Raw genomic sequence first — 72,089 nt, 5'->3', positions numbered from 1 at the left:
GAAATCAGTAAATTCGTAGTTTTTTAAGTTTTTCGTCAATATTTCTAAAACTATGCGGTGTAGCATGAACAACTTTCTAAACAAAAATGTTGTACATTAAATTTGGAACAAAAAAGGCCCTATGCATAGTTCTTCTAAAATAAACGGTTCCAAAGTTACGGAGGTAGTATTGGTCCAAAAAAAAAGCCTAACCCAGACGTCCAAAGTAAAAGTTTTCCTCCAACACCAAATTGTTCTATATGGTCCACATATTGTTCAGTAAAAATTTACACCATTTTGAGCTTCAGGTTTGCGGGGAGAAGGGTGAGAATTCGTTAAATTAGTAGTTTTTTTACGTTTTTGTCAATATTTATTAAACTGTGCTATACCTTAAACAATGTTCTATACAAAAATGTTCAAAATACAATTCAAAAAAAAAAAGTTAATATACATAACTGTTATAAAATCAACGGTTCCAGAGTTACGGAGGGTGAAAAATGGAGGTTATCGATACATTTTATATTTTTTGGGCAATTTATATTGAAAATTTAATGTTATTACGATTTAATATTATTATTACTGATGAAATTTATAAAATTTCGAGTATTTTAAATTATTTTGTTGGAAATTACTGTTGAGAAAATATTCATGCCACATTGTTCATATAAAGTTCAGACTGGGTTTCTCCTTACCACAGGTTTATAAGGCCTAGGCCTGTGGATGCCTCTTTTCTCTTAAAAAGTAGCACCCCTTGAGAAGATGGTGAGATTGACGTTTCTTCAAGGGCGTATAACTAACATACCATCGGCTACTGGAATAGCAAATTTTATTTACAAAACACAATTGTGTTAAAGGAAATTTCTTTCATCAGCAATAATAATTATAAGTTGCCCAAAAAAAAAAGTTTTAAAAATCTCCACTTTTCTCCCTCCGTAACTCTGGAACCGTTAATTTTGTAACCATTATTTATAAGACCTTTCTTGTTTTAAATTTTATGTAGAACATTTTGTAGAGAACATTGTTCACGCTAAAGCATAATTTTAGAAATATTAACGAAAAACGTAAAAAACTACTAATTTACCGATTTCTCCCCCATCTCCCCCCAAACTGGACATTCAAAATGGTGCAACTTTTTACTGAACAATATGTGGACTATATATAGACCAGGGCGCATCTGTAAAAATATAAGTACATTTGGACGTTGAGAGGTGACTCAAATTTTTTTGCAGAAATTGCTTGAAAATAAATCTAATAATAATATTTGAGTTATCCTCCCTCTCAAAAAGGTCCGGAACATTGTTTAAATAATCAAAATGTCAAAAAATTAAGGAAAAATTCGATTTTTTTCTTGGTTTTTTGATTAAAACTTTAAAAGTATTTATTTTCGAGAAAAGTTGTATAGACATAAAAGTTGCGTAATTAAATTTACTATAATATAGAATTGGTTAAAAATTTAAAAAATAGTCACCCTTGTTGCAAAATAGCAATGATTGCGAAAAAACCATACAAAAAGAAGTATTTGCATTTTACGTTTTTCAACCATTTATGCTACACTTAGAACCTTCATATTTTGAAAAATCAAACTAATTTTATTATTGTTTGTGAAATATTGTTTAAACAATTGCTTATGTTTAAAAATAATAAACTTTTATTCTCTAAGTTAAAATATATGAACAAAGAAAGTTTTCGCTAATAAAAGTGTTATATCAAAGGGTAGAATGTGTTTTTATTTTGCAATAAGCAAATTTATTTATTTATATCGAAATGTAATAAAAATTAAAATGTATCGATCATTATTAAAGGTCATTGGAATGCCCAATCAGAGCAAACTATCCGCTGTCCTGCGCGTAGCACCAATAATTAATGTTTATTTAAAAACATTCCTGACGCCGTGGTGTTAATCGATTTTAATTTTGCAAAATTGCAAATGAAAGGTACAGTACACTTCTATGGGCAAAAAAATGTCAACTTGCAATCTGCTTTATTTTCAGTCCTGTAACATTTTGAAAAAATGAATTTTTTTTTGCGAAAGCTGGATTTCAAAATTTATTTTGCAAAATCTATGGAATCGATCTTAATGAAATTATCAGTTTTGTTTTACTGTATTATAAGGTTTTTCTGGGTAAAATATGAAGATCCTAAGTGTAGCATAAATGGTTGAAAAACGTAAAATGCAAATACTTGTTTTTGTATGGCTTTTTCGCAATTATTGCTATTTTGCAACAAGGGTGACTATTTTTTAAATTTTTAACCAATTCTATATTATAGCAAACTTAATTACGCAACTTTTATGTCTTTACAACTTTTCTCGAAAATAAATACTTTTAAAGTTATAATCAGAAAACCAAGAAAAAAATCGAATTTTTCCTTAATTTTTTGACATTTTGATTATTTAAACAATGTTCCGGACATTTTTGAGAGGGAGGATAACTCAAATATTATTATTTGATTTATTTTCAAGAAATTTCTGAAAAAAAATTTGAGTCACCTCTCAACGGCCATCTCAAAACAGGTGCGCCCTGGACTAATAGAACAATTTGGTGTTGGACGAAAACTTTTACTTTGGATGTCTGGATTAGGCCATTTATTTTAGAAGGATTATTCATAGGACGTTTTTTATTTCAAATTTAGTTTAGAACATTTTTGTATAGAAAGTTGTTCATGCCAAACCGCATGGTTTTAGAAATATTAACGAAAACCCTAAAAAGCTACGGATCTACCGACTTCTCCCCCCTCTAGCCCCCAAACCCGACGCCAAAAATGGTGTGACTTTTTTCTGAACATTATGGGGACCATATTATAGTACAATTTGGTGTTGGAGGATAACTTTCACTTTGGATGTCTGGGTTTGCGTCTAGTTATACCATACTATTATCTGTGTTCTCTGAGAAACTCTGAGAAAAATTACTTAGCAAAACTACATTCACCGGCATACAGTTCCGCCACTAAAATTTTTGAAGTTATACTTCTTTACGGGCGTAATGACGGTGAAATTTTATATGGTAAAACCTAGCGACCGGGCGCATGCGCATTATAACTTTGTTCTGATTGGATGTTCAAATGACATGACAAAAATTATCCAATATGGCAGCTGTGGGACTGTGGTTTGGTTATAATGTATGCTTGTTGCGTTTTAAAATTTGTAGGAAGAAAAACAACAAACAAAATGTTAGTTAATGGTTATACTGCCTTTTTAAATAGTTTTCATATTATATTTTTGGACTTATTTACATAGAAGAGATGATTGTTGCATGCCAATGTGAAAGCGCATCAAACTGTGACTAGTATGCCTGCCGCAGATCTCGCTTATTCAAAGCTAAAGAATATTTCACTGGTAAGTGTTTTATAAATAGTTGATCAAATTTTGTTATGATATTTGAACATAGCCACTTTGCACGACGCAAGTGATTGCGAAATTTATTAGTCGTTATACGGGCACGGGCTCCGATACCTACCTTGAACCTACCAAAATACATAAGTAGTATGTAATACTTTTATTTACATAATTTGATTACCATCAAAATGTCTATCAATATTCACCTAATATATTGTTTTCTTACTCTATGTTTTGTTGTATTTTTTCAATTCTAAATCATTTCAATTCAAAATCAAAATAATTTAATTTACATAAGTTAAAAATGTCAAAAGGTTAATCTGTTTAGTTAGACGATCTTCGCACATAATGACAAGCTGTCTCTGTGGCGAAGTTTTAATGCGAGTGAATCCCAATACAACGCAAATACCAGCCGCGTGGTAAGTTGGTTCGAATCCCAATAGAAACATTTATTTTTTTATTTTTTTTATACATTTTATGATTGTAAGTATATTTATTATATAATTTTATTTTCAGAAAATACGTATTTAGTTAAAAATTTTTCCGACAATTAATGTTCAGAAATCATTTGTGGCATTTTTAATGTGTTTGTGTGTGTTTTATTTTTTTATTATTTTAATTTTTGGCACTGTTTTAATAAAAATGTTTGAGAAGTAGTAAGTATAAATTAATTTAATATTTAAATAAAATATAAATAAAAAGTATATTAATTTCGTTTATAATCATATAATTATATAATAGAAGTATAACTTCTTACGTGCGTACAAAGTACACACACATTCTTTTTTTTATTAAGTTTGACAATTTATAACTTTATTACTTGTAATACGATTCTCAAGATTCTTACATCAGTTTGTAGGTACGTGTTTTCATGTCGTTTTTTATTATTCCGGTAACAAAATTTTTTGACTTAGACTACGGGGGTCAATGTAAGCGTCGTATTTTCTCCTAACCTTAAAAAATTTTGTGGGAAAATTGGAGGGATGATTTTGTTACATACTCCTTTTGTATTTTCCTGGAGGTATCCCAAAGATTTTGGTTTTGAAGTTATACTTCTTTACGATCGAGGGTGAGATTTTATACTTACCTGGTGCATGCGCAGACAGACAGTGTGTATTTCGTTGCTAATCTTTCAAATTATGTATGTATCAGCGTAAATAAGTCATTAAAGAATATATTATATTAGTGTTTTTAGTAAATGTATTATTTGTTATAATTTTTGTGTCTTTGTATTTATCTTCCTCGGGAATAAAATATTTTATAATAATAGTAAGTACATTTACTTTAAATTTTAAAGTATTTTTATACCTAATTTGTCTATTGAATTTGTCAGTATGTATGAGAAATCTTGTAAGCTGTCAAAGCAAAGGAAGTTTGCCAGGGACAAAAGGTCGTTTTTGTTGCGACCTGATTTAGTGTCTTAAAGATTCTTTTGCTATTTAAATCCCACTTTTTTAACTTACCTTCTTTCCATATCAATTTTGTTAAATAATCAATCAATTTCAATATAAAAATTTTATTTCACATATTTTTCTCATGGTGTCACTGCCAAGTAACATGTTCAAAGACACTCATGGTCTTTTTTGTACAATATTACATTTTTTCACCTAATTATTGTAGTCCGTCACTTATGCATCTTCTTGTGATAGAACTGTTTTAACACCCATACTCTTACCAAATAACCTTATACATTTAATCTATGTACTCTTTTAGTTTAACACTTTTGAGTGTACAGGGTGTTATTTCGGTTTTTTAAACCATTTTACCTAAACAGATATTGTAATATATATTATTTATTTATTTTTCTTCCTGACTGTGATACCTAATTCGGAGTATTATCTTATTGTAATTTATTTGGTGCTACCGTAATATGTTTTTTTGTCCTGATTGAATCTTTTTAATGACTGGCCTACTCCTATCCAACCTTACTTGGTCTCGTCCGCCTCAGTAGTTACTTACATAAAAGTTATTGCTATTCAACATTATTACAGACATTCTCTGGTCGTTTCCATCTTTGTCACACTTTAATACAGTCTCAGTTTCCTTTCCACTCGGCTCAATCCACTTAAATTAATTCTGACGTTTATCTTCTTCTTTTTCTTTCCTTAGTTCGAACAGTCTCCTAGTTACAAAGTTTACCACCATTAATGACACTTCATTGTTGAGTACTCTATGTCATCATTGACAGCAATTTGACTTTTCACCGGAAGGTCTTTACACCTGACCGGCTCACATGATGGTTCCTCTACATGCGGAAGTTCTTGAGGATTTTACAATACAATAATAACAAAATGCTATTAATAGCTAATTATTAATGAAGAAATGTGTACATCTCTATAATATTATATAATGTAAACTAGCTGATTCTTCCTCCTTCCTGTTTTTCTGGTAAGTTCCTTAACTGAGGTGGGCGTTGTCACCATTTACTTTATTCTCATGTGTAACGTTGGATATTTTTACATTGTAGGTCAGTCCGTTGTTTTCTGTCCTGTATTTAAGCTGATGATGGTTTGTGTAAAGCCGAAACGCGTCCTTTTATATGTTTTTTAACAATAATAAATAACCTTGTGGTACATCTTCGAGTTTTTTTAGTTGGTTTACCTCGAGACCACATTTGAGTAAGTATGGATACTTCTCTTCATGTTTTATATTTATTTCGTTGAAATCATATAACAGACGTATAACTTTTTACGTGCGTACAGACTACACCCACACATTCTTTTTTTGAAATAGCCGAATATCTCTTTTCTTGTTAAAGCAGTGAATAAAAGGACTGCTTTGAAGGTTTCTTTAATTAAAAATATCAAACGCACTAAAATTAACAACACAAAAGAAAATTAACAACAAAACAAAACAATTCAATAGCGGGTATGTCCACCTCTCGCAGCAACGACTGCTCGCAATTTGTTTGGCATCGAATAAATAAGATGTGTTATCTTTGCCTGGGGAATAGCCCAATATACCTCTACCAGGGCCATAAATGTTGTAAATTTTCTGGAGGCCTAGAATGGCGAAGCTCTAGATATTTTCAATTCATCCCATAAAATGCTTAATAGGATTGAGATCTGGGCTGCATGCGGACCATTCTACTTTTATCAATCCAATCTCTGAAGATATTTATGTTTATGAGTCAGTGTTTTTTTTTTACTAGAAATAACCCGCATCAACCATAAAAGGTTATTAGCGGTGGTACAATTACGATACATATTAAATTGATATAAACTATGAACTATAGAGTTTTTACAAAGTTGGTTTTAAATTGTTCATAACGTAGCACTCATAGTTTTTTATTAACCTTCCGATGACCAACCTTTTTTTGTTACAAGGATGACCAAGGGAGGGAAAAAATGACCCCAGGTCAAAAGTGTCAAAAGTTTTTTTTTTAATTTTTAATTTTTTTTTTGGCATGGACTTTATGTCATTCAGCCAGTCACAACATGAGTATTAGTGTCATGTGTAGTGTGTATGTTGAGTAAGTGTCTTGTTACTTTGCAAAGTCGACGTTATTAGCGTAAAACTACTTGTAATTACACATAATAGACGCTATTTTACTAAACATCAACTTCAGAATATATTTTATATTCGTAAAATATAGGGAATTTTTTTTATTTCAAAATATGAGGATATCTAGAATGATATTAAAGTCAAATAAAAAAATAATGAGTTAAAAATTAACAATACTTTTGAATTTATTAAAGAAAATCATACGCTGGGGTCACAATTTCCCCCGCTTGGTCATCCGAAGGTTAAGTAAACCGCGTCAACCATGAAAGGTTATTGGTGGGGAAGAGTTGTACATATTATCAGATGTTTGCTTATAACAACTAATTACAATTGAGAACTTAAGCTTATTTTTATATTAGATTGTACAATTTAGTTAGTTTTAGAAACTTAGTCACTTTATCACATTTACTATAGTTCAGAGCTTTTTCAGATCACTTGGTAAATCATTTTGAAATTGTTCCAGGTGATAGAGTGGCAACTAACAATAATGTGTTCGATTGTCAGAGGAATATCACAAATATAGCACAGTTTTTGTTGTTCTTTCTTCATTAGGTACTGGTGGGTTAACCTGGTATGTCCTATTCTCAAGCGGTGTTGTATGACTTGATCTCGTCGTTTTTGTGGCATTATCCCTTTTGGTGACAAATTTGGGTTGATGCGTTGTAGTTTGTTGCCTTCAAGTTTTTCCATCTTTTTTTTTTATTTATCGTTGGAAGGAGTATTTTCCTGTGATTCGTCAGTATCTTCAGAGGTGTCATCCTGAATACTAAAATCTTGGTTTATTTTACTAAGTAGTTTTTTCTTGATTCTTGTAATTCTAGATTTACTTGCTCTTTCGTTCAACAGGGGATATATTTCAGTTAGCATATGTCCCAACCCGTGTATATTTTGTGTGTATTCTAGGGCCAGTTCTACTGGGGTGGAAGAACCGTGAACGTCTTCTAAGAATGCTAGTAATTGGGTGTAATTTAGTACATATGGTGGTGATGCATCCTGGATAAATTGTTTGACTGGTTTTAATATTTACTCAATATTAGTAGTTTCTGAAGCGGATTTGTCTAATTTGATAATTTTTATTTCTTTTTAATTTGCACTGGTTTTGGTTTTGTGAATTCTGTTGGTATAGTTTCTGTAGGAGTGGAGCAAGTAGGGGATGAAACTTCCGAGTGAGATCGTTTATTTTTATTATCGGTATCAGTGCTGACTTGAGCATCCATTTCTTCTCGAGATTCGTCATTTACATGTGTAATTTGATTTTGTTCGGGGCTAGTAGATGGTATTTGTGGAAGAAAATTTTCCTCCGTTTGGGGCTTTTGAGTATTTTGTGGATAAGAGGGATTTGAGGTACAGTACGAGGAAAGTGACCAGTTTGGTGGCATTTGTAACAAATTAGTTTATCGGAAAGAAAAATTCGGAACGAAATATTTTCAAAATCAATTAGGACGGAGTCGCGTACAGTAAAATTGCCTGTAGGTGCAAAGTAAACTTGTCTTCGAAAACTAAGTACATGGCTGTAATGCGGGTCTTGTATTCCAGCTCTAAGAAACGAAATCGGAGACATTAATTTAAAACCAAGTTTGATTAAAGACTGTTCGATTATTTTATGGGGTATAGATGGACATACTTGGGATAGAACTAATCTATTAGCGGGTGTAATTAGTTTACGTGCTTTGATTATATGTTCTCTAATTTTAATTTCACCATGTTGACTTAGAAAATCATCTACAACTTGTATGCTTGAAAGGTAGATGCATATTCTTCCGTTTGACATTTTGGATGAGAACAGTACATTTTTTGGATGGACTATAGTTCTTACTGCAGTGGTGTACCCTTCTGTTCTTATTCCGTCTACTGCCGGTAAAATTACGGCCTGGTTTTTTGTTGGGAATTTTGTTAATGGTTGTTGCTTAGTGATGGTAGAATAAGTAATGTTTTGCTGATCGGGATTAATTGATGAACCCCTGTAGTCAGAAGTACCACCTGCCATTTTATCAAATTTAGTCTTCTATCTTTTTAAATTTAAATTGAACTGTCATTTCAATAATTTTAATTTGGGTAGGTCCGACTCTGTTTATTTAAAAGTAAATAGTCGATCTAGCCATTAGCAAGATAATGACAATAGTTGAAACTAGTTTTTAAATAATTAATAAATACGAAATATAAATAATGTTCTTCGTATGTATATAAAAACAATGCTTCTATTCAAACTACTGCAAATTTGGAAACTGTATTTACAGCTAATAACAGATCACTGTACACTGCTTCTACATATTTCGGTTTATTATTTAAATTTACAATGTTTCTTCTGAAAACTATAAAAGTTGTGGAGCTAAAAGTATTTCGACTTTTCTACCTGAAATTTCAGGACCGGTTTTCCAGTCAGTGTTTTTATTTACAAAATGTTGTGCATCTCTTATAAGAAAAGAGATTAGGATAGTTCTAAAAACACAATCTTAGTGATGCCTCTGAGATAATACAAAAAGACTATGAAACAAAATAAGCTCTTCAATTTTTGCACAGAATTTTTTAATTTTTATTTCAATTGTTCTAATTGTTTAAAAAGTAGTATACTTTGTATCTAGGGCTTTTCGTTGTTTTCCTCGTTTTGCGAGAGATGTCGCTAGATTGCCTCTCAAAAGGTGGAATCATTGTATCGCGATGGTTTCCCTTAAATAGGCAGGGTTGTTAATATTCGCTTCAGAGTTGTGAGTGCATAGCTTCACTGAAGATGCATGGGATGCTGAAATAGCTATATGGAGATGGTGGTCCAACTCTGAATCGAATAAAAACAAAAACTGCCTTCAGTATTTAGAATTTTTTAAAGTTATGAGGAAATACAACGCTTCTTTTCAGCCCGTATAATGCCTTCTAAGCAATTTTTTGTTACCGGAATAATAACAAACGATATCAATACATGTACCTACAAACTGATGCATAAATCTTGAAAATTGGAGTACAAATAATAAAGTTATAAATTATTGTCAAACTTAATCAAAAATGTTTGGGGGCGGAATTTTGTGCTGGTCATTGTATGTTTTTTCAAACATATAAATAGTATCAAAAGCACTGCGAAATCAAAAACGCCTTTAGCATAAACAAAGGAGAACGGAAAAATATGCGGGAGTGAGTAAAACAGTTGTGCACACTCTTGCATTTATATATCGTATATATGCATATTTTGAAGACAGGCACTTAGTGCCTGTAGCAACTGTATTGTAAATTTTTGATATTTTATTTAAATTTTACGTCCACAAAGCGAAAGGTAGGAGAAAGCGTTCACAAATGGGAAAAAATAATAGATCATGTTATAATAATCCAGTAATTATAACACATATCCAATGTAATTCGTAACAGGTTGCAATAATTAGACCATGAAAACAGAAATTTCTTAAGACAGTCGCTGTTAGTACTTTTTTAACAGTAGTTTTAGGTTCTGTATTTTATATGTTCCTGTCACTTTTTCACAGGACTATAAGCCGCTCATTAATATGAGCTCATCTGATCTGTTTTTCGCGGGGATCAGTCCGTTTTTTCCTTGTTTTGTTGTTAACCCTCGTAAGGCGGTGCTTAGATTCTTACGTAAACAACGGTACGGTGTGCATTTGCACCTCATCCGTATATCCATTTTTTTTATACGTGAACGTTGGGGAAATTGATTTGAAAGATAGTTAGGACTTGTTTTTTACATTATGAAACATAATTTTACAAACAAAGTACTCATTTCTTCTTAAAAACAATATTATCGCTGCAAGACAAACACATGAAATTTTTCACAGTGTGAGCAACACAGAGTTTTTACACACAATACAGTTATTCCGGGACTTTCGGTCTATTTTCTCTGACGTAACTAACAGCGACATTGTCCCATAGCTCTGTTAGTTCCAGCTGGAACAGCAGAAACGTCTAATTCAGGATGAAATTTTCATCATTTGCGCCTTACACTCATTTTTCCAAAAAAAAACACGAAAACACGAATTTAATGCGAATAAAAACATGGACAAAACTCAAAAAATTTATTAAAAAAGATTATTTTATGTGGAATAAGCCGCAGTTTGAGTTTGAATCAAGTTTGTTTCAAATAAACAGTAAAAGTATCTTTAATAAAATATTTCAAACGTTTCTTGTTGATTTTGAGAGTAAACTAAATGTAAGACAAATGTTTACCTTGTCGGGATCAAATCATGAGGTTTTTTCTTCGTTATTAACTATGGGATCACTAACAGAAGATTTCACTGTAATCATTTATGATTTTTCTGATATTCTCTGATTTTCTTTCTTCTAATCTAAGTTGAATTCATGTAATCGAATGAACTTATCATCTTCCAATGAAGTTAACCCTTTCGCGTTTCTGATCTCCTGATATAAAATCATAAAGATTCTCGAATTTTAAGCGAAAGGCCATATGGGCGATAATTTACGGCGCTGTAAGAGCAGTAAACCTGACGAGGCATTGGTTGACTAACTATTTCATCTACAATTATTGGTTTGTCAACCAATGCCTCGTCAGGTTTACTGCTCATATGGCGCCGTACATTATCGCCCGTATGGCCTTTCGCTAAGCGATTGTTTCAGTCCTGAAATTTTAATATATCTGCTTGTCCCTACAACCAAAAAACTACTAGAAACAAAATTAGAGAACTATAGGTTGTGCGTTACCTTTTTCGCTTTCCGGTGACACAATTATAATGTATCAGCTTGTTTCAACTGCGTAGCCTAACCAGAAACGAAGTTAGAAAACTATAGGTTCTTCCAAGCCATGTGTTAACTTTTTCGTTTTCCGGTGACAAAATTCTAATATATCTGCTTGTTTCAACTGCGTTGCTTCTCCAGAAACGAAGTTAGAAAACTATAGGTTCTTCCAAGTTGTGCGTTACCTTCTTCACTTTCCGGTGACCCGATTATAATATATCTGCATGTTACAACCCCGTTGCTTCACCAGAAGCGAAGTTAGAAAACTATAGGCTCTACTAAGTTGTGCGTTACCTTTTTCGCTTTTCGTTGACTCAACTTTAATATATCTGCTTGTTCCAACTCCGTTGCTTCACCAGAAACGAAGTTAGAAACCTATAGGTTCTTCCAAGTTGTGCGTTACCTTCTTCGCTTTCCGGTGACCCAATTATAATATATCTGCTTGTTTCAACTCCGTTGCTTCACCAGAAGCGAAGTTAGAAAACTATAGGCTCTTTCAAGTTGTGCGTTACCTTTTTCGCTTTCCGATGATCCAATTATAATATATCTGCTTGTTTCAACTCCGTTGCTTCACCAGAACCAAAGTTAGAAAACTATAGGCTCTTCCAAGTTGTGCGTTACCTTTTTCGCTTTCCGGTAACACAGTTATAATATATTTGCTTGTTCCCACCCCGTTGCTTCACCAGAAGCGAAGTTAGAAAACTATAGGCTCTTCCAAGTTTTGCGTCACCTTTTTCGCTTTCCGGTGACACAATTATAATATATCTGCTTGTTCCAACTCCATTGCTTCACCAGAAATGAACTTAGAAAACTATAGGTTCTTCCAAGTTGTGCGTCACCTTTTTCACTTTCCGGTGACACAATTATAATAATTGCCGGTTTGACAATTATAATATATCTGGTTGTTCCAACTGCGTTGCTTCACCAGAAACAAAATTAAATTTTTAGTTTATGAATGTTTTTTTGATACTGATAACTATTTCCGAAGTGAAAGTCGAAATGTCAAGTAAACTTGATTTCAAACTCGAATTGTGGCGTATGCTCAAATAAAATAGTAAATCTTATTTTGTATTTCTCACGCCGTAAGAAGACAACAATGAAATGACCTTTTTTACATTGGTCCGCATGTACATTTTTTATTTCAGCTTCTATTTCCCTTCAGATATCGGCTTTAAGTTGTTTCTTTAAATGGTTCTTTGTTGAGGATCCCACAACAATGATTTTATACGGTAAACATCAATAAGTTTGATATTTCCTTCCGACAGTTCCGACCACTCCATTACTAACAAATATTTAACTCAGGGACGCCAAAATCAACAAAACACTCGCAAACCCGTCCAAATACGTATTGCGAACCATCAAAGCGTTTGTTGAAAAACCGACAGAAGTTAGATCGTGGTGCGCCGTGTGCGTGCCGTATGCGCGCCACTTGAAAACACGTACTAATCTGACGAACGTGCTGCGCGCGAGCGGTTCGCACACCGAGCAGAGCGCATATGTATACCCGCCTTAACACGCGACTGTTCACGTAAGAGAAGTGAGCGCGCCTACTTCCGGGTTAATACATCTTTTCAAACCTTACATTAGTAATATTGGCAATATTTAAGATCTTATTCTGTTTCTTCTTCTTCTTCTTCTTCTTCGTCTCCCTCTTATTCTTCTTCTTCTTCTTCTTCTTCTTCTTCTTCTTCTTCTTCTCCTTCTTCTTCTTCTTTATGGCATGATCGATCATGCTAGTAGGCTACTGCCTGTTCATTGGCATTAAGTCTTCTCCGGATGATGAGGTCCAGCATTCTCGCCATCGTTTTGGTGGTCTACCCTGTGGTCTTTTAACTACCGAGTTATTCGTTTTTGCACTTTTAACGAATCTGCTGTCCTCCATTTTCTTTATATGTTTGTTCCAATATCTTCGTCTCTGTCTGACCCACCTTCCTATGTCCTGTATTCCACAGTTTTGTCTGATGTCTTCACTTTATATTCTGTCACGTAGAGTTTCACCTTGTATACTTCTTAGTGTTGTCATTTCAAATGTTCTCATCATTTGTAAGGTACTATTTGTGTTTGGTACTGTTTCTGCCGCATATGCTTTAATAGGCCTTATTAATGTTTTTTTTTTATATTTTTTTCACATTGCTTTCAGTATTTAGACATTTGTTCTTCCATACGATTTCTTTCAGTCATCGCGAGATTCTAGCTGCTTTCATTGATCGTTTTCTGACCACTTTTGAGAGATTTTCATAGCTTGTTATTTCATTATTTAAGATAATAATATACTCAATTTAGGATCTTTTAGAAGTAATTAAATTACAGATTGTTATCTTTTAGCATTGTGTGTGGATATTTACCGATTACCTGAAAATGGATATTAAATTTTAGTGTCCGAAACCGGTCTCGTGGTACTTTTAATTCGATAAAATAGATTGTGGGTTAGTCTGAATTTTATTTCTTCAGCACTAGTATGGTATAGTTAGACCCAAACCCAGACATCCAAAGTGAAAGTTATCCTCCAACACCAAATTGTTCTATATGGTCCACATAATGTTCAGAAAAAAGTCACACCATTTTGAGCGTCGGGTTTGGTGGGGAGAGGGGGAGAGGGGGAAAGGGGGGGGGAGAAATCTGCAAATTCGTAGTTTCTTAAGTTATTCGTCAATATTTCTAAAACTAAGCGGTTTAGCATGAACAACCTTCTACACAAAATTGTTCTACATTAAATTTGAAATAAAAAAGGCCCTATGCATAACCCTTCTAAAATGAACGGTTCCAAAGTTACGGAGGTAGTATAGTATAATTGGTCCAAAAAAGGCCTAACCCAAACATCCAAAGTAAAAGTTTTCCTTCAACACCAAATTGTTCTATATGGTCCACATATTGTTCAGTAAAAAGTTACACCATTTTGAGCGTCCGGTTTGGGGGGGAGATGGGGGAGAATTCAGTAAATTAGTAATTTTTTTAAGTTTTTCGTCAATATTTCTAAAACTATGCTTTAGCGTAAGGAATGTTCTATAGAAAAATGTTCTACATAAAATTTAAAACAAAAAAGGTTCTATACATAATTGTTATAAAATCAACGGCTCCAGAGTTACGGAGGGTGAAAAGTGGAGGTTTTCGATACTTTTTATATTTACCGATTTCTCCCCGCTCCCCCCCCCCCCCCAAAACCCGACGCTCAAAATGGTGTGACTTTTTTTTTAACATTATGTGGACCATATAGAACAATTTGGTGTTGGAGGATATCTTTCACTTTCGATGTCTGGGTTTTTGGTATAGTTATATCATAAATATTGCCCAAAAAATATAAAAAGTATCGAAAACCTCGCTTTTCACCCTCCCTAACTCTGGAACCGTTGATTTTATAACAATTATGTATAGAACATTTTTTGTTTTAAATTTCATGTAGAACATTTCTGTATATAACATTGTTTACGCAAAAGCATAGTCTTATAAATATTTACGAAAAACTTAAAAAAACTACTAATTTACCGGCTTCTCTCCCATCTCCCTCCCAAACCGGACGCTCAAAATGGTGTAACTTTTTACTGAACAATATGTGCACCATATAGAACATTTTGGTGTTGGAGGAAAACTTTTACTTTGGATGTTTGGGTTAGGCCTTTTTTTGGACCAGTTATTTATTTTTTTTTTTTTATTTTATTTAAAACTTACAAACACCACCTAGGTAGTAATTACATGTAAGAGTGCTCATTACTTGGTATAACAATATACACACAAAAAGTACAAAAAAATACAATATACACACAAGTACAAAATAAAAGTACAGAAAGTAAACACATTAAAAAAAAAGACACAAGTTAATAGAATTTTAAAATTGAGCCCATTACTTATCTATTGATGATAACATTTTTTAATATCCCTTACACTGCAGTCAAAGAGGTCTATACCACAGATCTTTATTAATGCATTACACTGATATTGCATATAGTTTATTATTGCACAAGGATTATATGGACTACAAGAAAATAGGTCATTACTGTTTACACTTAGGTTGACCTTTGGCACATGAAACCTAATAAAATTGATCAAACCACATGTCTTATATTTAACATTGTTAATAATATTATGTATAAACACAACACAATGCATATTTCTTCTTTGCTCTAATGACTGCAAGCCAAATATTTGAAGCAACTCTTTTGATGGCGTAAGGTGACTATACACATTGTATTTCTTAAGGTATAAATACCTTAGAAATCTTTTTTGTACCTTTTCTATATGATTAATATGAAATTTGGCTTCAGAAGCCCATACCACTGATGCATATTCCAAGTTTGGTCTGACTAAAGCGTTATATAGTCTAATGGTTGTGTTTATACTAAAGTGTTTGGAATTTCTTATTACAAATCCCAATATTTTGTAGGCCTTATTAACAATATGTATATAGTGTTCATTAAATTTCATGTTAGCCTGTAGGTATATTCCCAAATCTTTACATTTGGTTTTCCTAGATACTACACAGTTTTCAATTCTATAATTATTTTGAATGTAGTCGATTTTGCGAGTAAAAGATATGACTCCACATTTCTTAATATTCAAGATCATATTGTTGTCCCTAAACCATTCTATAACTGAGGTCAGGTCCTCCTGTAGTAACTGACAATCATTTGGATTATGTATAGTCTTAAAAAGCTTAAAATCGTCAGCATAGATCAAACTAGAAGAAAATTTAAGAGATTGTGGTAGTGAGTTGACAAAAATTAAGAAAAACAAAGGCCCTAAGTTGCTCCCTTGGGGGACACCAGATGTAGCCTATAATTTATCTGAAAAACACCTACCAATTTTGACTTGTTGAAACCTTGATTCCACACACGATTTTATAAATGTACAAGCATCAGGCGAAAAACCAAACTCATTCAATCTCGATAAAAGAATGCCATGGTCAACCATATCAAATGCCTTTGAGCAGTCAGTCATTATTAAATCTAATTGGAGTTTATTATTTATTGCCTCACTAGCAAAATTAGACAGAATGCACAGATTACTAGTTGTGGATAACCCAGGCAAGAAACCATGTTGTTCTGGAGCAAATTCATTTTCAAAATTTTTCAGTATATTCATATAGAGAATAGATTCAAATATTTTAGCCAGGGAATTAAGGATACTTATTGGACGATAGTCTTCTATATTGTTTCTATTACCTGATTTAAAAACTGGAGTAATGGTAGCCTCTTTGAGTTTGTCTGGAAAGGTGTTAGTTTTAAGAGATAGATTAAATAGATGTGATAATGGTTTTTGAAATATATCAGAACATCCTTTAAAGATATAGGCAGGGATATTATCACTACCGGTGGCCTTTTTTGGCTTTAATTTTTTTATACTAACCTTCACATCTTCTTCACTAATAACTGAAAAGTTAAAAGATCCCTGTGAACTACCCTGATGTGTGGATGATACCTGATAAATTGAGCTAAAATGATGAGAGAAAGCCATGGCAATTTCCTGAGGGCCTGTATATGTATTATCATTTAAAGACATCTCGTGAGGAAAACCGCTGGTTTATCTCCTATTTCTTATGAATGTCCAAAAACTATTTGGGTCATGCAAAATGTTATCTTCAATGCTATTTTGATGCTGCATAAATTCATTTTTGATTTGCTTTTTAATAGTATTTCTAAGACTCTTGAATTTATTATTATCGACAGCACTAGCTTTACCTATTTTTATATGTTTGCTTAATTTGTTTTTTTGTCTGATTTTTCTAATAAGGTCTATACTAAAATAAGCTGGATATTTCTGTTTTTGTCTATTTTTAATAATTTTTTTGGGATGGCTTGATCAATGCAGTCATACAATTTATCATAATATTGATTAATACAATCTGTAGCAGTTATGCAATTATACATATCTGACCAGTCAGTGTCTCTTATTAATCGATACAAAAGATTAAAGTCCCCCCTGGCATAATCATACTTATAAGACTGTTGTATATTACTCTCAGTGTATGAATTATCTTTAAATTCTAGTAACATTTCTAGTGCCGGGTGATAATAATCTTCAGAAACCAAAGGAGACCCAGACCTAGTTAGATTAGTTATGGATATGTTTGACAGTATAAGATCAAGCAGTTTATTTTTACAATTTGAAATTGTATTATATTGATTTAAATTATTTAGATTTTGAAATTCTTTAAGCAAGCTGCTCTTTTCAGAACTTAAGTTAATATATCCAGGAATATTAAAATCTCCAAATATAATAATATTAACATTTTCTGACTTGGTTATTCATTTATATGGTTATCATTTTCTATAATACTTAGTTATAAAGTTCTAAAAGTTCTTCATAGGTATCTAACCTTACACCAGGAGGTATATATACACAGGAGACATAAAATGAATATGTTTTAAACCTTACCTTAAGTAACAAGCACTCAACAATTATATTACAATTAACTTTAATACTTTCTACAATATATTTCTTTTTCAATGCTACCATAACTCCACCACCCATTGTCTTGCCACTGGCCTTATCTTTGCGGAAGACTATGTAGCGATTATCAAAAAGTTCATCATTGGAGATTCCATCTATAAGCCATGTTTCAGTTAATAGGATTATATCAAAATCTTCACTAAGAACATTGGTATATAGTGCACTTGTTTTAGTGCGTAGGCCTCGTACATTTTGATAGTAAATGTTTAAATTTTGGGTCTGCAGTGTTTGTATCATTAATTCTGATTCTGAGGATCCATCTGCCTCGTTGGCATCCTCGTTTTTACTAAAAAATGAGACACGAGGGTACCAGATGGCCATACTTCCCTCTTCCAAGCTTTTTTTAGTTCATCTCTTCTGATGGTAACTTTCATTGACGTATAAAGTTCAGGGTGTTTAGATGGATGAGACTCACACCGTACATCTTTAAAATTGGGGTCTAAAAGCCGCTTCAAGTCTGCTGTGGTCGTATTTGGTGCAAGCCTAGTTACATGAAGGGATACACACTTAGGTACTGACTGCACATCCATGGTTTCTTCGTTATTCCCAACCATAAACTTGCGGTATCTCCTTCTATGCTGCTGCTGCCATTCTCCTTCATGATTTTCTGTGTGGCCTAAATTTATTATTTCTTGCATTTTATTAGCTGTATGAGCATGCAGAATACCAGCGTTTAAGTTCTGTCTATTAACGTCTGTATTTTGTTGATGCGTTTGGTTAATATTTTCATTTTGTTTTGGTTTTGATTTTAATTCGTCAGCTGATATCTGCCTGACAGCAGTGACAGCAACGTTCTGTGTCTGTGGTTTTGGTGTAGCAACCGCAGAACTGTAACTTTTATTTGCAACGTTGCCAGTGTTCATGTTAAATAAAGATTTATTTTCTGTTAATAGTCGAATATTTTCTAATAGAACATCCTCTTTAGCTTTTAATTCGGAAATAAGATCGTCCTTACTTTTAAGTAATTCTTCTTTTGCAGCTAGCAGCATTCTGATGTTTTCGTTAAAGTTTTGTTCTGGTATAATCTCACTTTCTATAGCACAGCATTTCACCAAGTTATTTTTGCCAACAACTACTAATCCAGCTACCCTTAAAGCACAAGAAGCACAACATTTCTTTCGCAACCTTTGCAAGTTTTAATTACATCGCAATTCGCGGTATTATCTTCTCCGGCCATGTTGCCGGCCATAATATTGCCGGTTATACAATACTACCTCCGTAACTTTGGAACCATTCATTTTAGAAAGATTATGCATAGGGCCTTTTTTATTTAAATTTAATGTAGAACAATTTTGTATAGAAGGTGGTTCATGCTAAACCGCATAGTTTTAGAAATATTGGCGAAAAACTTAAAAAACTACGAATTTACCGATTTCTCCCCCTCTCCCCCCAAACCCGATGCTCAAAATGGTGTGACTTTTTTCTGGACATTGTGTGGGACGTATAGAACAATTTGGTGTTGAAGGATAGCTTTCACTTTGGATGTCTGGGTTATGCCATCTTTTGGATCAACTATAACTATACTATACTACTCTATAATATTTATTTATTTTATTCATTAATTTAATTTTTTTTTCTTTCCTCATAACTATATTTCTCTTTTCTTATAACTTTTTCTTGTGAATACTCCAAAAATGTATTAAGTGTGTAATAGAAACCAACTGCCGTTTATAAGAGGTTTTTAGAGACTTTTTTCACCTTTTTGTTTACTGGACAATAATTCAGGCAGCCTCCTACTTTGGCAAATAAATCAGCTTTAATATTCCCTAATAAATGATTATTTTTACCTCTAATATAAGTCTTTTTGTCATTCCTGAACAACCACTTACTACCTTTAAAGTTTTATTATTAATTTTTTGAGGAACACTTTATATTGCTTTTTATTGCGATTATTTCGGCATTGCAAATTTGAGTTAGACTGAATAACTTGACAGAAAAATTTTATTCTAAAGAAGGTATATGTACACCCACACCTGAAGTATTTAATATGGGGGTCCATTGATACACTGTAGGTATATGATGTATATTTTTCACAAAATTCATTATTCAACTTTTGTTGACTATACAAGTCTGTTTTGATAACGTATGATGATATAATATTAATTGGTTCCCATGTCTAATCTTCGGGGGCTCAGTGGAGGCTGCTCTTCAGTTGATTGAAACACCAATAGCACTTAGATAATTTATTTATAAAGACCGACAATAGGGAAGTTACCCCGGAAGAACGATGAGTACTGACTATGGCTTATACGCGAGTTAGTTGAAGACTTTATTTGAAGTTACATCTTAACTGCTTGAGCTTATTCTAAAGAATGATTGTAAAATGTATATTCTCTTGTTGGCAACATGAATTGGGTCACAGCTCACATGACAAGAGAACAAAGGTTTATACTTAGTCATCTAATTTAATGTCCATTACCAAAATATTGTTTATAAATTGCAACAATTAAACAAATGAAATATCCTGCACATGTTTAAATATGATAACAAATTGGTTTATGTTATGTACGGGGTGATAAAAATATACTGTTAAATATCGGACATGAATAACGAATGTTTGGTATTTAACATACTGCCCGACGAAATAAGTAATAACGATCGCCTCAGTACTCAAAGTTTACAATGATAATGATAAAGTATTTGTAACATAATAGGTTGTGTGTGTGTGTGAGAAAAAAATGGCTTGGATGCGGGTCCGTTAGCCACAGATTTATATTTTATTTTTACCTCAATTTATTAGTTTTTTTATATTTATACCTATTTCACTTAAATGACTATTTGTTTCTTTCAAGTAGTTTATGAGTAATTTAAATATTTCCATTTTATGACAACTTATTTAGATGATAGTGATATTTAGATAAATGTCCGATTTGGGGTTAAAAATGGCCGATTTAGCAATTTTCAAAATTTTTAATCGCTTAATATAACAAAAACTATTAACCTAAGAGAAAAATCACCAAAGAACTTTTCTGTTTGGAATGATTCAAAAAACTTAAAAAACTGAATTCGATGCAAAAAAAATCATTTTTGGAAAAAACCCCAATCTTTCTTCTCGCCTGGCACGGTCTTGTGCTGTTCAGAATCGCCTGTCACTGTACACTTTTCTTCTAAATAACTTACTCAAACACATACTTTTTAAACTTTACAGGAGAAAGTTTATTTTTCCCCTAAACTATGCACTTTTCGATTCACCTGGTAGATACAGGTGCAGGGCTGATGCCTGCCAGGTGATGGTTTTTAGCCTTGGTGTGCTATGAATTATCACTATACAAATTTCTAGCCTTACGGGAAGACCGTTAGTCGGAGGGTTCACTAGCTCTTAGACTATAATATCACTTTATTTTTAAGAAATATAACTTAATTCTACATATACAATTATATCTGCGAAATATATTTCTTAACATTAAATACAATAATTAATAATGGTAAGATAACAATATTCCTTACTAAGAAATATTATTGCTCAGAAAGAAGAGTTTTGTAATGCCAAGAAAATATATTCTTATGACAAATATAATTTATTTCTGACAAATGGGTTTGCAGTTTGCAAGCAAGTGATAGTTCAATCATGTTTAAGATATATTTCTTTGGGTATATTAAAATTTATTTGAAATATTTTAGAAAATTATATCTTACATACAAAGATATATTTCTTAGGCAATATGCCAAGTCGACCTTTCTTAAATATTAATAAAGTTTCTTTCTGTCAAGCATTTTTTTCTCTCGGTGTACCATATCCTCGATTCGTTTTAATTCAAAATAGTCTTCTTGCAAAGCCTCTTTGAAAAAGGGTAGACCCCGAAATACGGTGTCAGAGAATGGCAAGAGACTAGAATTGAATCAAAACAAAGCCGATTATTTTCAATTACTATTGTTCTGCAATTTTTTTTCTGATGATGCCAAATTTTCCATATCTCTGAAATGTTTCTCAAATAATCGAGAATCCCAGTACATAATTCGTTTTGAATAGCTTCTTTACTTCAAAAATTCGACGATATTTTTAATACGTTGAATTCAATCTCATAAAGATAATCACAACATGGGCTAACTGCTTCAGATACGAGCGGAATATTGTCGCTTATGGCCGCCGTTTAAGTGTGGAAAGTTGAAATCGTCAAATGTCTATTTTCTCTAAATATTACTAACAGAAACTTTGTTAGAGGCAATAACAGTTTAGTGTTCGCTCAGATGTGCCCTTTAACTGTTATTACTCGGACCAGCTTGAATAAGGTCCTAAAAATACTACTTATCTAATCTTATGGCGAGTTTTGTCTAGGAAATAGAGCAGGAATTAAAATGTATGTATGCACTAATTTAACACACATATGTTTGACTATTTTCAAGTAAAATTCTAAACTTTTGAGGATAATGTAAAAAAAAACAAAAAACAATAAAATCCTATATATTTAAAATCCGTAAAAAGGGCTACATCACAGAACTAGTTTTCGATTGGTTTAGCAATCATCATCAGTGCTTACGTGAAATTTACATGCTAACCACCAAGACATAGTATTACAAAAAAATGTACGTTTACAAGTAATCCGTCAAGGAAACATCGGTTAAAAATGCGAACTTTAGCATGGATGTTTAAAATATTCCATTAATACGCCCCAGGTAACATCTGAGCTATGGTTTGATTTGTTCACAAGTCAAACAAGTGAACAAGTCAAACCATAGCTCAGATGTTAGCTGGGGCGTATTAATGGAATATTTTAAACATCCTCGCTTAAGTTCGCATTTTTAACCGATGTTTCCTTGACGGACTACGTGTAAAGGGTTTTTACCCACATATTTTTGTAAAATATATCTTGGTGGTTAGCATGTAAATTTCACGTAAGCACTGATGATGATTGGTAAACCAATCGAAAACTAGTTCTGTGATGTAGCCCTTTTTAGGGGTTTTAAATATATACCTTTTATAAAGGATTTTATTGTATTTTGTATTACATGGTATACAATCAACTACTTTTTCCTTGTGGATTTTTGATAATGTAAAACATCTGGATTATTTTTCACATGCAGTGTGTTACAAAATGTGCAGTATGTCCCTACTAAACCCCCATTCACACCGACTTATCAACTATCTTAATAGATCTGATTCCGATGTAGTTGAAAGTGGTTTCAGTTAAATTGTCTAATACCTTTTGAATTTTGTCCAGGATCATGATGGTCAAAGCTCTCAGAGTTCTAACGCTCCAGAAAATATTTTTTTTAGTTACAGAGCCTCAAAATGTTATGGTCCATTTTAATTATATTTCTATAAAATGTAGTGTGTTAGTAGATAAGTGCATCAAACGTCAGGAATAATTTTACAGGGAAAAATGCTTCGCAAAAATGTCCGCAAATGCTTCGTTTTTTCGAGAGACCGATGTTGAAATTTTTCTTATAACTTGACTATTTATTCATTGCTCTAAAACTAGTTGAGATCTGCATATTAAAGTTGGTGGGTGTTAAGAGGTATAGTTCAGGAGGTAGCGTCTTCGACCGGAGCATTTTAGCATTGCTTTTTTTTATTAAAATTAGGTGTTCTAAAGCTTATTACCAAATGATATGTCAGCTGGCCCAAAACCGGGCTTTCCATCTTTTAGATAGATAGACCCTACAACTTATATGTCAAACATTTATATCCGTGTCTTACGTCCATAATAGCCTAGTGGTTGGGATAACTAGCTCCTGGTTTTCACCCAGCAGTGGCGGCTCGTGACCTCAGTATGCGGGTAGGCTACACATATACTTCGGGTAGGCGACAAAAAATATCCTACAATTTGTAATACATTTTGAGCCGTCTTGCAATACTAAATGTAATCTATAAGCGCAGCAATGTGTAGAAATTGCTTTTGGAGCATCTACTTTAATTTTTGATTGTAATCCGTTTAAAGAGCCAGCCATTACACTTGCACCATCGTAAAATTGAGCAATTAATTTATTTTTGTAATCATATGGCTCAAACACGTTTGCAATTAAACTATATAGAGCGTCGGCAGATCTATTCTCGCTAACATCAAAAAACCCTAAAAATCTTTCCGTTACCTGACCAACTTTCTTAACAAAACGGATTGTTAAAGTACACTGCGATTTTTCGGTGATATCAGTAGTATCGTCCCCTAGTATAGAAAAAAACTGACTTTCATTAATTTCTGTTGAAATTTCATTTTTTACGTAATCGGAAAGGCAATCTATTAAATCATTTTGTATTGTTTTTGACAAACCCGTGAACACCCATTCTATTTTTTAACATGATCCTGGATTTCCTGATCGCGTTTAACTACTAAATTAAAAATTTCTTTTAAATTACCCATGTTTGAAGAATTATGGCTCCCATCACGAACGCGAAATGCAAGTTCTTGTTTTACTAACAGAATTGTAACATCAATTTCTTCAACATCTTCAATCTTTTTCAATTTCTTCATTACATATTTTATTAGATAGAGAAATTTGTCCAGCTAAAGTACTGTCAATAGTTTGTTTATTTTTTTCTAACCGTTTTAAACCTAAGCAATTGTTTAAATGTTCTTTCGAAGATTCATGTTTTTTTACACTAGCTGATAAATTTTTCAAATCTGAATATCCCTGACTCACCCAAACATTTTGCTTCAAATTTGAGAGCAACAGACAAGGCCAACAGAAAAGTGAATTTTTAAAATAACTTCCGCTTAGCCATTTATGATTTTCATACCGTATTGTTTTAAACGATCTCGAAAATGGTCGATTGTCTTTTGTCTTATCTGTGGATAAAATTGTTAAATTTGGTAAAGGCCGGCCCATTGAAATAATTTCTGATCTTTCTTGATTTTGGCGCCTTGAAAAAGGCGTCTCGATCAAACTGCATATTACATCGTTTAAAATATTCATATTCGATGACTAAAGTTTTTCCACCAATAAAACTAACACACCTACGTTTCAACAACTTCAAATATTACTTATTTTATTTATGTATCAAATAATAATTTACTCTTGGAATAAATTGATAAGTTAACAATTAACCTCGCTTTAAATTTTTATTTATCTATATAATCTAATAACACAATTCGTCAGTTTAACTTTAAATTATCCAAATTGTATTGAAACACAATAAAAATATAATGGACGACTGACAAATAACTATTCACATATTTATTTGTCGTTAGTGAATTATTACTAAATTAATATAAAATTAAAATGCCCTTCAATAGACCGATCTCAAATTTACCTGTTTATTATTCAGTTTTCATAAACAAATTTAAATTATCCTACCTAGTTTTATTCAATACTTAACCTACTAATAACAGCCAAAATCAAAAAACAATTATTTAAACAGTTTCACAAGACACAAGAGAAGCAACTGATAAAATTTTGTAGGTCCGGCTACAAGACTCTGTGCCTATCCACCCTTTCAAAATCGTAGAATACGGTCGCTACCAGCAGACCTGCAGTAGGCCTGCTCACGTAAACAGAGAGAGATCGCACGTCAATTCGGTGTTGGCGTCGTTCTATTTCAGGCTACGTTTTCAAGTGCCTGACCAAGGAAGAATATAGAATCTTATACAGTACTACTGATACTACAAGGAGCGTACAATATTTATAACTACGGAGAAAATTTTTTGGATATTTTTAAAAATATTTGGATAATTTTTGCTATTTTATTGTAGGTATTGTATCAAAACTTATAAATTACAATTTTGAAATAAGTAATTTATATTAATAATTTATATTATTGTACTACATTTGAAGAGGGTAGGCGGCGCCTACCTTGCCTACCACGACGGGCCGCCCCTGTCACCCAGGCGAGTCGGTTTCTATTCCCGACGTTGAAAATCTTTTTTTTTTTTTAAATTGACATTTTAATTTGGAGACTAATTTCTTTTATAAGACCACGTTCTGATTATTTATAAGACGCAATATAAAAAAGTACTATAAAAACAATTATTTATCAAATTAAAATGTCAATTTTAAAAACAAAAAATTTTCAACGCCGGGAATCTAATCTGACTCGCCTGGGTGAAAGCCCATGGATAAGTCCCGGAGATAAATATTTGGCATATGTTTGGTAGTGTCTTTAAATCTACTTTCATATTTTATCTTTTCTTACCTAAAAGCTCCGATTTTGGGCCAGCTGGCATATCATTTGTTAATAAGCTTTGGAACACCTAACCAAATAAAAAAAAAACAGCTATGCTAAAATGCTCCGGTCAAATTTGACACTACCTAATAGCTAGTAGTCATTGCAAAGTCTCTGATATACAATTAAAAATTTTATATTCATCATTGGTGCGAATAAGGGTAAAGGTCTCAGTTAAAAAAATGGTAAGCCACTGAAACATTTCAAATTATAAATCAATTTTCCACGTGCACTCTGCGACAAGACTAAGAGCCGGTATAGATGAAATTTGCTAATCATTTCAGGCACGATAAGAGTCTATAACTTAAATAGTAGAACTAAAAAAAAACGTGTGTACACTGTGCCGTCACTTTTTAGTGCCACATATGGACGGGATAAATAAATTAGAAGGTACCCTCGCTCACTACCAATTTTTTTTATTTTTTTTAGTTATGTGTAATCAAAAAAATAAGACAGCGTAATTTTTACCCACCACCCCTTGTCCCTTCCCCCGCCATCAAGAACTTCATTATTGGTTTTTATTTTTTTAGGTGGGATGTAATCAATTTTAAAATTCTAAAAAATTCACACGCATAGTCGAGGCTTCTACAAAACATGTCTATTTTTATAGACCCGTAGATTGAGTGTACATAACCTCAAAAATTTTTTTTTAACTTTTTTTTGGAATAAACATATAACTTTTTTTGGAAATGGCTGCAGGCCTATTTTTTTTCATCTTGTGTATTATATTTTATATTATATTATATTTAAACACTATATTTTCAACCTTTTCCAGAATTTTCTGTAAGGTTCGCCAGCTTCAAGAATTATTAAAACTATTTTTAGGGGCTTTTTATAGACTTCAACATAGATCAAATTATTTTTTTTTTAATAGGTTATATTAAAATTGATGTAACTGTATCTCTTAGAACAGTTAAAATGGGAGAAATATGCTCAAAACCCCAAAAAGCCCCTAAAAACAGGTTTTTGAATTTTTTAAGATGGCGAACCTTACGAAGAAATTTAAAAAAATAGAAATACAGCCTTTGATCAAAAACTCAGGCTTTAAAACCGGACCTGCTGCCATTACAAAAAAAAAGTTATACTGTTTTTCAAAAATAAAAAATAAAAAAAAATAATTTTTTTGAGGTTTTGTACACTCAACTTACGGGTCTATAAAAATAGATATGTTTTATAAAAGTCTCAACTATGCGTGTGAATTTCTTGAAATTTTAAAATGAATTGCATCCAACCTAAAAAAAATAAAAATCAAAAATTAAAGTTTTTGATGGTGGAGAAGGGCTTGGTGAGATAAAGTTACGCTGAGTTGTATTGTTTACTCACAAATAACTTAAATACATGAGAACAGTTAAATGCTGGAGTGTGGAAGGGTTCCTTTTAATTCAGTTATCAGGTCCATAAGTGAAAAGTTTGATGCGCCACTGTCGACGCATTTGCCACTAAAAAGTGACGGCACAGTGTTCATACGTTTTCTTTCAGGTTCTACTATTTATGTTATAGACTCTTATCGTGCCTAAAATGATTAGCAAATTTCATCTACACCGGCTTTTAGTGTACAAAATAGTGCATTTTTCTCGTCATGGTAGTAAACTTTTCATGTTTCCGTACGATATTCCCGAATTACCCGTTCTTCTTTTTCTTGATATACCTATCCGTGACGACTATAGGGCTTTTCACCGATTGTCATTTGTTTCGAGCTTCTGTCATGTGTCGTCTAATCTTAATATATTTACGTCATACGTTATTGGAATGTACCAATGATACAAACCAAAGACGTATGACGTAGATATATTACTTTCAAAAATTCAACCATCTTTCAATTTTAATAGTGGGATTACTTATTCTTACTTAGATTCACTGATGATGGACCGATAGGTCCGAAAACGTTATGAATTGGACACATTTTTTCAATCCATTGGGATTTTTAAAATTTTTAATAAATATAAAAATTACATATAATTGGTTTTTATTTCATGTTACATTTTTTTATATTATTATTAGACGACACATGACAGAAGCTCGAAACAAATGACTGTGAATGAAAAGCCCTATTGGCGATCATTATTGCAATCCTGATTTTGTCTCCAGTAACGCGGAAAAGCTGCACATATATTGTGTTATTAACTATTCTAATTGGGAAATAAACCAAAATTTAACTAAAAAAATTATTTTATTGACGTTTCGATTTTAACCTCGGAGGTCGTTATGAAAATACAAAATATTAATAAATTAAACAAAAATTTTGTTGCTTAGTAAAAAAATTATTTTAACAATTTAATCTAATCTGACTGATTTGCCAATATTTATAAATTGCGTTCCTGGGACGACTTTATTGAAAGATAGTTGAGTCGATTACAGGAAATCAACTTGTCAAGAATATCCGTCACAAAAAAATCATAGCATGTGAGCTGTATTTAAAAAGACAACCACATGCAATAGTGACAGTAACATTCTCGTGCTAGTGATTCGATAGTAAATCACGAGGAAAAACCAGGAAAAAACCTCATGATACTCTCATCAGATTTTTAAAGACAGATCACATGCTATAATTTTTTTGGACGGATTAGTAATTAGTAATTAATTTTACTAATTAAAAAAAATATCATATAATTTTTTTGGTTGAGTGGTTTGGATCACTCATGAACTTCTGGCCAGGTCTTTTTTTATCTAGTAAAAGACGTTTTAGTCATTATTGCTTATACTTACGAAAAAAATAGTAGCAACAATAAAAGACAAAAAAGATGTCATCAAAAAATTGCAAGGAATAGGGATTTATGTAATATGGAACGTAATTTTTTTTTATTTAAATTTATGTGTCACGGCTGCAATGGCCATTGACACAAACAATATTAGTTATACAATAATTAATTACAATGAGGACTTAAAACTAATTATTATAAATAACAGTTAATTTCTAACTCTTAAAATAACATTAGGTAAAAATTATGACAAAAGTATTGGATATACCAGGGCTTCCCAAACTGTGCGTCGCGACGCCCTGGGGCGTCGCAGGGCGTCGCGGCTTTGTTCCAGGGGCGTCGCGTGTCAGCGCGGACTTTTATTCCATATTTTAAACTGATATAGTGATATTATATGACTGAAAATAATATTAACTGGGATTACTGTGTAGGCGTGTGTACGGTGGTGCCCGAGCGATGCCTGGACAGTATGGAGGACTACAAGCTCTCATCAAAACCAAGGCTCCAAGCGTAAAATGGACACATTTGTCATACATAGAGAGGCCTTAGCAGCAAAGAAATTACACCTGAATTAAGTGTTGTGATGGATAACATTATTAAAGTGGTGAACTACACACGACCCGTGAAATCAAGATTTTCAAGAGCTTTGTGCAGAAATGCCTTTAATTTATTAATACAACTCTCGTTGGCTGTCCAAAGACAACATACTCGGACATGTATACGAATTAAGAAATTAATTTTACACGTATCTACATTCAGAATCGCATAATATTGCGCAAAACTTTATTAATTCAGAGTTTATAATAAAGTTAGCATACCTCTTGGACATGTTTAAGAAATTAAATGATCCTAATAAGTCTTTGTAGGGAAACAATACTCATATCCTGCCATTGGCAGATAAAATTACTTGGTTTCAGAAGAAGTTGTTCTTATGGAAGAGAAAATTAGAATATCAAGAAATTGACTGTTTCCCTGCTTTACAAGGAATTCTACAAGAAAAATCGATAGAAATCATCGACCCCTCTTTAAAAAATATGTTTACGCAACAAATGTCATCATTGAGCGAACATTTTGAGAAATATTTTCCCGAAGATCTGGAGCAATATGACTGGGTCAGAAACCCTTTCCAGTTATCCACACAATCGACACTTTCAACAGAAGAAGAAGAACAACTGACAGAATTGTCCTATGATTCTAATCTAAAGCTTTTGGAGCTCAGTTTCTCATGAATATCATGCCATCAGTATTTCTACATTAAAGGTATTTTCTTGCAGTTGCAGTAGTAATTAAAAACAAGTACAGGTCAAACATAAACGTAGAAAAAGAAATGAGAGTGGCAATTTCCAAACTGAAGCCCCGGTTTCATAAGCTGTGCTCAAAAAAGCAAACACATCCCTCACATTAACCAGCCAGTTACATAAATAAATACCTATAATATCCCTTTTTATTTTTGTGCCTATGTTTTGGTTTCGTTCTTAATTTCTAATAAAAATTATAAATGTTCAAATAGTGTTTTTGTTATAATATAACTATAACCTGTTACTAGGTTAGTACTAAAATTTGTAAGTATTATTGGGGGTTGGGTTGGGGGGCGTCGCAAAAAAAATAGCAAAGTCCCAAGGGCGTCACAGTACGAATAAGTTTGGGAAGCCCTGGGATATACAATCATTAGATAAGATAAAAACTAACAACTAATTATTACAATAATTATTAATTATTAATTATAATGATAAATTATTAATCACTGAATTTTGAATAACAGGTAGAGATTATAAAGGCAAAAGATAATATTGTGTTAAATAATTGAATGTCTTTCAAGAAACTAATTAGGTTATGAAGTTGATCGGACGAGTTTAAAATGTCTTTTATATTTGGCAAAAAATTAAAACATCATTATTTCATACAACTAATGTTAAAATTAATCTAGTAAACAGAAGTATACTCGATAACAGTTAAGAAAAAAAAAAAGAAACGAATATCACTTTGTGAACCCAGCTTGACGGATTGTTGCCAATAATGACCAGCGACTAATAATGTTATTAAGAATGTGCTATTAGTATTACTTGTAGTACCTAATTGCACGAGAGCCCTAAAATTATCGATTTGTTTTCCGAGTGACACTTTGACAATTTTAATTTCACGACCCAAAGGGTAGTAAAATTATGTCAAAGTGGCACGAGGGCAACAAGTCTATAATAATTTTAGAGATCGAGGGTAATTCGCTGAGATTATTTCATGAATAAAACTGCCTTTCTAAATACTTTTAACTAATATTTTATTGATATCTTCACCTGAATATTTGCTAAGCGTGTTTCTTGGTGTTCTCTGTTACAAGTTTTAAAACATTAATTGCCATTAATGTCACTGGATGTTCATTTTTGCATAGTAGCTAAGGGTATTTGAAGTAATGCTTGACGACGGGATATTATCAAAAATTATCACTTTAATTTTTATTTCTGTTGGTCAGAATCTCTTATGCATGAAATAATCAGTAGACATTGCACAAGAGCTCTAAAATTATCAAATTTTTCCCGAGTGACACTTTGACAGTTTTAATTTCACGACCCGAAGGGGAGTGAAATTATGTCAAAGTGGCACGAGGGAAACAATTCGATAATAATTTTAGAGATCGAGTGCAATTTGCTGCGATTACTTCATGAATAAAACTGTTCAAAACCAAAATTTTATTGTAATTTATTTATGTAAGTACAAATTACTACAGTTTAACACAGAGTTGTTATAAATATTTGACAGTTGAAACTCATCACTTTTATAAGTTTTAAAACAGTAATTGTCATAAATGTCACTGAATGTATTTTATCGTAGCAACGAAGGGCATCTGACGTAATATAGTTGACGACGAGATATTATCAAAAAATATCGGGTATAATATCACAAGAGAGTGAGAATAAATTGAAAATAATGCGACAGTTTTTCGAAAATTTGTTGTCTGGCAATAGACACGAGAGCCCGCAGGGCACGAGTGGCTATTGCCCAATGACAACAAATTTGAGTAAAAATGAAGCATTATTTCATTATTTATTCTTACTGTGGTGTGATATTCGTAAGATTATTTTTTAATACGTAAATTATGGATATTTTCTTAAATGTGACAGTTGTCAAAACTAGGAAACTGGTTGCCATTAAACAGAAACAATCTACTTAAAAAAATTCTATCGGTAATTTTCTACAGTAGATAATTCTCAGTATAATTTTAATCTGATTGGACAGAATTAAATACGTGATCAAATATCTTACTATACGATTGGAAGTTAAAATCATCAAAAAATAATCACCTTTATTTTTATTTTTCTAGCTTTCTATTTGTCAGAATCTCCTATGAATGAAATAGCGAAATAATCAATTCTCAGTCAATGAAAAAATATTACATAATATTACGTATCTTTTTAGGGAAAGTTTGTTATGTACCTAATGTAAAGAAAGTCCATTATAAAAAGAGAAAGGTAGAAAGCGGGACAGGCTGTGTATTCTATTGTCTACGTGCGATAAGTCACATTTTACTTATAAGTATTTTTAATACTAAATGGATGGAAAATTTATTTCTGTAGAATACTAATGTACTGCACTAGATACTATATCATTTTTAATGCTGTATTTTCCTTAGAATAGCTCATCAATAATGCATTGAGTTTTTAAATCTTTGATACTCATGAAACTATGCTTATGTGAAAATAAACAATTGAAATAAAGCACTATATTTAGACCTTATCAAATATTAATATATAAAAGAGACAAGTGTAGTCAATAACTATAAATCAGAGTAATAACTTACCTTTAACAGAATATGAAATATTGGAAAAAAATTATTTACTCCAGGGTTTTGCCTAAATTATTCGAGGGATTCCATATTATTCGGAGTATTTATTTTTTTGACATTCGCCAATGAAAATTAAACATTAATAATTTCAAAATTGTGTCACCAAATCGTATGAGACTATAAGAATTTGTCTTATATCACTGTATTTGTTTTTTACATCAACTATGGAATTATTCTTCACATTGCTATAGAATAAATTTTGCTCCAAATAAAATAATAGTTATTTATAAAACAGTTCGTGAAGTATGCTTTAAAGACGGGTTGACATTACTAGTGAATAACGAACGTGGCTCACGCTTACGTATTTTGCCCGTGCTATTGTTAGATATTGTATTATCTATTTTCAAACTCGAGCAGTACATTTGTATTAATGCGATGCATAGATACAAATGGACTGCTCGAGTTTGAAAATAGATAATAAAATACTAGTACACTAATACACTAATACACTAGTAATGTCAACCCGCCTTTTTATTTTCAAACTCGAGCAGTACATTTGTATTTATGCAATATATAGCAATACAAATGTACTGCTGGAGTTTGAAAATAGATAATAAAATATCTAACAATAGCACGGGCAAACTACGTAAGCGTGAGCCACGTTCGTTATTCACTAGTAATGTCAACCCGCCTTAAAGTAACTTACTTGAAAGTAACTTGAAGTATTCGTGAAGTAACTTACGCGATATATAGCACTCTATAGCACTATATTACTTAAAGCACAGTTTCATACAATATTTTTATCTACGATAAACAAATAAAAAAACTGTAACTCTTCGTCACTGGAATTCAATTCTATTCTACAATTTCTAGAAGTTTTACATTTAAAAATTCTAACTTCTTTCAAGCCACAAAACTGTCAAAACTTTTGTTGTAATTTATTGCTCATATGTCACCACCATGACGCAAAATTTAAGGATATTTGATTATATGAAAGTGTTCCAAAAAACAGTGCGAAAAAGTAAATCCCATTTAAAATACATTGTTACTTCACGCACACTTTAAACCCTTCACGCACTGCTATCTATAATGACAGTTTTCACAAACTAAAAACTTATACATAATAAGTATGACATAGAGTAGATAAACGTTATTTTTTCAAGAAAATTATGAACCGGTGCATAGTATTAAAAAAATGGTGGAGGTTCTTATAAAATCCTTTCTCTACTCTATGTCATATTATTATGTATAAGTTTTTAGTTTGTGAAAACTGTCATTATAGATAGCAGTGCGTGAAGAGTTTAAAGTGTGCGTGAAGTAACAATGTATTTTAAATGGGACTAACTTTTTCGCACTTAGACAAGGCGAAAACGGCGGGTTCGAAGGGAAAAATATTCCCATGAGATTTTTTTGCATAATCACATTCGTGAGATATCCCAAAATAAGGTTCAAGAAGTCGCCCACGTGAAAAGTGGGCCAATTTTTTTTAACAATTTTTTTTTAATCAAATTGAAAGAATCAATATTTTTGGCCCGAGCAATTTTTTCTTTAATTTTTTGGACCATTCTGGACAAAAAAGGTCTCTTATAATTTTTCTCTAAAGTTGATCGTTTTCGACTTATAACCAATATAGGATTGAAAAAAAAAAGAAAAATGGCGATTTTCAAGGCTTAATAACTCGGTTAAAACTTATTATTATGAAAGTCAGTATATGACTAAATCGAAGTTTAAAGCCCCCCCTACAAGATGCTGAAGAAATTTTTGTCATTATTTTATTACTAAGCTGTTATTTTTGAGTAATAATAGTAAGCGCCATTCACGTGTGCGGCCGCTGTAAATTCTGAGTGCGAGAGAGAAGCCATTCCAGCAGTATAATTGTGCATCTTACTCGCACTCACATTTACAGCGGCGTCAATACGATCTAACCGCTCATTGATATTAATTAAAAATAACAGCTTAGTAGTAAATTAATGACACATATTTCTTCAGGATCATGTAACGGCGACTTCAAACTTTGATTTAGTCACTTTCTGACTTTCATAATAATAATTTTTAACCGAGTTAGTAAGTCTTAAAAATTGCCATTTTCGCGTTTTTCAAATTTTAAATTGCCTATAACTCGAAAAAGATCAACTTTAGAGAAAAATTATAAGAGAGCTTTTTTGTACAGAATGGTCCAAAAAACCTAAAAAAAATATTCCGGGTCAAAAAGTATTGATCTTTGCAAAAGTATTGATCTTTGCAGTTTGATTAAAAAAATTGTTAAAAAAAATTGGCCCACTTTTCACGTGGGCGACTTCTTGAACCTTATTCTGGGATATCTCACGAATGTGATTATGGAAAAATATCTCATGGGAACATTTTTCCCAACGAACCCGCCGTTTCCGCCTTGTCTAACTGTTTTGACACACTTTCATAAAATCAAATATCCTTAACTTTCGCGTTGTCATGGTGATGACATAATGAGCAATAAATTACGACAAAAGTTTTGACAGAATTTTTAAATGTCAAAGTTCTAAAAATTGTAGAATAGATATAAATTCCAGTGACGAAGAGTTGCAGTTTTTTTATTTGTTCATTATAGATAAAATATTGTATGAAACTGTGCGTGAAGCACTTTTTGCGAACTTACGCGATGTATAGCACTCGCTCCGTTGTCGCTCGTGCTCTAAACATCGCGTGCGTTTGCAAAAAGCATACTTCAACAACTGTTTCAAAAATAACTATTATGAACTGAATTACAGAAAAACTTGGGTATGGGTAACTCAAAAATATTAAAATAGTGCTTCCCACTTGAAGCTACAACAACTGGATGATCTTTCTGCCATACTAATAGCGAAAGAACACACTGGACTACTTCTTACCATAGAAACGTAAAAGCTGACTTGCGGAACGTGATTTACCGCAAGAAAATTTTACGTGAACGTAGCTCAAAAACTAAACATTTTAACGGGTAGTTTTTTAGGACGACAGATTCAGTAAAACACAGATTAAAAACAAAGCAAATCTATTAATTCTAAATTATGTACAAAATAATAATTCAATATTCTATTTCGTCCCAGCGAAGTTCTCTTCCGGATGGGCGTCTGTAACAGAAAAAAAAAATTAACAGCGATATTCAAATATATATTTATCGGGGCTCGCTCACTACGCTTGCCTCCGTTGAATTACGAGTCGCCAATTACCTCACTTCGGTACATCTTGCGTCTCGTCTCGAGTTGGCCTGCCTAAGTTTACGAATCACGTCAATACAGTGCACGTAGCGACTCAGGTCGGACTGCCTCGCTCACTTCGCTTGGCTGGTTATGGAGCCCAGAACGGTCGTTCAGGACTGACTGATTTCTGCTTGCGGCCTTCTTAAATATCCGTGTGCCGGTGTTGTCTCGGAGAGGTGGAACTCGGTGGGGGCATCTGCGCGAATTGGGAGAATCGTTCGGTTCCCAGTGTCGACATATCATTACAACATACTAAAACTGCAGCAGTTGGGATCAGGTACAATACACGACATATACACCACTTTAGGGTACACAGATGGTGTTCTAGGAATCTTTTATAAAAAAGGTTTTACAACAAAATATATTTTCGGCAAGGTATGACGTACCGGATGTCAGTGACTAAGCGTTAAATTAAAAATTACACTTTTATAAAAAAGAACTTTTTTAATATAAAACGTTTTTATTATTTATAGGAGATAATATAAAATAATTTGACGATATAAAATGCTTAAAATTCCAAAAATTACACTATAATAAAAAAGTACATTTTATAATACCACGGTTGTTTAAATTGGCATACATAACATTTATATATAATAATTAACTTATAAAATATGAATTTTAAGTTAATCAGCTTTTAATTGTTTATTAAAAAAATTAAAAGGAGATACGCAACAGCCGTGTTCGAACTAGGCAACTCTCGATCTGCAGTCTAGTGCTACTGACCCAACCATCAATTTATAGGTCTGAATCCCGCGTACCAAAAAAAAGTTGATTATTAGCCATCTGAAAATTTGTTAATAGCTTAACGGTGTCTAGTTGGACAAAATTTGATGTACGGGAAGACTGGAACACGGGAAGTTTTAATTGTGGAACAGTTTAAAAATTTGGAACGTCAGATGATGAAAACGTCAAAACGTCCCATGTATTTTGTCGGTTGATTGGTTGAAAATTGATTTGTTACCCTTTCATTAAACTCTCATGCAAAAATCAGACTGCTAATACTAACCAACATGATTCCTGTCATTTGACATATTCTTCGTGTTCCACTCATTAAAATGCCCAGTTGGTAATAAACACCAGTCTGATTTTTACATGAGAATTTAATGAAATGGTAACAAATCAACTGGAAGTTCTGTCCGACCAAATACATGGAACGTTTTCGTAGTCTGACGTTCCAAATTTTTAACCTGTTCCACAATTAAAACTTCCCATGCTCCAGTATTCCCATACATCAAAGTTTGTCCGACTAGATACCGTTAAGCTACTAACAAATTTTCAGCTTGCTATTAATCAACTCTTTTTTGGTACGCGTGATCTGGTTCTATTAGCATTAGTCACATTTTTAAAATAGTTTGAAATGCAAAAAAAAATCGATTTATCCATACATAACGATTGATTAGTGGGGTAAAGCTCCGTATATCCGTTACAGTAATAGATAACAGTAAAAGTAAATAACAAAAATTTTAGCCAACTTTGATTACAGATTGATAATCAGTAATCGTAAATTGTCAGTTTTAGACAATTCAGTCATGGCTTACCTAAAATTTGAATAGATTTAGACCCGTAATTAATAATTTGCTCTGAAAAATGAAAGTCTCTCGAAAACTAATAAATTTAGACATAGGTAATGTTTTATAAAAATTAAAGTACGGTAATGGTACTTTCCGATAGTGATATAAAATACAGGGTGTTCCATTTAAAATTACTGAGAGAATAATGTACTTACGTTTTTACTCACCCTGTATTCAGTATAAAGAAAATTAGCAATATCGATCATTTATGAAAATTATGACAATAAACAAAAAAATATGGCATCAATAAACCATTGCCGTTGTGCTTATTTTTATTTATACAGGGAGTTAAACTTGTTACGATTTTCATATAGAATTGGTTATAACTTTGTAAATACCCTGTACAACATACTAAACCTTTATATTTTTGTAATGGGAATGTTAAGAAGATTTCGAATATAAAACAAAATACAGAGTGTTCCATTTAAAAAAACAAAACTTTGATCTGCCATTACGTTATCGAACACCCTGTAACATTTTAACTAATTTTGTAATATGAAGTTCAAAGTTGGCTACAATTTTTGTTATTCACTTTTATCGCTGTCCATTACTATAACGGATCTACGGAGCTTAACTCTACTAATCAATCACCCTGTATAATAGCAGTTAAGTAATGCATTGTTAGCAAGTTCTGAGCTATTCTGAAAATTTCAGGTGCCTAGGTAGCCTAGAACTATTTTTAAAATGTATTACAAAATTTGCGGAGTCCGTGACACCGACCAAGCCAAGTATATAAAAACATTTTAAAAAATGGCGGAAAAATTAAACGAAAACGTTTACGCAAATGTATAATACATTGTTATAGGTATGAATCAATCCTGGTTTGATGGAAAATTTACTACTAAAATTAGAGCTAAGCAGTAATATTGGGGAATATTCAAACGACTGAATATTTTATGAAATTAGTAAATTCATGGCTTCTCCAAAACCAAGTAAAATATTACTTTATTAGATTTTCGTCAACCTGCAGCAGTTCGTTACCTAAACTTGACTTTTAATACAAAAAATATATACAGGGTGTTAGTAAATAAGTATTAAATACTTTCAGGAGTAATTCTATATGACCAAATAATGACAATTTGTTCGATAAACGTATGTTCGCAAATGCTTCGTTTCCGAGATACGAGGTGTTGAAATTTTTATTTCAAACTGCCAATTTTTTTATTGCTCTAAGACCGGTTGAGCTATAAAGATTAAATTTCGTCTGAATTTAAAAAAAAATAGTACGCCACTGAGATATTTCATATTAAAAATTATTTTTGTATTCCACATTTAATTTATGATAAAGAACCTTTCTTGTCTATTTTTTTCATATGGTGCACCGTTTTTATGCACAAAACAAAACATCTTCGCGCGTATGTTTCATTTATTAATGCATTATCAAGAACTTTCTAATATAGTAATAGCAAACTAGAACAATAACAGAAAATATTACTAAAAAGGTTTTGACTAGGTGCAAAGCTGCAACAAATGTTCACAATTACCTTTTTTAAAGGTGACAGAATAATTTTATGTTTACCATTTTTGTTCGCGTATAGGTAATCCACTGATTTTTTAAAAAGAAAAAAAAAATAGTACGCCACTGAGGCATGTCAAATTAAAAATCATTTTCGAATTCCTCGTCTAATTAACGATAAAAAATCGTTCTTGCGTATTTGTATGCAAAAAATAAAACATCTAAAATAATGCACAAACTATTTGAAATAAGTTTCTATGCATTTGGAAAATATGTATTCATACCTCGAATAATTTGTAAGCGTTAAGATGTTTTATTTTTTTTATAAATACTGCACCTCATACGAAAAAAGACAAGAAAGACTTTTTGTCGTAAATTGAACGAGGAGTTCAAAAATGAGATTTAATTTGACATATCTCAATGGCGTACTATTTATTTCCATAAAAAATTCAAACCATTACATAAATGTGACAGACCGTCACATTTAAAGGAGGTAATTTTGAACATTTGTTGTACTTTTGCACCTAGTTAAAATCTTTTTAGCAATATTTTTTGTTTTTGTTCTAGTTTGGTGTTATTATATTGGAGAGTTCTTGATAATGTATTAAGGAATGAAAAATACGCGCGAAAACGTTTTATTTTTTTGCACAAAAATCGTACACCATATAAAAAAAGACAAAAACGGTTTTTTATTGTAAATTAAACGTGAAATACAAACATAATTTTTAATTTGAAATATCTCATTTTCTTCTTTAAAAAAAATGCAGACCATTACACGTAGGCGCGCCAATGATGAATATAAAATTGTTGTTTGTATGTCAAAAAATGCGCAATAACTAAGTCTTAAAACCCATTAAATTTAATTTTGATGTCTCAACCGATCTTAGAGCAATAAACAAATTGAAAGTTTGAAATAAAAATTCCAACACCCTGTATCTAGAGAACGAAGCATTTGTCAGGACTCTGTCATTATTTTGTCATGTACAATTATCCCTGAAAGTATTTCATACTTATTTACTAACACCCTGTATAACATTAACATCTAAAGTATTTACGAACATAAAATTAGATAGAAAAGAACACTTCATGGCGAAACGAGTAAAGCAGAGAAGAAGTCTAGAAAAAAATTATAATGTCAAGCCAATAACTTATTGTGGAAAATGTACTATAACATTGTATAAAAACTTTTTTATACAATAAGTTCCATAAAATAAACTTTATTAGATGCGGATCATCATAGACCACTAACTACTTTCAAACTACAAAACTGTCAAAAATTTTGTTGTAAGTCATTGCTCATATTGTCATCACCAGAGTCAGGCAAATATGCAAGAGTGCATATGCATATGAATTTGCATATTTTTGTATTTTCTTTTGAATTTTGCGTATACTGGTATATTTAAAAATACGGTGCATATAATAGGTTTCCAAAACGAATATGGAACTTGCATAAATTTTTAAATATTAAAATGATATTAAAAAACATAAGGTAACATGATCTTAAAACGCTTGCATGCGAAAAAAAACCAATATTTTTAACCCGTACGCTAATTACGACACTTTGAAAATGCTATAAAATTCAAATATCTTAGGAGGCTCTTAAACGTTCTTCTATTGGTTCGACGTCACGGGCCACGGGCCTAGCAGTCGGAAACAACGCGATTAGGGTAGGATCACGGGTATATTACATTTTAATCGTCTTTAATGGAAAATTCCTTGGTATTATTTATGTTCATCTTATATATTGTAATAAGTAGTTCCCCAATTAGCTTAGTTTTAAACTGAAATTGATAAAGTTGAGTGCTACTTTGTAAAGAGTTTAAAACGCATAATATTACGGACGAGGGTTTTTCAAAAGGTAAATCTGACTAACTTACCTACCGTTGATGTCTTCATGGTGGCAACTTTTATAAAAAGTAGTGAAAGCTATTCTATTGGAGAAATGCGAGGTGTCAAGCAAATAAGTAAGAGTTATTAATAAGCATGTTTAAACCGTTTATAACAATAGTTTGGTACCATTATATTATAGTATACGGTTTGCCCCGAGGGTTGGATCTACCTACCTCTAATCGAAGGATTTCGTATATCCTGGAAAAGATTACGGTAATTTGCACTAAAATATAAGATTATATTTTATTGTAATATTTATTAGTACCTACTGGAGCCTTTCATTATTGTGTTCAAAGCCTTCTGAGAAAAGATTATGGTGATTAGCAGACGTACCGATAGAACGTGTATATAGCCAACAAAATCCTTATTTACAAAGTTAATAATCCGCATAAATAAGAAGAATCATTATTGTAATTTTACAAGTTAATATCTTTATCATCTCAGCTTATACTTGTAGCAGATGGATTTCTACTACAATGTTTTATAAAAAATATCCATTAATTTTAATCCTATCCCAAAAAAAATATTTATTTTTCTAATATATTTTGTGAGTTAATATATCAATAAAAATTCTAAGCCGTCCCTGCTTATGAGTAATACTGTTTGTTTCGCAACATAGTAAAATCATAGGAAATTTCCTGTTTACTTGTATAAACATTTATTGTTCTGGAAGGATCCGTTGAAAAATCCCAGTATATTTCCCTTAAGTTTTGAGCGCTAAAAACCCTATGATATTATTGGTCAGAATTTTGAAAGATCGTTGAGTTCTCTCCGCCGATTGGTCAAATGTCAAACCGAATGAATGATCGGCTTGAAGCGTAGGAGAGTTTTCGGAGGGTTAGGCGCACCGCCGAAAAGAAGATTAGTTCTGAAAGCATGTTTGAAGTATAAGCATCTTTTTGTGTAGAACTCAACAGACTCACAAAGAAACGCACTTTGCCGGCTTTAAAATGGTTTTCTTTTTATGGTAAAAGAAGTGAAGGACTGGCAGTTTGTCCACTAAATGTCAAGGAATACTATTACAATAGTCTCACAACATTTACATGGATATATTCTTGTGACACACTATTATTGTTATGCAGTTTGATTTGCCGGTAAAAAAGAAGTGCGTGGTTCCTGGTTCCTGTTTTTATGATGTTATGGTAACATTCCTGTATTGAAGTATCCCGATTTTATTTGATTTGGTATCAATTTTATCCAGTGTCCTGTGGTTCAAAATTGAATGTCTCCCCTCCCAGCCCCGCTTAGAATGGAAAATTTTGGATAAGTGTTTGAACGTGTGACATGGATTTTTGTTTTAAGGTATGATAGTGTTTATTTTAATTAAATTCCAAGTGGATTAATTTGGTAAAGGTTTTACAAATTTAAATAATTTTTTTTCAACATGGAAAATTTTATTGTAAAGTAAATAAAAAATGGCAGTGACGTTTGACAGCCATAAGTCAAATTTTTGTTTTGGTACACTGCTAAAAATAAGGTTAAGAATTGTAAAATCATGTATTTGTTTTTTATTATTTATTTCTTTTTTGAGAATATGTTTATTCTCAAAGTAAGGTTTAAATAAACATTATAAAATGTACACATTTTTATTTATGTAACCTCTTTCTTCAAGAAAATTATTAACAGATATCTAATACAAGCGAATTAAGTTTTAGAATAGAAGAAAATGTAATGGCATAGAAGCCAATAAAGGTAAATGATAGCCCAGTATAACCCCAACGAGGAATCTACGATGAATGTCCCCCCAGTTGGTTTCCAGTAAGTACTCGATATGAGAATTTGAGGATTTTTTTAAACGGCGTCCCAATTTGTTTAAATAGTAGGAAAGTCCTCAAGTCTGTGTAAGTATCCTTTGCTTATTTGGTTATGTAGTTAGTCTTCTTTAAACCCTCCTACCCCTCCCAACGAATCTACGACCCGCCACTGCACAAAAAATGAGCTGTCGTTCGCATGAAGGTTTGCGTGTCTGTTCCTTCTACTAGCCCCATTTCGACCCCCCAGTATCTTAGTAGATAGTCTTTCCTTGATCCCATTAGAGCAGACATGTAAAACGCTTCAACTGTCGCCCTAGAACGTGGGGCCGATTCATTTTTCTGCCTCCTTCAGTATCCAGTTGTTGTCTTGTCCAGTTGAATGCTTCAACTGGTGCCCAACGTGTCGAGCCTGTATCTCTTTTTAGCCTCCTTCAGACCCCCTTAGTATATCCTCCAACTACCATGTCTTTTTAGCCTCATTTCGGTCCCATTTGTACTACAACTGTTAAGGCAGTGCCCGTCCCCTTGGGCAGCCCAATCTCAGTGTGTGCTACAAGTGTTTCCGACAACATGGAAGCTCGACTCTTGTTCTGTTTTTTGTACCCACTGTTACAAGTTTAGCTTGTATACCATTTGCACTAGTAGTTAGCCTATCTACTAGTTCCCAAATGTTTTTAGCCACCCCCACTTGGTGTTACACTTGTAATACTTGTAACGATCACCCTGAAGTTTTACCCTGAGTAAATATCGCCCCAGTCTTCCCAAGTAGTTTAGCCCAGATTCCTCTTGTCTTGCCCCTAGAAACTGTTTCAAGTCTTTTAGTGCCCCGAAACTGTTTCAGTCTTTTAGTTCCCACTAAAGAGCCCAATTTTGTAATTTTTGTTTACGAATGTTAATAATTTTTCCAAAGAGGTGTAAGTATGTACACATGGTATTGTGGTGTTGATTTGGTCATGCTGCTGATTGTATAGGCATGTACCATTTCATACATCATAGTGTATTTAACTTGTAACCCCATATTATGTAAACCGTAGTATACTGGTATTGTATTGTATTGTATGTATCGTACAACAGAATAGTATGTTTAATATTGTAGCGTACTTACTATATTGTATTGATATTGTACCCATGATGAAAGCATTGGTTAAATTTTTTGGAAAATATTGATAAAATATATAGACAAACAGATGAGTAAAAAATAAAGTAAAGAATTTTTTTTGAAAATTTTGGTAAAAGTAACGTTAAAATTTTATTTTTTGAAAATTTTGCTAGAAGTTACAATTAAAATGTTTTTAATATTGAATCCACTTATAGAGTATAACAATATGTTATATTTTTTTGCATGTATTCTTATAGATCAACAGTTTTTTACAGAATAAACGTTTTTTGTGATTATTGATTTGGTCGTTTGAGTAGATGTGTGATAATAGTTGGTATGGTCGGTGTATGAGCTAATTCGGTATGGTCTGTGTGCGTATGTCCCTTGATTTTCCAGCGAAGCCTATCTATATTGGGTATGTTATGCCACAGGTTAGTTGGAGAAGTCATCCTTAGAAGAAGTAACCCCATGAAGAAGTGAAGAGGGAAACCGTGGCGAGGCCCCTCCACTTGTTCATGAAGAAGTGAAGAGGGAAACCGTGGCGAGGCCCCTCCACTTATTAATGAAGAAGTAGACCCCTTGTTTTTTCAAGCAGCCAGGAGAAAAGCTGTCACTGTTAGATTTGAAGATAGCGTTCTCTGTCGACACTGTTTTGAAAAAACTGTTATGATTGATAAAAAGTAAAGAGGGAAACTGTGGCGAGGCCCCTCCACTTATCTGTGTTGTCTTTTTTTGACTAATCTATCTTTGTAGGTGTCGTAAAGGATACCAATGATTAGTTGAAAAAGGTTTGAGAAGTGAAGAAAAAGTAACCCCATGAAAAAGTGAAGAGGGAAACCGTGGCGAGGCCCCTCCACTTGTTCATAAAATTATGTATGTTTTCTTGTATCTGGCATATCACAAGTGTAATACTCGTGATGAGGAAGTGTTGTTCAGTTGTCTGGGAACACTCCCATTAATAGTCGGAGCAAGAACGGTTTTATTTGTGTAAGCTCATATAAGTACCAAGTTTCAATATTATTTGTGTTTGTAAGCCCATGTGTATGGAGAATGTCTAAATGTCTTTTAGTCTGTAGTTTTCTTTTTGTTTGTCTATCCCTGTTTTGTCTGGAAATTTTAGAGTCTGTTATCCCGTAATGTCTGTTAGCCCATGTCCGTGATGGAGTTTGATTTTTTTTGGCGAATAGTTCGTTGACCTCTCTTGTGTTTGTTTATTGAAAGTAGGCCAAGAGCAGAAGCTGTGACAAGGCTAGTGAGCTTAGGATCTGGCCGCGTTGAGTACAGGTGAAGCTTGCTTTCGGTGGATAAATGGAAGTGGTCATTCGTCGGAACTGTCATTCTTTCCAATGTCCCTTTGGTCTTTCCCCTGTGTGTTGCTTTCATCCCTGTTTTGAAAAAGTAGTCTAACCCCAGTTTGGAAGAGTGAAGTCTACTCATGTTTTGGAAAAATAAAGTCTACTCATGTTTTGGGAAAAGTAAGGTCATATCCCCGGTTTTAAAAAGTAAAGCCTATCCCAGTTAGTGATTTGAAAATGTGAAAGTTGTCTTGTGAACTTTCATGAAAGGCTTTTATGTCCTAGGTAGGACTGTTGATTGGAAACGTAATGATGTAGTATTTCCTATGTCATGTGTTACGTTCATTTTTTTTTGGTCTTGATTAAATGGTTTGATATCCCGTTTGAATCCAGTATACTTGTTTTTTTTTGGTCTTTTTATGTTGTCACACGTACCCCCCCCCCTTTGTTGGTTTTGTTTGAATGAGTTGTTGAGATGAGTTATTTGTGACATTTTATCTCAACGAGGTATTTAGAATGGATTGTCTAAATCCTCCTTTTGCTGAACCGTTGCCGATTGTCCCGTGAAACTCGCTAGGTGTTAGCAGAGTTTGGGCAGATATTTGGGTGATGAGGCTGTGTCTGTCCTGGTATATCACTTGTGTTACTGCAGTGGATGTCAGCGAGGTCCACACAGGGCACAAGATTAGTTTCTTCCCCAAGACACAGAAACTCTTATCACCTACAGTTATTATTAGAGTCTTTAAACATTTAAGTCTACTCGACTTTAAAGAGCCTGGCGATTGATGGCACGCTAGCCCACTCCCTAACAACGATGTTTTTGTTTAATCCCCAATAGCCATTATTTAAATATTTTGGTATTGTTGTCCTGTCACACCCAAAATGTCAATGTTGGATTTTTGTAGTTATCGAAAACTGAATAGGTAATCCAGTTTCCTCTCTTCCGAGGAGGCTATTGTAGCAGATGGATTTCTACTACAATGTTTTATAAAAAATATCCATTAATTTTAATCCTATCCCAAGAAAAATATTTATTTTTCTAATATATTTTGTGAGTTAATATATCATTAAAAATTCTAAGCCGTCCCTGCTTATGAGTAATACTGTTTGTTTCGCAACATAGTAAAATCATAGGAAATTTCCTGTTTACTTGTATAAACATTTATTGTTCTGGAAGGATCCGTTGAAATATCCCAGTATATTTCCCTTAAGTTTTGAGCGCTAAAAACCCTATGATATTATTGGTCAGAATTTTGAAAGATCGTTGAGTTCTCTCCGCCGATTGGTCAAATATCAAACCGAAAGAATGATCGGCTTGAAGCGTAGGAGAACTTTCGGAGGGTTAGGCGCACCGCCGAAAAGAAGATTAGTTCTGAAAGCATGTTTGAAATATAACCATCTTTTTGTGTAGAACTCAACAGACTCAAAAAGAAACGCACTTTGCCGGCTTTAAAATGGTTTTCTTTATATGGTAAAAGAAGTGAAGGACTGGCAGTTTGTCCAGTAAATGTCAAGGAATATTATTACAATAGTTTCACAACATTTACATGGATATATTCTTGTGAATCACTATTATTGTTATGCAGTTTGATTTGCCGGTAAAAAAGAAGTGCGTGGTTCCTGGTTCCTGTTTTTATGATGTTATGGTAACATTCCTGTATTGAAGTATCCCGATTATATTTGATTTGGTATCAATTTTATCCAGTGTCCTGTGGTTCAAAATTGAATGTCTCCCCTCCCAGCCCCGCTTAGAATGGAAAATTTTGGATAAGTGTTTGAACGTGTGACATGGATTTTTGTTTTAAGGTATGATAATGTTTATTTTAATTAAATTCCAAGTGGATTAATTTGGTAAAGGTTTTACAAATTTAAATAATTTGTTTTCAACATGGAAAATTTTATTGTAAAGTAAATAAAAAATGGCAGTGAATTTTGACAGCCATAAGTCAAATTTTTGTTTTGGTACACTGCTAAAAATAAGGTTAAGAATTGTAAAATCATGTATTTGTTTTTTATTATTCATTTCTTTTTTGAGAATATGTTTATTCTCAAAGTAAGGTTTAAATAAACATTATAAAATGTACACATTTTTATTTATGTAACCTCTTTCTTCAAGAAAATTATTAACAGATATCTAATACAAGCGAATTAAGTTTTAGAATAGAAGAAAATGTAATGGCATAGAAGCCAATAAAGGTAAATGATAGCCCAGTATAACCCCAACGAGGAATCTACGATGAATGTCCCCCCAGTTGGTTTCCAGTAAGTACTCGATATGAGAATTTGAGGATTTTTTCAAACGGCGTCCCAATTTGTTTAAATAGTAGGAAAGTCCTCAAGTCTGTGTAAGTATCCTTTGCTTATTTGGTTATGTAGTTAGTCTTCTTTAAACCCTCCTACCCCTCCCAACGAATCTACGACCCGCCACCGCACAAAAAATGAGCTGTCGTTCGCATGAAGGTTTGCGTGTCTGTTCCTTCTACTAGCCCCATTTCGACCCCCCAGTATCTTAGTAGAGAGTCTTTCCTTGATCCCATTAGAGCAGACGAGAGTGTCTGTCGCCAAACTATTCATAACACTCTCGCCAAAACTATTCATAACTGTTCTGGAATATGCCTTTAAGATGCTCAACTGGGACAATAAAGGGATCAAAATAGATGGAGAAAAGTTAAATCATCTTCGTTTTGCAGATGACATAGTCCTTATAACTGATGACCTAGGAGAAGTAAAGAAAATGCTAAATGAGTTAGACGCTATCTGCTGGAAAATAGGCCTGAAAATGAACTTTTCTAAAACTAAATTTATGACTAATCTGATTCCTAGCGGACAGCTGATTATACGCGAACAAGAAGTAGAAGTAGTGGAAAAGTACATTTACTTGGGTCATGAAATTATAATTGGCAGAGATAACCAAACATGCGAAATAAAAAGAAGATTAACTCTTGCTTGGGCAGCCTACGGAGCTCTGAGAGACATATTTAGGAGCAGTATACGGATCGGTTTAAAAAGACAAGTGTTTGACCAATGTGTGCTACCGGAAATGACATATGGAGCAGAGACACTGACTCTAACCAAGACAACAGCGTCGAAAATGCGGGTTGCTCAAAGGCGCATGGAAAGATCCATGCTGGGCGTGACTCTACGGGATAAAATAAGAAATGAAGATCTCAGACAAACAACCGGTATCGCAGATGTTGTAGAACGTATCACCAGGCTCAAATGGAACTGGGCAGGACACGTCGCCAGGCTGAAAGATTCAAGATGGGCACGAAGGCTGATGGAGTGGAGACCAAGAGAAGATAAACGAAGTAGAGGAAGGCCGCCTACACGATGGACAGATGATATGAGGCGGATTAGTAAAAACTGGCAAAAATCAGCACAAAACCGTGAAGTGTGGAAACAATTGGGGGAGACCTATGTCCAGCAGTGGACGTAAATTGGTTGGATGATGATTAGAGCAGACATGTAAAACGCTTCATACTTACACCGCATCCCTCGGTAGACCGCAAGCTATAGTAGAAACCCGACTGTAGACCGCATACTATAGTAGCACCAATACTTTTTAGTTACTCTTACTTTTATTACTAAAAGTTTTGTTTATTTTTAAGTTACTTGTTTCTTCTTTGTTTTTCAACACAAGAAACGACAAAAGTAATTTCATAAAAAAGAACTTTTTGATACATGTCAACAGAGATATAATGTTAATATTTGGCCTGTCACAGAAAAAATCATTTTTGCCACAGAGTAAAACAAGATATTTCAACTATATTATTATTTATCTATGTGCAACCTGCATCAAATTGCATTAAATGCAATATCCCACCGAACGGGCAAACGATACGAGTGGCCTGTGACGTCAGAGCCCAGCTCTCGCTTTTGAAGTTGTTTGAAACGGAAATTTTAGGCGCGGAACTTTGACCATATGTTGTACGTACACTATTCATTGTTAAGACGTAATATTTTGAATATAACATTTTAAAACATAAATTAACAATTTTATGCAAAAAATTTTTTTAGTGCAAGTTCCCTATTGTGCATGTTTCTTGGAATAAAATACTGCAAATGGAATATTCCAAACGAAAGAAGCTTAAGAAGAAACCAGGTCGATTCTGTATATTCTGCGGTACTGTACTGAGTAAAATAAAATTAGATATAGGAGATAATTATTTTTATGTATATGTGGATGAAGCAATTGATTCTTTTGCACGTTACATCGCACATTTATTAATCGAATCTCCTAAAAATGAGCAAGCTTGTAAATTGCATTTAATTGCTTTCAAGCAGTTGTATAAAACCAACGCACTGTTTCTAGGTTTTTGCAAGACAGTTTATCTAATTTTTTTCTTCCTTTAGTTGTTCCCAACGAAAAATTTTTGCTCTTTCTTTCAGATGCTGCACCTTAGATGGTTAAAGTGGGAAACAATTTGAAATTTTTTTTATCCACGTTTAGTACATACAACTTTCCTAGCACATGGTTTAAATAGGGTCGCCGAAGAAATTAAAATTAAATTTCTTCTTGTTAATAATTAAACCCTCCGTTAGTCGCTAGGATAAACGGAGCATCAAGAGTCGCTACGGTGTCAGAGACCGACAATTTAAAAACAATTGTTATTGCTATAAAATTCATACAAATATTTTATATTGCGTATAGCAATGACTGAAAAATATTTTTGAAAATGTTTTATTGAAAAACAACAGATATAAAATGAAAAACCCTAGTATAACAATATACATATTGTTATTTGTAATATAAAAATATTTGCTAGGAACCATTTCCCATAATTCCAACAAACGTTTTTGCTCGGCTTCAAAGGACATCTATAAATAAGATTTGACAAAAACTTACCGATAAAATGGAATAATAAGATGCTAAATCTTTACCTGAACTGCAAGTTATGCCAATAAATAAAGTAATAACCACACCGTTAGTCGCTACGGAGTCTTGCACCGAAAATAGCTATAAAACTCACACCTTAAAACTGTACCCAAGTAGGTAAGAATGTATACTAACACGAGGTTAGTTGATAGGAAGAGGTAAAGAAAGTGGCGATAGAAAAAAAAACAGTTATTTTGTAAATCCCGAATGAATAATTCTGTCGTCTGTGTGTGACACCGATAGCGACTAACGGAGGGTTAATTTCAAATATGAAAAAAATATTTCTTAGATCATCTATAAGGACTCGCATAAAGAACATTTGCTGAATCTTCCCCTTCCACCAAAACCTATTGTTAATGGGGAACTTAAGTTCCCCAGTAAGAAAGTTCCCCATTAAGTAAGAAAAGTCAGTAATAATGGAATTAGCTGACTATTTTTCCCAACCACTTACACTTTCCAAAGAATTGCTGAAAAATAAAATAGTACCACAATAATTTTCATACATAAAATCAAACTATGACTTTGTGCCAAGTTGCATCGTTCAGCTACAGGATACAAGGTTATCTTTAATTGAAACAGTTAAACTAATAAAAAAATTTGAACTATCTTGCAAAATTGTTGTGGGCCAAATTGGCAAAGACATTTTAAAAAAATTTAATTCAGTAATTGACAAAAATACTGGTTTTATATTTCTAAGGTTGCAAATGTTTTAAGTCTGGTGTTTGATGAAACACTAAATGGGGACATGAGAAGGCTGAAGTTTTAAATAATTTTTAATACGCTCCTATAATTTCTGTGGATGCAGAAAGAAACTTTTCTATATACAAACATAGTATGTATACAAATAGGCGATAAAACTTTTTGTTAGAAAGTTTTTGAAAAACATATCTTCACATATTGTTTTTTAAATAAATAATCATGTATATAGGGTGAGGCAGATAACTGGCCTATTAGAAATATCTCGAGAACTAAAGGCAACAGAATCATGAAAATTGGAATAAAGAGGTTTTGAGGGATGGTCAATTAAATGAAAATATTTCCATCTCTTTGCAGCTTCCGGTTATACCGGAAGTTGCTTATCAATTGGTTTTTTTAAATGGGACACCCTGTATATTTTTACATTTTTGGATTCTCCTCAATATCTTCTTTCTTAAAATATGAAATTTTTTAATGCTATACAGGGTATTTTAAAAGATATTGACGTTTTCTTATTAATTTCGGAGCAACATTCACACCCTGTAGAATTGTAATAGTTTGACATTAAAAACTCTGCTTACGTTCAAGTGATTTCTAATATAGTATATTATTGTTAAGAATCATTAGTATAGCTTACTTTGAAATTTTAGTATACAGGGTTGGTCGAAACTCGGAATGAATATTTTCTGAGTTTTCTTAAATAGAACACCCTGTATTTTAGTATTGTAATGAGATGGTATTTCATAGTACTCTTTTATTTTATAAGTATTCCCTATACCTAACTGCTTTAATTTGTGAGTTATTGGTGATTAAAACTAAACATTAATTGCAACAAAAAATACGTAAAATTTTATTAGGTTGGCCCTGAAAATATTCAATTACAAATAATTTTTCAGAAATAAATACATATTAATCCAGACTGATCCTTAAAATTACCAATAATGGTTTAGCTATCAAAATACCTACGTAGTTAAGATTGTTGGTGCGACTAACAATTAAGCACAAATTAAAGCAGTTAGGTATAGGGAATGCTTAAGAAATAAAAAAGTACCATAAAAATCATTTCATTACAATACTAAAATACAGGGTGTTCCATTTAAGAAAACTCAGAAAATACTCATTCCGTGTTTCGACCAACCCTGTATACTAAACTTAAAAATTAAGCTATACTAATGATTCTGAACAATATTAGACTATATTAAAAATCATTTGAACGTAAGTAGAGTTTTAGTTGTTAAACTACTACAATTCTACAGGGTGTGAATATTGCTACAAAATTAATAAAAAAACGTAATTATCTTTTAAAATACCCTGCATAACATTACAAATCCTCATATTTTAAGAAAGAATACATCGAAAAGAATCCAAAAATGTAAAAATATACAGGGTGTCCCATTAAAAAAAAAACGAAGTTATAAGCAACTTCCGGTATAACCGGAAGTTCCAAAGAGATGAAAATATTTTCATTTAATAGATCATCCTTCAAAACCCTTGTATTCCAATTTTCATGATTTTGTTGCCTTTAGTTCTCGAGATATTTCTAATAGGCCAGTTATCTGTCTCACCCTGTATATATACAGGGTGTCCAGAAACTCTACCGACAAACGAAGACAGGAGATTCTTCAGATAATTTTAAGATAATTTAACCCAATTCACTTAGTCCGAAAATGCTTCCTAAGGGAGCTAGAGCTCTTTGAAAATGGCGTCTTGTAATTAGTTTTTCTTAAATACCTCCAGAACGCTTCTATTCAGAAAAACAAAATTTGGTGCGCGTATTTACCTTCAAAATATAAATCTAATCCATCCATTGCAAATTTCTAGTACCGATCATAGGCGTCCGTTTTGGGTAGGGGAACGGTTATTTTATCACATAACTTTTTTATCTTTACCTTTTATGCATTTCTGACACTGGATTATTAAATTGTGAAGTATTCCAGTACTAACAGCTACTTTTGTTTTAAATCGGTAGGGCACACTGTTTTCTAGAAAAATCGATTAAAAATTTTTCGCTTTCTGAATTGAAAAAATAGAATTCAAAAAAAAATCTGTTTAGAAAGAAGAAAACTGGTACATTTATTTATATTCCAGAGATAAATCGATTTCATTAATTGCGAATTTCTAGTACTGGTCATAGGCGTCCGTTTTGGGTAGGTCAACAGTTATTTTATAGCATAACTTTTGTCTTGAATTTTCGAGCATTTTTGACATTAGATTATTAAATTATGAGGTATTCGAGTACTAAAAGTTACTCTTACTTATGTTGGTAAAATACTTCGTTTTTTGTTGAAAAGTTCTTTCAATTTTTTTTCAAATTCCAAAAACGAAAAACTTTCAAATCGATTTCTCTAGAAAACGGTGTGTCCTACTGACTTAAAGCAAGAGTAACTTTTAGTACTAGAATACCTCACAGTTTAATAATCCGGTGTCAAAAATGCATAAAAGTTAAGGACAAAAAAGTTATGCGATAAAATACCCGTTGCTGTACCCAAAACGGAGGCCTATGACAGGTACTAGAAATTTACAATGGATGGAATCGATTCATCTCTGAAAAGTAAATAGGCATACCAATTTTCGTTTTTCTAAATAGAAGCCTTCTGGAGGTATTTAAGAAAAACTAATTTCATGACGCCATCTTCAAAGAGCTCTAGCTCCCTTAAGAAGCATTTTCGGACTGGGTGAATTGGGTTAAATTGTCTTAAAATTATCTGAGGAATCTCCTGTCTTCGTTTGTCGGTAGAGTTTCTGGACACCCTGTATATTTATCTAGTTAAAATAATTGCTTAAAAGTTTTATTTTATTTTATACAGTGCGGTGGAATAAGTGTTGCCCCCCCCTATTAACTTGTTTATTTTAAGAATATAAGCAAAACGCTCGGACAGGTCGATTTTTAAACTAACCATAGTATATTATAGCATCAACGTTTCGAACTTTACGCGATCCCTCTTCAGGTGACAGCCATAACTTTGATTTTTTTAAATGGGAAAGTACATCATGTGACACCTCATTTAAAAGCTCTTAAAATACTGAATTCAAAAATGTATAATACTTTAATCCTGTTTGAGAGCGTAGGCGCAAAATTTGGGTCGAATTCTTTCTAAATGCAATAATTTTTTTCGAATCCTGAAAAAACTAATAAATATTTTTGAAAAATTTAAACGCAGAATGAAATATTACACTATTTTCGATGGTCCAAAGTCCCTGAGAACTCCTATAATGTTTATTTTAATAAGTCACAGTGGCGAAAAAAAAAGAGAAAATTTAGTGTGATTTTTAATTTCAAATATATCATTCAAAAGAAACATTTTGTTTATTCTAAGGGACTGTCAGCCCTCGGTAATAATATAGTCTTTCATTCTGCGTTTAAATTTTTCAAAAATACTTATTAGTTTTCTCAGAATTCGAAAAAATTAATGCGTTTAAGAAGTGTTCGACGGAAATTTTGCGCCTACTATCTCAAAAAGGATAAAAGTATTATACATTTTTGAAATCAGTATTTCAAAAGCTGTTAAATGAGGTGTCACATGATGTACTTTACTATTTAAAAAAATCAAAGTTATGGCTGTCACCTGAAGAGGGATCACGTAAAGTTCGAAACGTTGATGCTATAATATACTGTGGTTAGTTTAAAAATCGACCCATCCGAGCGTTTTGCTTATATTCTTAAAATAAACAAGTTAACAGGGGGGGGGGGGCAACACTTATTCCACCGCACTGTAATATCAAGCTTACAACTAATATTTTATAAAGTTATATTTAAACGGTTTATGAAGTGCACATTTTGTTTAAATAAATGTATATACATGCATATTTGACACAAATAATATATGCATATATATGCATATTTGACATAAATACATGCATTTGCATGCATATTTGACAGAATTAATATGCATATTTATGCGCATATATCTTACTTTTCAGCCTGCATATTTGCCTGACTTTGGTCATCACCATGACAACGCGAAAGTTAAGGATATTTGATTATAATATGAAAGTATGCCAAAAAACCCATTGAAAGTGTGCGAAAAAGTAAATCTGTGCTGATATCTATAATGACAGGTTTCACAAACTAAAAACTTATACATAATATGACATTTTTATATACAATTGGTGGCGCCGGTGGTCGCGCGATGAGAGAATCTCTCATATTAACCGCATTAACTCAACAATATGGTGACTAAGTCAACTGAGTCATTATCTGAGCGGACGAACCTATTAGATTGTCTAGGGAGGATAGTTAGGAGCCTAGAAGGAACAAGAGCGCGTATAATTTCCCAGAAAAAAATTTGTGCGCAATTTTCTCAAACCGTGAGAGAAAATCTCATATAGCGACCACTGCCGGCAAGCACTGCCAGGTTAAGAACAATATTAATAAATAATATTATTAATAGAAAATTAAAAAAAAGAAAATCTCCTGAAGAGGACAGAATGTCGAACGAAGTCCTAAGTATGAAATAGAAGATGTGACTAAACAACTAACAAAACTAATACAAAAAGTAATAGAATAAAATAGAACATCAGATGAATGGAGATCAAGCATCAATGTTTTAGGCCGAAAATATCATGTATCAGCGCTCTAATTAAAATAGGAAAGTTCAAGAGAAATCATTAGAATAAATCAAACCGGCATAATTAGGTTTTGTGGACTTTAAGAAAGCATTTGACAGGGTCAAATTAAACGTTGTTATCTATTTGTTATACTCTAGGAGGTAGGTACCTCTTAGAGGTAGGTACTTCTAGGAATAAATTAAAACAATCGAAAACATCTACCAGAACAATACAGTAAAAGTAAAAGTAGAAGATGGATCAACAACTGACCCAATTGAATCTGGAAATGGGATTAAATAGGCCGATTTCCTGAGTAATTTATTGTTTAACATGATAATGGATGAAATAATAAAAAACATGAATCAAAAAAGAATACCAAATGGGAGAAAAACAACTTGAAATATTCTGCCGGGCAGACGATGCAATACTATCACTCAAATTAAAGATGATGTACAGCGTATGCTGCACCAAATTAATATATCCCCCAAAAAATTGTTAATTTCCCCAAAAAAAGACAAAATGTATGGTTATCAATTCGTAACAGCAAATCCAATAAGATGTAAAGCTAGAGAGTACGATAATAGAATAAGTGATGGAGTTTAAATATCTAGATGCCACACTATCAACTCGAGCCACGGAAACCTCAAAACAAAAGTGGAAGATAAAGTGAATTGAGCAAAAAGAGCCGCAGGTTGCACGAATGATACAATATTGATAAATAAAAATATCGAAAAGAAAAGAAAAACTTCTTCCTGTTGTTGTTGCTGTTGTAGTTCCTACCCGTTTAGAATGTTGGCGATCATCATAGCAATCGTTACTTTGCATGATGCTGCTCTAAAAAGATTTCTGGTTGTTGTGTTGAACCACGTACGTAGATTTGTCAGCCAAGAAATCTTTCGCCTGCCAGGTCCTAGTTTTCCTTTAACTTTTCCCTTTAATATTAGAGGCAGCAGTCCATATTTCTCGCTGTTCCTCATGATGTGACCGAGGTCTTTGATTTTGGCCATTTTTATTGTGGTTAACAGACACATGAATGGCAGAATTTACAAATCACTCAGCGGAAAGTTTGCATAGAAAGGACAAAAAGATAGCTCGAAAGAGCCCTTCGATAAATCCATGGAAAGACACTATGGGATAGAGCTAGACGTACAGACATACGACGGAGATGCAAAGTGAAGAACATTTATAACTGAGTAAGAAAAAGAACTCTTTAATAGGAAGACGATCAGTGGGAAGACAACGAAAACGATGTAACGACAACTTATGTGCCTCCAGCAGAGTCGTTATACAAAAAGAAGAAGAAGAAGAACAATATTACTGACATTAACATAAGTATAAGTAAAATATGGAAATTTGACAAAATAATAATTTGGGTGCTAATGGGTTAATATTTTTTTAATTAGGTCTAAATATAGAGTTTTATTTCAGCTGTATTTTCACAAAGCATACTTATACAAATAATGCACTAGACGAACTATTTTAAGAGAGTTGTAGCTTTAATAAAGTATCTATTGCAATATAATATTATACCACCTAAATCAATTTTCTATCCATTTGCTATTAAAAATATTAGTCTGGGCAATCGGAGAATAGGCCATTTTTGGCAAAAGTTATTTACCAGCAATTTTATAGCTGGAACCGAATCTTATGATTGTACCTATTAATAATATTGAAATATGCTTTATTGTCATGAAAAATTGTACAATTTTATCGACAAAGCTTATATAAAGTCAGGAAAACAAAACAATAACAATCCAATTTACTAAAATTACATAAATCGTCAATATATTTACCAATAATAACAATAATAATGAAGTTAAACAGAAGTAATCAGTTGCAAAATTTAAGTAAATTGCAAGTACATAGTCTACCTAGTAATTAATAAGTTTAAAAGTTAAGCTGCTGCATATCACACCCAAATATGTATAGACAAAAAAAATGATAATAAAAATACTACTTGTGCAAAGGGTACTGTAATTTCTTAGTTATTGATTAAGAAAATCTTCTACTGAATAATATGGTCTTTCAGATAGGTAGGCTTTTGTCAGTTTACGGAATTTGGGGAAAGATGCTGCAGATTTAAGTAGTAGATGGAGATGGTTGTAAAGTTTTATTGCGGAATATAATATAGATTTCTTTACTAACTCAGGGGACGGGGTCGGCATATAGACGTCAAACGTAGAATTTCTCGTGAAGTAGTCATAATTAGGTCTTGGTGGAAAGACATGTAGATGTTTACGAATTAAGCAAACAGTTTCTAAAATATACAAAGATGGAAGGGTTAAAATTATGTGATCTTTGAAGTAACTTCTGCAGTGTGTTTTTCTTCTGAGGCCAAACAGATATCTAATTGCTTTTTTTGGAATTTGAAAATAACATCGAATTGGGCAGCTGTACCAGAACCCCAAAAAGGAAGACCATAACGAAGATGTGACTCGAACAAAAAAATATGTTATTTTGGAAGATGCTAAATTGAGTCCATTCGAAACAGATCTTATAGCATAGCAATCTGAGGATAGTTTCTTCCTTAACAAATCGATGTGGTGGGACCATTTAAGGTGGCTGTCTGAAAAAATACCAAGAAATTTTACAGAATCAACGGTACTGATCGGGCTCTTATTAAGACGTAAGGGTTTAAGGACTCCTTTATAAGACAATGCTACTGTTTTATCTACGTTAAACGAGAGTAATTTAGAGTCAGACCAGGTTTTTATTGTAAGTAGATCAGAAGTTATAGTAGCATGAAGAGTTGCAATATTTGAGTTGTTCCAAGTGATACTGGTATCCTCAGCAAAAAGAAAGATTTTTCCATCGATTTTTAAACTAGTGATGTCATTAATAAAGATAGGAAAAGTAGATGACCCAATACTGAACCTTGAGGTACACCACATACAATGTTTTTGAGACTAGAGTCTATATCATTTGCTCTAACCAGTTGTTTCCTATCATCCAAGTAATATTGGCACCAATCTAAAGAAATACCTCGAATTCCGTAGAAATTTAGTTTTCTTATCAAAATGTTACGATTTACACAATCAAAAGCTTTGGCGTAGTCACAAAAAACGGTGGCAGTGTGAAGATTATTGTTCAGTGCTTAATAAACCTCATGTAGTACAGAAAAGATGGCATCAGTGGTGCATTTAGTATTTAAAAAGCCGAACTGATTTTGTGATAAAATGTTGTTTTCAACTTCTTCTTCTTAACGTGCCCTATCAAGTCCCCTTGACGTTGGCGATTAACATGGCGAAACTGTCTCTGTCTCGAGCTATTCTAAATAGGTGTTCTGCTTTCTTTATTCCTGTCCACTCCCGGATATTCTTCAACCAAGAGGCCTGCTTTCTACCAATTCCTCTGCGTCCTTCGATTTTACCCATCATAATAAGTTGAAGAATATTATACCGGTCTCCCCTTACTACGTGTCCAAAATAGGCCATCTTTCTATATTTGATGTTATCAAACAGCTCACGGGTAGCATTTGCTCTCTTAAGGACTGCCACATTTGTCAGCATAGCCGTCCATGGTATTTTTAGAATACGTCTGTGCAGCCACATTTCAAAGGCCTCCAAACGGTTAATGGTGGATATTTTTAATGTCCATGCTTCGACACCATACAAAAGGACTGACCAAATGTAGCATTTAATCATGCGCTTTCGAAGTTGAAGTTGCAAGGTATCATTACAGAAGAATGACCTCATTTTTAAAAATGTCGTGCGGGCTATCTCGATTCTACATTTTATCTCTTTATCTGGATCTAGTTGTTCAGTAATATGGCAACCAAGATATTTAAAACTGGGTACTCTTTGAATCATATGACCATCAACATATAACCGTGAATCTTGATGGGCCAAACGGCTAAATACCATGTACTTTGTTTTTGAACAGTTTATATTTAGGCCAAACTCTCTTCCCACTCTGTCAATGGCATTTAAAAGGTGTTGTAATCCATTCATATCATCACTTAAAATAACTGTATCGTCTGCATATCTGATTGTATTTATCAGAATTCCATTAACCTTCACACCCCATTCCAAATTATGCAGCGCTTCCTTAAATATTCTATCTGAATACAAATTGAACAACAGTGGGGACAGTATACAACCCTGTCTGACGCCTCTTTGTATTTTGCATATTTCTGTTGATTTTCCATTTATGCAAGCTGTCGCTGTTTGACGCCAGTATAATTTTTCTATGATTCGTACATCTTGACTATCAACTCCTTTATCCTTTAGTATTTTAATTAATTTGTGATGTTGTACTCGATCAAAGGCCTTCTCATAGTCAATAAATACAGCAAAGACGTCTTTCCTTTGATCTCGGCATTTCTGCAATAACACATTTAGTGCAAAGAGTGCGTCCCGGGTTCCCAGTCCATTTCTGAAGCCAAATTGTGTTTCATCCTGGTCTTCTTCACATTTATCTCTGATTCTACTGTGGATGATACGTAGAAAGATTTTCAAGGTGTGGCTCATAAGGCTTATCACTCTATAGTCGCTACAGTTTTTCGGACGTTGTTTTTTTTTGGTAGGGTTATGTAAACGAAATTTTACAAAATTTGCCTAATGAAAGGGCACTAGAAATCCAATCATCGTATTCTTCCAAATTTACCAAACACACCCGTCAAAAATTCCAACAAGTTGATGGAGACAAAGAAATAAACACTGTTTAACACGTATAGGGTTAAAACCACCATGAACTCAGTCAATAATAGAAAATTCTGAATCTACATAACTAAAATTTGGGTATTTATTATTAATGGAATAATGTAACATGCCACATTTTTTTTAATAAATGCTGTTTTTTCTCGAGTTTCAAGTAATTTTATCAATATTGTTGTCAACTATGATCTCATAGGGCATGATGCATCGAAATATCTAAACTAAAACAATAAAAGTTGTTTTTTACTGGATTTTTTAATATTATTTTTAACATTTAAAGTCAAATATCTCACTTTTACCTTTTTGAGGCTTGTCATTGTTCCACATTAAGCCCTTCATATATATTAATTCGAGAACTACCTGAAGAGAGACGGCTCATTCACTGCCTTTCATTTTTTCTTAGAAAATACCCGATGTTTACACAAAGTACTTACTAGTGCTTATAGTACGTCATTATAAAATGATTGTCGGTTGTAGTGATGAAGGATGGTTTACCCGGAAATCCGAATTTTATGTACTTTTATTATATTTAGTAGGTACCTACAATTCTGGTAATTCTTTTAAATCCTCTATTGTTAAGAGAATTTACACCTTTACCCATAGTTTTACGATTTTCTAACGGAAATTAACAAGTTATTTTAAATACGCCCGAATTACTTCTACTGATTTGAAATAATAATATAATAAAATAATAATATCAAGAATAATAATATAAAATAAAAGACCCTCAGGTTCAAAACGACAGATGCCGATATGGATGTCAAGCCCAAGAAACCATCCAACATCTTACAGGGGGCTGCCAGGCATTTGCTGCAACTGAATACAAGGAACGGCATGACGCAGTAGGAAAAATACTTCATCAAGAGATAGCTATCAAGTTGGGACTTCTCCAAACGGACCATCTCCCGTATTATCAATACGTCCCCGAGAGTATGCTTGAGGATGGCAACTACAAGCTATACTGGGACCGCACTGTGCTCACAGACCAAACAGTGGCACATAATAGACCAGATCTCGTACTAGTTAATAAATTAACAAGACAAACAACACTAATTGATGTGGCGATACCTAACAACAATAATCTACGTAGTAAATTTACTGAAAAGATCGCCAAGTACAGAGATCTGGAAATTCAAATACGAAGGCAATGGAGAATGCAAAGTACCCAGACGATACCGATTATTATGTCTACTACTGGAGTCATTCCGAAGACCCTCCTCGAAAGCATAAAAAAGCTGGGTCTAAATGAACACCTTTATAAGACCATGCAGAAAGCTGTACTACTCGCGACGGCCAGATGCGTACGAAAATTTCTGGGAGAAACTCCAGCATACCAAGTCACCTAGGGCTCGATAACACGGAAAGAGTCCCACCAGAGCTCAATCCTTTTGATACCGTAGGTATCTGGGATGAGTCAATTTCCCCCTTAGAGGGAGTGTGAGCCGTATGGCTAAATCTGGATATAAAATATTTTATCTGATCAAAGAATATGTTTCCTCGTAAAAAATTTGGAAAAACACATTGTAGTGAATTATAATCGAAGATAATTTATAGTGATATTGTTGTTTTGTTTTAAATAGGTAACTATTGGTAACAGTTTTTGTAAAAACCGTGAATAAATTGCATATAAAGGGTGCGCCAAACCTCTGGTCTTCTTTGATTACGGCTAAACTAGGAGATATACAAAAAAATGTTTATAACAAAACTAATGTGTATCAAAGAGGTCTATAATTTAAAATTATTTTCAATTATACAGGGTGAGTCAGAACGACGGTATGAACCAAAGTTTTATTTTTTTAAATGGAACACCCTTTATATTAAATCATTTTTGAATATATTATTTAAAAATATGAAAAAATTATATAAGGTCTTATAGGTCTAAAGTTAATAATTTTCGAAATATTTACATTTTTATTGAGAAAAATGGAAATATTTATAGGGTTGTGGATTATGTTTCCAAGGAAATAAAAATTTGGGTGATAGGTTAAAGTTTTTAAAATATAGTGTTATTTTTAAATAATTTAATATTTTTTACTTTTAGCCATAAAATATACAGTGTGATCACTATTTGCAAATACAAAATTTTCTCATTTTTTTTAAATGGGACACCCTGTATATTACTTTTGCGTTTTGTAGTAAATATTACAACCTTTCTTTTGGTATAAGGTAGTATGTACCTAGCATGTTTCGTTTTGTAGATATTTAAAAAAAAAACTATAGATTTTACGTGTTTGCGGATTTTTTATTTAAAAATTTTTTTGCAAAAAAAATAATTATAATCTGGTTTTAGAAACATACACTAAAATATAAAATATGAAGATAAAAACGTAATTAAAGATTAAAATAAATCGTATGCTAGTACAATTCAATTGAATTTAATAACTTGAAATTATTATACAAAAAATATTTTACCATATTAATGAATGCATAAATTAGTTACTAAATTAAATAAACAACCAAATTTTAAATCAACCGTAATAATTTTTCTACTACAGCAACTTTCCTGTACCAAATTAATTGTTAGTTAAATTGTATTTAGTTAAACTTTTAATTTACCTTTTAAATTTACTTACATACATCTTGAGAATATAAAAATTATTATAAAGTATGCTTTGAAACAAATGAATGTTAAATGTATCATCCAAATTATTTATTAATATAAATAGTATTTACTGGTGTCACAAAAACTGGGAATACTTTTCTAGTTGAAATTTCTGTAACAATTTTTTTTATTTTAAATTTTAATTTTTTAACCGAAACATTTTTGGATATGACATTTGTTTTGGGCGAAACCATTAGAAATTATTACCAGATTTTGTGACACGAGTAGGTACATAGATACTATTTACTTCTTAATATACTTCCATAACGTTCATTTGTTTCAAAGCATACTTTATACGTTCTCAAGGTGTAGGTAAATTAAAAAGTTATTAACTGATCTTACTCGTAAATACAATATAACTAACAATTAATTTGGTATGGGAAAATTGCTGCGGTAGAAGTATTACTACGATTGATTTAAAATTTGGTTGTTTATTTAATTTAGTAACTAATTTATGTATTCATTAATATGGTAAAATATTTTTTGTAAAATAATTTAAAGTTATTAAATTCAATTGAATTGTACTAGCATACGATTTATTTTAATCTTTAATTACGTTTTTATTTTCATATTTTATATTTTAGTGTATGTTTCTAAAACCAGATTATAATTATTTTTTTTGCAAAAAAATTTTTAAATAAAAAATCCGCAAAAACGTAAAATCTATAGTTTTTTTTAAAATATCTACAAAACGAAACATGCTAGGTACATACAACCATACAACCTTATACCAAAAGAGAGGTTGTAATATTTACTACCAAACGCAAAACTAATATACAGGGTGTCCCATTTAAAAAAAATGAGAAAATTTTGTGTTTGCAAATAGTGATCACACTGTATATTTTATGGCTAAAAGTAAAAAATCTTAAATTATTTACAAATAACACTATATTTTAAAAACTTTGACCTATCACCTAAATTCTTATTTCCTTGGAGACATAATCCACAACCCTATAAATATTACCATTTTTCTCAATAAAAATGTAAATATTTCGAAAATTATTAACTTTAGGCCTATAAGACCTTATACAAATTTTTCATATTTTTAAATAATATATTCAAAAATGATTTAATATATAGGGTGTTCCATTTTAAAAAAATACAACTTTGGTTCATACCGTCGTTCTGACTCACCCTGTATAATTGAAAATAATTTTAAATTATAGACCTCTTTGATACACATTAGTTTTGTTATAAATATTTTTTTTGTATATCTCATAGTTTAGCCGTAATCAAAGAAAACCAGAGGTTTGGCGCACCCTGTATAAAAGGATTTTATTTGAAAGATAATAAATAAGATTGCCACCCCCTATAAAAGAACCCCTTAGAATAGAATAGAACAGAAAATTTGTGGTTTCTCGAAATGCTTATTTTTGGAATTTTTTTGCATATATGCGCATATTTCATCAAAATTTATCGCATATAAATCCGCTCCCTACTCATAACATATATTATTATAATAAAAACTATCGATATTACTAGCGAGAATTGCCAAAAATAGCAAAATTCCAATCAAAAATTAGATTGGAGAAAATGTAATCTCAGAGTTCAAAATCGGTATACGTTAAAAAAATGCATTTTTTCGGCTTCCCATGGAGCAATTTTCTTCATTCTTTTTTTGTTCTCAAGTAACTCGAATAGAGCTATCTAACTAATGCATTATTAAATGTCAAAGTTGCTTTCGTTTTGATATAATAAATTAATTTTTTTATTATAACAAAATAATAATGATACAGCTTTCAAATGAGAATATTTTTGTTTTTAACGTTAAAATGTGCACTTTTATTAAGTTTATCTAAAAAAGGTCTACAAATGGAGAAAATATGTAGTTTTCTTTTCATTAAAATTAATCAATCTATTATAACAAAACAAAAGCATGTTTGACATTTAGTAATGCGTTAGGTATATGGCTCTACTCGAGTTACTTGGGAAAATTGCTTCATGGGAAGATGAGAAATTGCATTTTTTAACGTATACCGATTTTGAACTTGGAAATTACATTTTCTCCAACCTAATTTTTGATTGGAATTTCACTATTTTTGGCAATTTTCACTCGTAATATCGATAATTTTCAGTATAATAATATATGTTGTGCGTATTTTAAAGATATGAAAATTGGGGTGGAGAAAGAGGACCTAAATAAAAAGGTGATGGTTCGAAAATTATAATCCTACTCTTTATATATTTGCCGTAAATGCCGGTAAACTTTGACCGGTTGTATCCCAGGAACAACTCATCACAATTAAACGTTTTTTCTTTTAAAAAAAGCGCCCTGTCGCTTTATTTTCCAATACCGTTTTCATGATTTAATTTAATTTAATATTTTCCGAGATATTCTATTTGGCCGCCTAAATAGTCAATTTTCAATCCTGTAAAATAAATTAGAGGACATTTTAGGTACACTGTCTTTTTATACAAAAATCATAGTTATTCTTATGTATCATAATTATTATGGATATCATAGCGACCGTAAATTTTTAATTACCAATTTAATTGTTGCTAAACTATTTATTCAATTTTCATCGGAGACTGTCAAACTAACGTCAGAACGTGTATGTATCGATCTGTAAATTGGTGCCGAAATTTGTAATTATTACTGTAAATACTAGTTATTAAAATTAGTTTTCGCGCAAATAGTGACTAATAACAATTATTCTGTTACGTGTAAATCATCAAGAACAAGCCGTAACTTCGTTCAGTAAGAGATTTTTTACTTAATAATTTTTTAACTTAAACAAATTCAGTGTCAAACTGTCAATAGTATTTCACTGTTGCTATCACGTCCCAACGGACACCAACAGTTAGGCAACCAGTATTGCAGTGATGTATCGAAGGTTATCACTGATTTCCAGACATCCAAAGCGTTAATATAAACAAATTCAAGTTACTTTTGACTACATGAGTAACAATTTAAATCAATGTTCCCCCACTGTTAGCAACACCATGTCTGGACCCAATTCTTCCAGTAATCTTACTAGTTCATATGCAACTGCTACTATGACTAAACCGCGTTCGAAGTATCCGAAGAAGACCGAAGCAATTTTAATTCATGCAGAACCAAATTTAGTACTACTGGTCTATGTCAGGGCCATATGTAATATTGTTAATCCTAAAATCATCTGCTTTGCCTCAAGAATTTCCAATAACAGAATCTGTACCTACCTTACAAATTCTGAACTCGTCGATAAAATTATAACTGAACATCCTACAATTAAAATAAATACAGTTGAACTACCAGTACGCAGACTGGTAACACCAGCTAAAAGGCTTATAATTCCCAGCGTTTGTCCATCAATCTCACACGACATCATAGAAAAACATCTCAAGGATCTAGGTCTACAGCTCGCGTCACCAGTCTCATATCTAAAAGCTGGAATACCCGGTGATGTATTTACTCATATTATGAGTTTCAGAAGACAAGTATATGTCACTCCATCCACAGAAAACTTTGAGCTCCAAACTTCAATAATAATCCCTTTTGACAATAACTCTCACAGGATATTTCTCTCTACGGATAAAATGGTTTGTTTTTTATGCAAACTACAAGGTCACACGGCAAATAATTGTCAAAATCCTCCTAGAAATCCTTCCCTAAATGAACAACCGTTCCCTACTGAACCCAATCCCACTTCTTCAATATCAAATAATGACACACTTTCAAACCCAACAAATAATCTAGATCTTAGTCAACAAATAAATACAGTTGATGTTCCCATTACTTCCATAACCCCAAATAATGATTTTCTTCCCCCATCCACCAGTCAGAAAGAAGTCGTTCTGACATCAGTGATACAAGCCCTTTAGAAACACAAACTTCTAAAAATACACCCACTAAAATCAATGAAATACCCACATCAGATGTAATTGTTCCCACTAAGCATAAAGCCAAAAGATCTAAGAAAGACTCCCCCGATAAGTCTAAATTAACTAATTCCACAATTCACACCATCCAAAATCTTTTTCAAGAAAATCCAGTTTTTCCTGTTGCAAAAATTTTCCCTTCCTGTTGAAAATTTCCTAGCCTTCCTTGAAAATACATTCGGCAGTGATAACCCCTTGCATGAAGCACATGAGTTCACTACAAATGTTCAGGCACTCCTTGACGATATGTCAAAAATATACCCCTCACTTGAAGACAGAACAGCGAAAAATAGATTCACAAGAGTCTCTAACAAAATTAAAAAACTGTTAAATATAGACAACACACAAGCGAAAAGTACAGCATCTCAATCAACCAATAATGATAACGATTATCTCTCAGACTCTTCCTTAACTACCTAAAGCCATTACTTTCACGCTAGTTCAGTGGAATTGCGATGGGATTTACCCTCGCTTAGAACGCATACAACAGCTAATCAACAATACAGAAGCCGATATAATTTGCTTTCAAGAGACTAATTTTAAAGACTCTGGTATCCCGTCAAAATAGCCCCGTCAAAAATGCTCCGACAAAATAGCCCCGACATAATAGCCCTCACACAAAATAGCTCCGACAAAATATCCTGCAGACAAAATAGCCGCGGAATAACAGCCCGCCGACAAAATAGCCCCGACAAAATAGCCCCGAAAAAAAGCTCCCTTCAGAATTCATCATGAAATAATTCCTTAAAAATACATTTTTTCGGAAATGGTAATTATCCTCTATTCAAATGTTTATCTTAATCACATTAAATAAAAATTGTCTTTTCAGAGAACTCGAGTCCTGTCTTGCCTGCCTCTTGGAAGTTTGAACATTCAAGTTAAGCGGAAATCAATGTTAATTTATGATATAAACATTTTTTTTCCTGTTTTCGGGCAACAGTAAAATGCATTTTAAATTAAATAAATTGAATACATTCTTCCTTTTTGTCAAATAATTTAAATTAAAAAAAGTTTTTGGACACCTTGTATAAATAATGATGTAATTGTTTATAAGAGGCTGTTTTAGCCGGGGCTGTTTTGACCGGGGCTCTTTTGTGTGCGATCAATTTTGTCGGGGCTATTTTGTTTGCGGGCTATTTTGTCGATGCTATTTTGGGTTCGGGCTATTTTGACAGGGCTTTTTTGACGGCACTGTTTTGACCGGGCTATTTTGACGGGTCACGAAAGACTCTCATAAACGAGAGCTTAAAAACTTTGAAGGTTACCATTTTCTTCGAACAACATTTACTAGAGCAAGTGGAGGAACCTCTATTTTCGTGTCTAACGATTTATTTTCTTTACATCATATTCTAACCACTAATTTGGAGGCTATAGCAGTAACTATCTGGTGTCCTGATAAAATAACTATATGCAGTATTTATATTCCACCTAACTATAACCTCGCTGAAATCGAGTTAGATGATTTAGTCAGCCAACTACCTAGCCCATTTATACCAGTCGGAGACTTCAACGCCCATAATACTATGTGGGGCTCCAAGAAAACAATTGCATTATCATGGCTACAGAAGCTCATGTCCAGAAAATATCAATATGCCCCTCTAAAAAGGCTGTACCATGGTGGAATCCAGAAAGCGAACAAATAGTACAAGAATGTAAAACTGCTCTTAACAGATATCGAAGAAAGAGAAGTCAAGAAAACCTGATTTGCTTCAAAAGACGAAAAGCTAAAGCTAAACATATTGTTAAAAAGAGTAAGAAAGATTCCTGGCAAAATTTTGTTTCGACTCTTACCAGTGATACTTCTCCAACACAAGTGTAGACAAAAATAAGACAAATTAAAGGACAGAAATCTTCACCAAAAATTACAGCAATTACACAGGAGGGAAAAGTAATTACAGATAACCAATCAATTTCGCATATTATGGCTGAAAGTTTCGCACTGAAATTTAGATATGAACTCGAGCATAACCAAAATCTAAATGAGCAAAATTCGTTAACTTCTCACACTCCTCTAATTAGTAGATATGATATAGCCGCTATCAACCTCCCTTTTACACTAGAAGAATTAACAGTAGCTCTAGCGTCTTGTAAAAACTCCACTGCCGGGCCAGAGAATATTCCATACATATTTTTAAAAAATTTATCTGAATCCAGCCTTGCAAAACTTCTAAATCTGTACAATAAAATATGGCTTACTAAGAAATTTCCTCGTATATGGTCCGAATCAATCATCATACCAATAAAAAAACCCGATCTACCTTCCAATCTGCCAAAATCATATAGGCCAATTTCACTGACCTGCTCGTCATGCAAACTTCTCGAGAAAATGATTAACTCAAGATTAACCTGGCTTTTAGAAAAATATGCTATAATTAACAAAGCCCAATCTGGCTTCAGACGCCACCGTTCTACACTTGATAATTTAGTGTTACTGCAAACACAAATAACTACCGCCTTTTTGAATAAACAAGATGTTATCGCTACCGCTTTTGATATAGAAGGAGCCTTTGATAACATTTCACGACAAGCCATTCTTCAAAAGCTTCTTCAATGCAATATTACAGGAAATATTTATTTCTTCATACAAAACTTAAAAAAAAAGAACTTTCAAGGTAAAAGTAAACGGTGAAATATCTGCAACATACCCGCAAAATAATGGAGTCCCACAAGGTTCCGTACTCAGTATAACCTTGTTTATACCCGCAATAAATGACATTTGTTCGAGTGTTTGTTAACCAGTCAAATATGTAATATATGCGGATGACCTTATTCTAAATTGTCAAGGAAAAAATACAACCGCCACATGTAAAGTACTGCAAACCGCCGTATATCAACTTAACGAATGGGCTAAAAAGACAGGATTAATACTATCACCTTCCAAATCAAAATTAATTCGATTTAACAGAAGACCTTGTAGCCAAAATCCTATTGTATATCTCAACGAGATTCCATTGCAAACTGTAACACACTACAAAATACTTGGTTTAATTTTTGATAGTAGACCAACTGGGAAAGAGCATATTAACAAACTAAAAGGAGATACCATGAAGAGGCTTAATATAATCAAGGCACTGTCACAGTATACTTGGTTTGCAGACAAAAGTATTTTACTCAATGTCTACAGAGCCTTAATTCGCTCCAAACTGGACTACGGTAGTTTCATTTACATGTCTGCGTCAAAGTCTGACTTAAAGTTACTCAACTCTGTGCATAATAGTTCCATTCGTCTCTGTTTAGGCGACTTGAAATCGAGTCCTGTAGAGAGCCTTTATTGTGAGTCTAATGAACCACCCCTCTGGATTCGACGAGAGTATCTCCTACAATCTTACTTTGCTACAGTATCCGCAAATCCATCTAACCCCGTCTATCGTCTAATAAATTCAAAACCTCTCTTAGATTTACCGAAAACGATCCAATCAATTATTGAAATCCGGAAATCAACCTTAATAAATCCCATCGATCTTACCAAAACACTTCCATATCCAATTTCAGCTACCCCTCCTTGGAGCAGATCAATCCTACATTTAAATACTTCTTTGTTGACCTACAAAAAACACGAAACTCCGAGCATCGTGATAAGACAATACTTTGAAGAAATTATAGATAACAACCAATTCCTAAAAATTTTATGCACAGATGCTTCCAAAAGTGAAATAGGAACTGGATGTGCTGTTACCACAGTTGATAAGACTATAAAATCATTTTTATTACCAGATGTATGCAGCGTATATACTGGAGAATTATACGCGATATTAGAAGCTTTCAAATCCTTAGAAATCGATAGTAAAAACCAAGCAATATGCACAGATTCCTTATCATCACTCTTATCCATAAAAAGTTTATATGTTCAACATCCTTTAGATCACGAAATCCATAACATCTATAGTACACTTGCTTCTCAAGGCGTTGTTGTTACTATCATCTGGATACCATCCCATATCGGTATCCCCGGTAATGAAAAAGCAGATCACGTCACCAAACTAGCCTCTACCCTAAATGGTCAGCATTCAAAAGAACAGGTTCAAATCCGTAGTGATTTGAAGCAGATGGTTAAGCAGCAACAACATATCTCTTGGCAAATCCACTGGAACACAATCAAAAACACATTACATGAGATCCGGCAGACTGTCAATATATTTGAACTCCCAAATATGACTAAAAAAGAAAAAGCAGTCATTAGAAGGTTGAGAATTGGACATACCCGATACAACCAGGGTACCCCGAGTGCTTAATGAAGTCTGAACCGAAGCATACTTGTCAATCTTGCTTTAGTGTTTTAAGCGTGAAACACATCCTTACTGAGTGTCCTTAGTCCTCAGTATGTGACGCAGAGGAATCGACATAAACTTAAGTCAAATATATTAAAGATATTTTAAACTCGTCCGATCAACTTCGTAACCTAATTAGTTTCTTAAAAGACATTCAATTATTTAACACAATATGATCTTTTGTCTTTATAATCTCTACCTGTTATTCAAAATTCAGTAATTAATAATTAATCATTATAATTAATAATTAATAGTTGTTGTAATAATTAGTTGTACGTCTCTATATCCCATGATTGTATATCCAATTTTTTTTTCTTCATACTTTTTACCTAATGTTATTTAAGATTAAGAAATTAACTGTTATAATAATTAGTTTTAAGTCCTTATTGTAACTAATTATTGTATAACTAATATTGTTTGTGTCAATGGCCATTGCAGCCGAGACACATAAATTTAAATAAAAAAAAAATCCATCGGCTTCTGGAATTATAATCTATACGAAAAGAGCTTTTATCTTACCAAGCTATTTAATTATTGATAAACAGTTACTTATCTAAAATTTTAGTTAAAAATTAAAAATTTTGTTGGAAAAACCCACATTTTCCGGGTAAAATTTTGGTCGAAGTAAATCGGGAAAAACACGTCTAATGCAGAATTAAATTACGGTGAATTTTTATTTGGGTGTTTTTGGTGTAAAGTTAAAATGTTTGGAGTTATAGAGCAAAAATTAAAAAAAAACACACACTATCACAAAAACGCTATCTGCGGACTTTGCATATCTATATTATTAATATATATACAATCATAAGATTCGATTCCAGCAATAAAATTGATGGAAAATAACTTTTTCCACCTACCTCTACCGAAAGTATACTTTTCCTGACCTGATTGTAGGGAGCAAAGCCGTACTATTTCTCACTAGGGAGTAAAAGTACTTTTCCTCCCTAGCGAGGAAAGGTAAAAGAGACGTATGTCATTGATGAAATAACTTATTGACGCCCTATATTAAGTAAGTATCTATACATTTTAACGTTTATTTATAGAACACACTGTATTATGCAGAATGGTAAAAACAGTAAATTGTCATTTTGATTTAAAAATGTTTACATTCATAATTTGACTTATATTTGACAGTTGACAGTTATACTGTATCTACTTGTTAGTTTTAGTGCTCTAATAAATTTTGTTAGTTAAATAAATAAATTATTTAAAAATGAAAAAATACTTGTTATTTGAGGAAGGTGGAAAAATCATATGTATAACATGGGAGTAAAGTGCCTTTTTCTCCCTTGAATGATTACTGCCCTCCGCTACGCGTCGGGTAGTAAACTTCAATGTCGGGGGGAAAAGTAGCACTTTCCTCCCTTGTCATACAAATAGCTATTCCTTGTATTTTGCTTATTAGCCCAGAGTGTACCTAAATCAATTTTCTATCCATTTGCTATTAGAGATATGCACTGATAAATAAAATAATATATTATGCAACGAGGATTTAATGATGATCATTATGAAGCGACTACGAGGGATACGAAACGAGCCACCTAGCGGCGAATTTCGTACAGAGTACGAGCTTCATAATGATAATTTTTAATGCAAGTTGTATGCAAGATTTTTTCTTTGATCTTTTGCAACAAAAAATTTATTCACATTTATTAATTTTGTAAGTAGTTTGTTAGTTTGACAGTTTGCGAACATATTGAGAACTGTCAAAGTGTATGTATTTGACTCGCCATTGGTCACTGCGCGTGTTGAATGCCATATCGCGATTCTGTTTG

This window comes from Diabrotica virgifera, chromosome 5, assembly GCF_917563875.1.
Source record: "Diabrotica virgifera virgifera chromosome 5, PGI_DIABVI_V3a".
Lineage (NCBI taxonomy): Eukaryota > Metazoa > Arthropoda > Insecta > Coleoptera > Chrysomelidae > Diabrotica > Diabrotica virgifera.
Note: the sequence above shows the minus strand (reverse complement) of the source record.